General features: G+C 35.4%; 1 protein-coding gene across 2 annotated transcripts; it reads left to right on the top strand.

Annotated features, from left to right (window-relative positions):
* The first annotated feature begins 20,049 nt into the window (after positions 1-20,049).
* On the top strand, positions 20,050-57,838 carry LOC131157386 (uncharacterized). 2 transcript variants are annotated; one of them, XR_009137261.1, is made up of 6 exons: positions 20,050-20,145; positions 29,418-29,536; positions 53,714-54,084; positions 54,190-54,294; positions 56,092-57,237; positions 57,459-57,838. XR_009137261.1 is itself a non-coding variant. In XM_058111493.1 (4 exons), exon 4 carries the CDS (start codon positions 56,152-56,154, stop codon positions 57,181-57,183), a length of 1,032 nt encoding a protein of 343 aa, XP_057967476.1. In that variant the 5' UTR covers positions 20,050-20,145; positions 29,418-29,536; positions 53,714-54,084; positions 56,092-56,151; the 3' UTR covers positions 57,184-57,838. The 2 variants fall into 2 exon arrangements, 1 of the variants encoding a protein (XP_057967476.1); XM_058111493.1 differs by lacking the exon at positions 54,190-54,294 and having other exon boundaries at positions 56,092-57,838.
* Positions 57,839-72,089: the final 14,251 nt, after the last annotated feature.

Below are 72,089 nucleotides of genomic sequence, written 5' to 3'. Positions count from 1 at the left end.
TGAATTTTGGTTTGAAAAGGTTGTGCTTTTAGGGCATGTCATCTCAAGGGATGAAATTTCTGTGGATCCTAGTAAAATTGATGTGGTAGTGAATTTGGCTAGACCAAAGAACATCCAGGAGGTCAGGAGTTTCTTAGGGCTGGTTGGGTATTACCGTCATTTTGTTGAGGGATTCTCAGTGTTATTAGAGCCTCTAACACGACTGACTAGGAAGAACGTCAGGTTTGAATGGGACGACAGCTGTGAGCAGAGTTTTCGGGAATTGAAGCAAAGACTTGTCACGACACCAGTGTTGATCATCCCGTCAGGGGGTAAGGGTTATGTTATCTATAGTGATGCATCCTTGAAGGGACTAGGTTGTGTATTGATGCAGCATGGTAGAGTGGTATCGTATGCTTCCAAGCTATTGAAAGAGTATGAAAAGAACTACCCTACCCATGATCTTGAATTGGCTGCAGTAGTAAATGCATTGAAGATTTGGAGGCATTACCTGTATGGCGAGCGATGTGAAATCTTCTCCGACCAGAAGACTTTAAAGTACTTTTTCACTCAGAAAGAACTGAACATGAGGCAGAGAAAGTGGTTGGAACTTATTAAAAATTTTGATTGTACTATCAATTACCACTCTGGAAAAGCAAATGTGGTAGCTGATGCACTGGTAGAAAGTCTGTGGAACCAGCGTTGGCAGTTATGGAGATTCAGTACCCAATCATGATGGATCTAGAGAGATTCGACATAGAGTTGGTTAAGAGTGATCCTCAGGCATGTATTTCCAGTTTAGTTGTTGGAACTGGTGTATTCCCAAGAGGGGGGTGAATTGGGTGTTTAAAAATTTCTCCCCTAAGTTCAACTAATTCAGCAACAGTATATTCACAACCTAAGGTCAGTCTACCCAATTGCGCTGATAAGTATAATATGTGGAATTTAAATCATGTGCATCATTCACACAATAACATACACGTGCGGTAAATATAAAATGCGAAAATATAAATAGACACACGATATGTTATCAGGGTTCGGCCAACTATGCCTACGTCCCCGCCTCTAGCTCGCAAACCCGAGGATTCCATTAAAGGCTCACTTAACGGGTGGAGCGGAACCTAATACAACCAGGTCAATTAGCACAGGGCTGACCTCAACCTTTACAACCAAGTCAATTGGCGGGGTTGACCTCAACCAACACCTTACCAGGATGGTGCACCTAACTTTCCTAATTGGGTCTAAGTCAATCCGGGACTATTCAATAAGGCTAGTCTCCCTCTTTAGGCCCAAGCTTGGAATACAATCAATATGTATAAAATTTGTACACGAAAATACGCTTCTTACACAAGCAGGTATGTGTACCATTATAACTCAATATAATCAATGCACCTCAATGATGTAAGAACTATAAGTTCGGTGCTCTATGTGTGCAATCAACACTCAATATTATGGATAATCTAAAATATGCACAATAGGGTATAAACAAGATTTTATTTGAAACACAATGAAAAATATCTCAATGCAGGCTTAGGGTTTCAAAGATGCCAATCAGAGTATTCAAATAACCTCAAAAATATTTTCTCAAATGTATCTAGTACAATAGTTGTTTGAAATCTAGTTTTGTGAAATATTTTGCGCACAAAAATAAAGCTATAGGAATCTTGCAATGACAATGCAAATATCCTTAAGCTTATGAGTTTATCCCAACACAAGATTTTATCAATAAAAATATGTGGGATAAACTATGCCAAACTCCCTAAAATCAATATCAAATATTCAAGCAAGACAATGGGAGTATTAGCAATACCGAATAAGCACTAGCACACAAAAATATACTCACAATGCTAAGATGTATCAAGGGAATGAATATATAAGAGTATTTAGAGTGGAATAGAAAAAAATAGGTTTTTGAGATTCAGAGGATATTTGCTAATTATTTTGCTAATCTCATGCAAATTATTCCAAATGAGGGGGTATTTATAGACTTCCCCAAAAATATAACCGTTTAAGACACAAGTGGAATAATTATAAAAATTTTAATAATATTTAATCAAATTAACCCCCGTTTAAAAAGTTAACCGAGGTAAAAAAATTCGGAGCAATCCAAGAGCACTGGTCGACTAGGATAATTTCAGTTGACCAAAATTCTTGAGGTTCGATCGACCGGACATTAAATGAACTGTGAGCTTCAGTCGACCAGACTTGTAAGTCCAAGGCGATTTTTCCATTTTTACGAGGTTCGGTTGACCAGGACAATTTTGAACTGAGCCAGTCGGTCGACCAGACCGTTGAGTTCCCTTATGTGGGAACTCAATCGACTAGGACGTTGCAATGTATTTTATTTTCGGTCAACTAGGAGGTCAATAAAGTTTACTCCTGGGGGGTTCGTTCGACTGGGGTCAAATGGACTGCAAAAGTTCAGTGACCGGGCTATGGTCAACTTGTTAACCCAACACCGGTTCGGTCGACTGGGCATTTTTACAGGTAAGTTCGGTCGACTGAGTGTGCACATTTTATGTCATTCGGTTCTGTTTCAAGCATTCAATCACCCTAATCAAATGATTAATCATATGTATGCATAAATGAGTGTCCTAGGGTCATTTCTAGGTATTTTTCATTTTGAGAACACCGAAAAAATCCAGCGTGGTGTTCCCTATGGTCCATTTATGGTCTTGATTTTTGTGTAGGGACCTAAAGTCATTCTAAGGTCTTTAAGCTTGTAGTTACTACATGCATGATATGCATTAGATATTACAGACCTTTTTCTCATAATTACTATTACAGACCCAAATTGAATGATAATATAAATTACAACATTAAACTAATCTTCAGGGTCTTTAGGTTTCAAGATTTCATGTGCCATCAATATATCTGCTAATATAAACTTGCACATGAACTAGACAGCCATTAAATACTTGAGTATTTTTCATTATCAAAATCGGGATATGACCCGTAGGGTCAACATGTAATGACCTGCTATTTAACTTGGGTTTTTTTTTTTTTTTTTTATATAACACTATAACATTTATAATACTCTAATAAAAAATTGAATTAAACCCAACCATCAACCTAAGCAGTGAGAAGCGGAAATGAAATAAACATAACCATATATAATTATATACAATACCAGAGTGCTAACATGTTTTCCAAAATATACATATATGATTGTTTCCCAAAATACCCTCTCCTGGCTAGGATTATACAAAAATACTCACTTTACTATCAGGGCAACACCGAGGCCTCTCTATCTTGCAGCCTGATCTGTTCGCCTACCTGGATCACCTAAAAAATGTTAAAGTAATGGGATGAACCAACGCTCAGTAAGACAAAATATGTTATTGTTAGTGTGTGGCAATTGAGTTACAATACTGTGAAAATCTATTACTATATAATCATGTATCATTGAATCTGTAAATACAATATTAGTAATATAAACCATCACTTTTTCCCTGTTGCTTAACATATATGTTCTTTAGGTTTCTACTCAAATTACTTCTAATATATATTTTCTGTCTCTGTAAATCTGTATATACATAATAATAATTGAAAACTTCCCTGTGGATAACTGTATGTCATGATTTAACCCCTCATGACAGGGTTGTGCGGCCCGAAGGTGGGATCTACCCTGGCTGGCCGACCAGGATAAATCACTATACTCCATAGGTATGATCAACCCTCTTTAACCTATATCTGATGGGGAGCCTGTCCACTCATGGGCTCTATACGATTGACCTTTATACCACGTATTATCTGAATAGGTGGTTGCACTCTATATACTGTATGTAGCTACGGTACCGTGCTCTGTAATCTGTAATGGTCCAACAGGGTCTAATACTATATAATACATTTCTATATACAACTATCTGTTTTACCATAATTTTGTAATAACTGTGTAAACCATGACGTTGTGATAAACTGTATCTATATAACTATATTTCTGAAATGAACTATAAAACTGTATGTCAAGGTACTATAAACTGTATCTATATCAACTGTATTTCTATACTAAACTGTAAATCTGTATAATCATGGTATTCTGAAAATGTTGTAAAACATATTCATTGTCTGCATATTTTGTATAACATACTCTGAAAATACTGTAAAACATACTTCTATATTATATTTATATTCTCAAGTCACACAGTAAAACATATTTAATATACTTGATAAACTGTATAATTTCTATTGTGAATAATAAACTGGTATATACTATACTAAAAATCATACTAAATTTGCCTAGCATAACATATTTCTCTTACCTGATTTCTACTAAAATCTCCTTACTGTAATGGGTCCTACACCCGCAGGATTCTCCACTCAACACCCTAAAAACTATAAATCCCAGAACAAAATATTATTATTTCTACGTCTACGTCATTTCCTACAACTGCTAAAAAGCCTAATTTCGAATAAAAGACCTTACCCTAAATTTGGGATGAATTCCAACTTCATCCCACCGATGATCCACTTCAGCAGACTTGGAGAGAACTTCGCTAGGAGCGTCGTGGTGGCCCCAGATCGTCGATCCAGAGACTAACGGGGCCGAAATCGAAGAAAAATGGGAGAGGGACCGTAGAGAGAGAAGAGGGAGAGTCTTCACCAAAATTTCTACGTTAAAACTGAGTTTAAGCACTATTTATACTACGGGATTCGTCGACGAGCCACGTCACCTCGTCAACCAGTCCTATAGAAAGTTCATTGACGAATCTGCACCCTCATCGACGAATTTCAAACATCCCAAAAATTCTCTCTTAGTATCTTCTCATCGACGAGATGGGACCTCGTTGACGAGATTCTAAAGAACCCTCGTCGACGAAACCCCTGTGTTTGTCGATGAGGCTTGGGAAATTTCTTGGAATTATCACCTCCAAAATGCAATGTTGCGTTCGTCGACGAAGTCGGCTGCCTCCTTCTGTTAATGTTTCCATTTTTCTCCCTCTTTATTATTTAAATACCCTTATTCTTCGAGTCGTTACACAACATTAGTGGTGTAGTCTACTCTGCAGGAAAGGATTAAAGTTGCTCAGAAGGAGGATCCGAAATTAGCAGAGGTAATGGTCAGAGTACATAGTGGTCAGGGAGAGGAATTTTGTATTACTAATGACGGAGCTTTACGGTTTCGTTCTAAATTATGTGTTCTTGCTGACGCTGATATCAGAAAGACCATTTTAGAAGAGGCTCACAGATCTTTATACACAGTTCATCCCGACAGTGCGAAAATGTATAAGGATCTACAAGAGTGTTATTGGTGGAGTGGTATGAAAAAGGAGATTGCCGAGTATGTAGCACAGTGTTTGACGTGCCAACAGGTAAAAGTTGAGCACCAGAGGCCGGTAGGCTAGTTGCAGCCACTTTTTGTCCCAGAGTGGAAATGGGATCATATATCTATGGATTTTGTTTCACGGCTACCGTCAGCATTGCATGGCCAAAATGTAATCTGGGTGATTGTTGATCGTTTGACTAAGACCGCCCATTTTATTCCCATCAAGATCAGCTACTCCATTAACTGACTGGCAGAGAATTATATTCAGGAGATAGTTCGTTCTCACGGTGTGCCTGCGTCTATAGTGTCGGATCGGGACCCGCGTTTCACATCACAATTTTGGAGGAGCTTGTAGGAAGCTCTAGGGTCTCAGTTATTTTTTACCATGACATTCCATCCTCAGTCAGATGAGTAGGCTGAGAGGACGATTAAGATATTAGAAGATATGCTTCGAGCATGCGTGCTGGACTTTGGAGGTAGTTGGACCTAGTTTATGCCACTGGTGGAGTTTGTGTACAATAACAGTTATCAGACCAGCATTGGCATGACACTGTTTGAGACGCTCTATGGTAGGATATGTCGTTCTCCTTTATATTGGGATGAGATGGGTGACTGGCGAGCTGTGGAGCCAGAGCTAGTGCAGTAGACATATGATAAAGTTTGGCTCATCAGAGACATAATCAGTGCAGCTCAGAGCTGACAAAAAAGTTACGTCGATAACCACCACAAGAAATTGGAGTTTGATATCGGCGCTCATGTGTTTTTGAAAATAGCTCCGTTAAAAGGGTTTATGAGATTTGGAAGGAAAGGTAAACTTAGCCTTAGGTTTATTGGCCCTTTCGAGATTCTAGAGAAAGTGGGGCCGGTTGTCTATAGGTTAGCTTTACCACCTGTGTTCTCTAGGATACACGACGTATTCCATGTCTCCATGTTAAGGAAATGCGTCTCGGACCCTTCTCACGTAATTAGTTATGGTGAATTAGAACTCTGTGATTCGCTAGTCTATGAGGAGGTACTAGTACAGATTCTGGATAGGAAGGAATAAGAATTACGTAATAAGAAGATTCCTCTAGTGAAAGTCCTGTGAAGAAATCACATAATAGAAGAAGCATCATGGGAGCTCGAGGAACAGATAAGGCAGAAATATCCACATTTATTTAGTAGGATTCGGGTATGATCAGGAAGGTGTAAGTGGTTATGAGATATTTCTTTTGTAGGGTAGTTAGTATATGTAATAGTTTAGTTAGCGAGTAGTATTTTGATTTTGGGAGAATTTTATTTTATATATGTAATCTCCCAGAACTCTGAATGGAACCACGATATTCCTCCGCCATAAGTAAGGGTAGGTAATAAAATAAGTAGACTATTTGCTTTTAAGGGATAGTGAATCATATGGCTAGTAAATTTCAAGAACGAAATTTTTATAAGGAGAAGAGAATGTAGAGACCTGAAGAATTATGGTATTTAAATAATAAAAAGGGAGAAAAAGAAAATTAAAAAAAGGGTCACAACAGGTCCTTGTCGACGAAGTAGCTTATTAGGATCGTCGATGGGGACACATGTCTCATCAATGAGAAGTTACCGAGAGGCTATTTTCAGCTCTGAATTTCATCGATGAGGAATAGCATTCGTCGACGAACTTCCTTCGTGGCCTCGTCAACGAAGTGATGTGGCTTGTTGACGAGTGCAAGTGTATAAATAGCCTAAACTCGATTTTTCTGCAGAAAATTCCGCGAAGAATCTCTCTCTCTCTCATCATCCTCTCTCATCCATCTTCTCCACTTCCTCTTCTTTCTCCCCCTCTTCGTCCTCTCATCCTCCGTATCTCTCTCCTCCACTCGATCTTTCACATCTCTTCTCATCCTCTCCTCCAAAGTCTCTCTCTCTCCTCCTTCGTCCCTCTCACCTTCTCTTCTCAGATTTTGGGGTTCCATTTCTTGCTTCCTTTTGAACGATCCGGGTATCCACGACATCCTAGGAGTTTCTCTTCTCTCCAAGTGTGATGAAGTGGTCGTTGTGGAGCTAACTTGGACTTCCGCCCAAATTCATTGTAAGATTTTTTAATTTATATTTGCCTTTCCTACATTGTAGAAAATGTATACTCGAAAAATACTGAAGTTTTGTTCAGGGAGATGTTATTTTTCATGGTTTGAATGGGGAACTTGCAGGTGTAGGACTAGTCCATTTTTAGGGTTTTACAGTAATAGGTAAGGGGTATATTAAGTAAGATCATGAGTTTATGAAAAAGGATTCACTATTTGTCATTTATTTCAGATATATGTATAAAATATGAAAATTATGTAAAATAATGTTGTTGATTAGAAATATGAATTTCATGTATAATATCAGAAATAAGTTTATTATCTTTTTTGTGTGGCATGAGTAATATTTACCACGGAAATTCTGATGATGAAATATTATGTTTACAAAATAGATATGTTATTATTGCTTTAAGGAAAATGTTAAAATGATAAAGGAATTTTTCAGACTAAGGAATTTTATATGATATGTCGGTGTAAGGGTCGAGGATTCTACATGATATGCCAGTGTAAGGGCCGAGTTTTTATATAAAATACCGATGCAAGGATAGAAGGTTTTTATGATATGCAATACTGGTGTACGGGCCGTGATTTATAAAATACAAAATGCTGGTGTAAGGGCCGTAAATTTTATATGATATGTTATGCAAAGTGGTATGAAGATATCAACATGACAGATATTATCATGAAATAGCTATGTATCATTATTTGGAAATATGTTATATGTTATTAGAACCCGGTTGGCCTGGTTTAGGCTTTCACGATGCACGGTACCGTAGCTATATGATCACGATCATGTTTATGTTAGTGCTACCACTTGCAGTACGGGACAGTGGGAAATCGGAAGTCGATGTGGGTTATTGTAGCATAGACATTCCTCTGGTGTTCGGACCAAGAGGGACAGACCCATCGTACTTACAAACTTATGTTGATCTAGTGTGGTCAGCTAGCCATTGCTAGGTCCCGCCTTTAGGCCACACAACTCAGTCATATGGGGGTAAGACATGACACCAACCAGCTAACCATCCAGGGTGTTTTCTATGTACAGTTATACGAGATGATTTATGTGTATAAAAATTTAGTATGTTATACCATGATATGATAAAACATGTATCTCTTAGTTATGATACAGACAATTTTATCAAGTATGTTTATGTACTATTATATGTATAACATGAAAATACTCATGTTACCACACACTGATATTAGTTTATTTCCCTTACTGAGAGATGTCTCACCCCAAATTATATAAATATTTTAGGAGCCCAAAATAGAATAGCGAATAGAGCTCCATAGCGTTAGGATTCAGCTGTGCTACCCTGTTTGAAGGGTAAGTCTTTTGCTAGGGTCAGATGGATTTTTGGGTGACGACCCTAGGACTTGTTTTTGGATATTTTGGGTTGTGTGTAATAATATGAAGGATGTAGTAAACTTTGGTATTGTGTTGAATGATAAGTTGATATGTGTATGATATTACATTTCGTGCTGCTTAGATATCAGTATTGTATTTTAGGTATACCTCTAGTACCCTTGGGTCTAGGTGGATTATGATTTACCAGGTTGATTATGATTTGCTAGGGTTGATTATGATTTTCCAAGAGACACACACTCAACTCAACTCTTCTCACACTTTTCTCTCTTTCACCTTCAACACTCTTACACTCCTTGCTCACTTACTTCACTTGCACACTTTATACAACACAAATGTTCTTATTTACAGACACATAGGATAGACATAGAAGGAAAGGAGTTATTGCATTCTAATGAGATAATGAGCACATAGTATTTAATGGATTATTTTAGCACGTGATAATTGTGTTTTTTGATGGAATGAATTTGGCACACGACTGCAACTCATCCTCTTTAAGGCGTTTCCATTTTCCCCATTTTCATTTTAGCTTAACAATCTCCCTCTTGGAGACATAGATACTATCTCAACCAATATATAGATAATGATGTGCTCAAATCTATCTTCAAGCATGAAGACCAACTGAAGTTGAGCACAACTTCAACTTCTCTGTAGTCATCACCTTTGTCAAAATAGCTGTCGGATTCTTGCTACCTTGGATTTTTTCCAGTATCAACACTCCATCCTCTAACAGAGATCTGACGAAATGATAACGTAATCCAATGTGTTTGGTTCAAAAATGAAATGCAAAGTTCATTGCCAGATGTATCGTACTTTGACTGTCGCTGTGCAAAACATTTCTCTTCTGCTTTATTCTGAGCTCTGTTAACAAACCTTGAAGCCAAATCATCTCTTTATTGGCTTTTGTCCCTACTACATACTCAGCTTCTGTAGTGGATAGAACAACAATCTTCTGTATTTGTGACATCCAATTAACAACTGTTGTGCCAACAGCAAACACATATTCGGTGGTGCTTCTACGATGATCAATTTCACCCGCAAAATTGGCATCAACATACCCTCGAATTTTCAAATCTCCTTTTCCGAAACATAGGCACTTATCAATAGTGTCACATAGATATCTCAAAATCCACTTCATTGCTTCCCAGTGAGTCTTCCCTAGATTTGACATAAACCTGCTGACAGCTCCCCCTGCTTGACTAATGTCTAGTCTGGTACCAATCATGATGTAAATGAGACTTCCAATGGCTGAGGCATAAGGTACCTTAGCCATGAAGTCCTTCTCTTCATTTGTCTGGGGAGCCTGATCCTTGGAGAGACTAAAGTGACTGAACAATGGCGTATTTACTGCTTTGGCGTTGCTCATGTTGAATCTCTATAAAACACAACTAATATACTCGAATTGAGATAACCGCAATGTTCACTGTTGCTTATCTCTGGAGATCCGCATCCCAAGTATCTGCTTGGCTGAACCTAAGTCCTTTATGTCAAACTCCTCTGACATTTGCTGCTTCTATTTCCTGATCTCTCCTATATCTGGTCCTGTAACTAACATGTCATTGACATATAACAATAGTATGATATAGCTAGATTGATACCTCTTGAAGTAGCAACAGTGGTCGACATTACACTTCTGAAAATATTTTCTGCGCATAAAGCTGTCAAATTTTTGTACCATTGCCTGGAAGCTTGTTTGAGACCATACAAGCTCTTCTTCAATATGCACACAAGATCCTCTTTACCTTTTACTGAGAATCCTTCGGGCTGTTGCATGTAAATCTCCTCATCAAGATCACTGTGAAGAAGTGACGTTCTCATATCCAACTGCTCGAGATGTAGGCCCTCTGAGGCAACAATACTCAAGACTGATCTGATGGTTGTTAACTTCATAACCTGTGCAAAGATATCAGTGTGATCAATTCCTTCTTTTTGCACGTAGCCTTTGACTACCAATCGAGCTTTGTACCTCTTGGAACTGTCATGCTCCTTTTTGATCCTATATACCCATTTGTTGTGAAAAGCCTTCTTACCTTTGAGCAACTTAACTAGTTACTACGTTTTGTTAGAGTTAAGGGACTTCATCTCTTCCTTCATTGCAAGCTCCCACTTGCTCGAATCTCTTGTCTGACATGCTTCATCATAGCATTCGAGTTCTCCCCCATTTGTAAGAAGTAAATAATTCATATACCTTTTATTTTGTACATGCTGCCAAGAAGATCTCCTAAACTTCGGAGCTAGAGTAGGAGACGGTGGTGCAACAATATGCTCTATAGGTTCCTCCACCTGAGGAATTTTGGCGTTTTGCTGTTGTGTCTCCTTTGCCTGAGGATTCTTAGTGCTTCGTTGTTGTGTCCCAACACCTTCTAGGACATCATTCAAGTCTACATAGGTTGTTTCATTCTAAACTGGTTCTACAGGTTCTTTTGGTTCTGTTGTGTGTCTGTCTTTCTACATCACTTTTTCATTAAAGATCACATCTCTGCTTCTAATCACCTTCTTGTTTTCCTCATCCCAAATGCGATACCCATACTCATCTTTACCATAATCAATGAAGGTGCATTTCCAAGACTCTGGATCAAGCTTATTTCTGACATGATCATTAACATGCACATATGCTACACAACCAAAAACTTTCAAATGTGAAAGTCTCACCTCTTTTCCGCTCCATACCTCTTCTGGTAGATTTTTGTCCAATGGTACTTATGGACTCATGTTAATCAAGTATGCTACTGTATTGACTGCTACTACCCAGAATTGCTTTGGTAAGTCTGACTGCATACGCATGCTTCTAGTTCTTTCAGTCAATGATCGGTTCATCTGCTCGGCTATGCCTTATGCTGAGGCGTACTTGGAACAATTCTCTCTATCCTGATACCATGTTCATAGCAGAACTTCTTGAACCCAGTGTCATCATACTCACCACCATTATCAGTTCTTAGCTTCTTGATTTTCAAACATGTTTCATTTTCACCCATTGTTTTCTAAATCTTAAAAGCATCAAAGACATCAAATTTTTATTTTAGGAAGTAAACCCATACCTTTCGAGAATGATCATCATTAAACATCACGAACTAATTCCTTCCACCTAGGGATAAGACGGTCATTGATTCCCATACATCTGAGTGGACTAGTTCAAATCTCTCCTTCTTTGGGGTACTGGTGTATGTCTAGAAACTGAATTTTTTCTATTTCCCAAGTTTGTAATCCTTGCATATATCAATCTCTATTGATCGTAGATCACTCAACTTTCCCTTTGAGTGCATCACCCTGAGTCCCTTCTCACTCATGTGACCAAGTCGTTGATGCCAAATGTTGCTATCGACATTTCCTATAGCAACTGAAACAGACATACATGCATTAGAAGTCACATAAAGCATTCCACTTTTCTTACCTTGTGCAATTGACAGTGCACCCTTTGAAATCTTCCATTCACCGCCAATGAATGTTGTGATGTATCCTTCATCTGCCAGTTGACTAATTGAAATCAAGTTCTTTCTCAGGTATGGAATATATCTGTCATCCTTCAGCTTCCATACTGACCCATTCATCTTGATCTTCACAATTCCCTTGTCAATTATGTTGCAAGGTTGATCATTTCCAAGGTATACCTTATCGAAGTCACCTGATATATACTCCTCTAGGAAATTTTTACTGCAAGTAGCATGAAATGAGGCTCCAGAGTCTAAGACCCAAGACTTCTTCTTGCTCTCCAAAGAGCATATCAACATATCACCTTCTTCTGAAGCAACATTTGCTTCTGTCTTTGCCCCATATTCCTTTCTTAGACCTTTGCACTGGTTTTTGAAATGACCAAACTTTCCACAGTTCCAACACTCAATGTTCTTTGTGCCTTGGGAACCTCTAGGATTTCTGGATTTGGACTGCCTGGTCCTAGATCTGTTGCGATTGTTTGATCGGCCATGCTCGCTTCCTTTTCATGAATCTCTCCTTAGGCTTTCCACATTCAAGGCTGAACTTGAAGTGGAAGCAGTGTTTGACATCCTAATCTCTTCCATCAAAATCATGCTGACGACTTCATCAAAATTCAGCTTTGATTTTCCCACGAAACTACTGATCGTAGTAATAATACATTTCCAACTCTCAAGCAACTGACTAAGAATCAATAAGTCACAGATCTCACTATCAAATTAACTTGAATTCAATTGAGGCAAGTTGACCCGACAGCTCATTGAAATTATTTAAGTGTCTACTAAAACTTTCACTTGCGAACATATTCATGGTAAATAACTTCTTCATTAAGTGTACCTTTTTGGCAGCTGATGGCTGCTCATACATGTTGGAGAGTGCATCCATAAGAGACTTGGTGGTTGCCATATGGTTGATATAGAAGGCAACATATTTTGCCAACGTCATCCTAATAACTCTGAGAGCTTTTCAATCAAGCAACTCCCACTCGTCCTCCTTCATGGAATCTGACTTTCCCTTCAATGGTAAGTGCAACTTCTTACTAAACAAGTAGTTCTCAATCTGCATCTTCTAGAAACCGAAGTTGGTGCTGTTAAACATCTTGAACTTTGAGCTCTTTTCGTTCAACATCCTAATTTGTCAATATAGATATGGAATCAGCTCAAATGGATAGCACGATTAGATCCAGAACAACCGAAAACCTTAGAAAAGGTTCAAGTTGTTCAAAAAAAGGACCTGAAATGACTTCGAAAATCTAGTCAAAATTGGTCAACTTTTCATAAAACTTAACAGAATATTCTGACACTGTTACTGACACCGTTAACTAGTTGCTGACAAGACGCTAACGTGGTGTTGACTTGGCACAATGACGTCATGCTGGAGTGATGTCATTGTGGGGCCTAGTGATGATTGTGCTAAATTACCCCAAGTAAATTCTCAGGAAAGTGGAGGGTCACAATGGACGGCTTAAGTCCCACTTTCCTAGACAAAATTTTCCTTAGACACATAATCAGCATAATATAACTACTGGGACCTCCGATCTAGCTCTAATACCACTTGTTAGGGATCTAGGAACAATAATCACACACACAAGCAAAATAAGCACACAAAATAAGAACACCAGATTTGTAGAAACCCGAACCCAGAAAAATAAAGGAAATTTTAAAACTGGAATTTCAGTGAGCTTCATCGATGAATCCCCTGTTTTCGTCGAAAAAAGCTCTTCTGTGGTTTGTCGACAAAGTTTTCCTTCGGCGATGAATGCCTTTCTGCAATTCGTCAATGAAGGTGCCAACTCGTCGACGAAGTTGGCTGGGTCAACTACCTATAAATAAAATTTTAGTTGTTTAAGAGTTAAGAAATCATATTTTAACTCTCTTTCTCTCTCTAGCCAATGCCTCACCCTCTCTCTCTGTGGTTTCTTCGCTAGTTGTCACCCAGATTGACGATCAGAAGCTACCACGAGGATCAGGGGGAAATTCTCTACAAGTCTAGTGGAGTAGATTCTTAAACGGGGTCTTATCAGACACCACTCCAAAACCAGGGTAAGTAGGTATTTTGAGTTTCGTGGTTGTTTTGGAGTATAAAAGGCCTAGGGAGCGTTTAATGTAAAGTATTATGTGGGTTGGGATGATTAATTTTGGGAAAATGTGTTTCAGGGTTTTGAACTTTAAACATCGTAGGGCGTGGATTAATGGTGTCAGAAGACTTTCCTGTAAGCCTGGTAAGGGGATTAAGTTAAGTCAGAAGTTTCTTCAAAGTTGAACTTGATAAAATGCTATATATGTATATTTATGTTTTCAATTGTTATTTCAAAAACCACCTGTTCAAATAGTCTTTTCAAACCTAGGATATATGATATGATATTTTCAGTAAAAATGAACAATGGGAAGTATAGTTTGATGTTATAAATAGGATATACTGTATATGGAAAATTGTGTGGAAGATGGATTAATTGGTTGTGAAATACTGGAATTGTTTGTGAAAGTGCAGGAACCTTTAGATGATGGCCGTGAGGGCCTAGTTTTATATAATGGACGTGAGGGCCGAGTTTGGTAATATGACAGGTTTTATATGAAATGATTTGAAATACAATTTTATTACTTAAATTGCATGATATGCTTTAGGAACCCTGAGTTTTAGTATTAGACCATGTGCACCCACACTAATCACGAGGAGGTGATGGGTGGTCTCAGCCGATTAGCCTCAGTAGGGGGGTACCTTCCCTGGAAGTTCGAACTTTCAGGATGTGGTAGGGCAATCGGATTCTCGCAAGCAAGTTGCGAATGCCTGCGTAATCGGAGATTAGATGCAGACATATGTTTTGACTTAGTCTGAGTTGATATCCCCTAGGGCATAAGTCCAGCCTTTGGGCCACACAACCCATGCCATGGGGGAAGTAAATGGCGTTAGTCCCAGGGAGTGTCTTTTATACATATCTATAGATTTATGTAAAAGATATTATTTGAATACTAACCTGTTTATACCATGGAAACAAGATGATTATTTTCAGCGGTATAAGGTGAATATAATGTGTGTGTGTGTGTGTGTGTGTGTGTGTGTGTGTGTGTGTGTATGCTATTTTAAGTTAAACAAAAGATGAATGTTTTCTATAAACACGGTAGCATGCTGACCACACACTGGTGTTAACTTAATCTTCCTTACTAAGAGGTGTCTCACCCCATTATACAAATTATCTTTTTAGGACCATCTCGAGGTCAAGGTTACTAAACTCCGGGCGATTGATAGTGTCATGCGCCGAACCTGCAAATGGGCCCCATGTAAGAACCCGAACCATGATAACTGGGTTTAAATAAATAAGAGAGGGGCAAATTGAGAATTTGGCAGATTTCACCGACGAAGCTAGATTTCGTCGACGAAGCCTTTGTTCTTCTCGTCGATGAGGAGAAGCTGAGGAGTTTCAAAAATTGGGAATATCAGGATTCGTTGATGAGGCCATCGATTTGTCAACGAAATCAGTGAAAGATTTGTCGATGAAGTTCCCGGGTCAAAGGGCTATAAATATCATTTTTCTTTACTTCCTAGCTAAGAAACTCAATCCTATTTCTCTCTCTCTCTCTCTCTCTCTCTCTCTCTCTCTCTCTCTCTCTAAAACTCTCTCTACACTCCTTCTCTCTAGAATTCTTCTCCGATTGTTGCTGGAATCGTGAATTTGAAGTTACCACGAGAATCGTGAAAGCATTCTCTACAATTTCTATGGATCGAAATCTCGTTTCGGAGATTTTTGGGTTTTGGCAAAAAATCGAGGTAAGGCTTGGTTTTCAATTCTAATCTAGTAGTTTTGCAGGAAACTGTCTTGTGAGCATATTCTATTCTGTGATTTGTAGGTTTTGGAACTCGGTTCACTATTTAGGGACCTTGGAGTTCGGGATTGGCTATTTGGGGAAAAGGTAAGCGGAACTGTGTTTATATCGATTTTTTTTTTAAATCGGACTCGGTGGAACTGTGGTCCACGGTCCTGTGTGTGTTTTGGCTACTCATTTGTTGAAAATCGTGGGTATATGTTGATTTATACTGTGATATTGGGATGGCCGTGCCTTGACTTATTTACACTGTATTTGTTTGAAAAATCATGATTTAGATTACCAAATGGGTGTGGTTTGTTTGGTTATATGAGCATGCATATGTTGTATCTTGGTGAAATAGGAACGAGGTTCCGAATTGTTCCAGGTTTGAAAATTCGGCTTTTGCCAAAGAGTGCGCAATACCACTAGATTGGCCAACTTTCGAGCCGAAGGGTGTGCGAACACCAGATCTATACTGGTTCAACGCTGATGCTATGCCAGGTTACCGGGGGCACCGACGTTTGCCGAAGGGTGTGAAATATCACTAGACTGTCGGCGTTGGCCGAAGGGTGTGAAATACCACCAGATCACCGATTTTTACTGAAGGGTGTGAAATACCACCAAACAGTCCGACTTCGAGCCGAAGGGTGTGACGACACCAGATTGTATTGCTTGGTTTGTGAAAATACTGGAACTGTTTTGATTGTTTTGACTGTTGATCTATGCATGTTAGTGTATCTTGACAACACTTAAATGCCACACATCGATATAACCTGTGTTCTTCCTTACTGAAAGGTGTTTCACCCCTACTATACGTACATTTTTATAGGTCCTTCGAGTAACCGAAACTAGCGTCCTGGTGTAGGGAGCGTAATGGCCGGTGTACTGCGTTTAGTGCTTGGGTAAGTGTTAGGACTGTATTTTTGTTGGGTAGCCATTTTGAGATGTATTTGGGCACCTAGTTGTACATTTTGATAGAGCCATGTTATGCTCTTGTATAGACTCTGGTATGGTACTGCATATGTGTATATAGATGACCTTTTTCCGCTGCGTATATGATTGTGATTGGATGTGTTTAGGGTTCCTGGGAACCCTACGAGGTCGGACCCTCATCCATTATACTGTGTCTTTGGATGTTTTATCAGATACAGAGATAGGTTAGATTACATTTCACCCTTGGGTCCCATTTCGGGGTCCGGGGCGTGACACCCCAGGTGTGAATATGGTAACCTACCTATCTCTGTATCAATTAAAACATACATGATACTATACTGAATGAGGGTCCAACCCCATAGGGTTCACGTACACCCTATACACATTCACATACATATCCATAGTCATCAAATACACAGCGGAAATGTTCTTTCTATATATACATCATACCATACCAGAGTCTATACATAACTAGAGTCTATGCTTCAAAATACAGTACATACCATGGGTGTCTAAAAAACCCAACAATGACAACCTAGTTACAACATATGTACTTACACAAGTACTCTACGTAGCTAACCGTCACCCACACTTCTGGATGCTAGAATGCTAGTTTTGGCTACCCGAAGGACCTGAAAAAATATTTGTATATTCGGGGTGAGACACCTCTCAGTAAAGAAGAAAACATGTTATATCAGTGTATGACATACAAGTGTTATTTCAACATAAAACATAACACGATACAGTTCCAGTATTTTCACAATTTAGTTCCAGTACGTACAATACCAAACATACGGCCAGTGTCGTCACACTCAAGCACCCGATACTCTGCAATAAACGAAGCCTCACAGTGATATCGTTGCCAGTATGGTGTCCACTCACACCCATCGGTGACCAGCCGGAACAAACAAATGATATTTCACACCCTCAGATATAGAGTCAGACACTTTCGCCCACGGTAATTAGCCGAGACATGGCATTAGTGTACGGTAATTAGTCGCACCTAGTTGATTTACAAAACCTGGAACAATTTTGGAATTCATGTTCCTATACCCATCAACGTACGGTAATTAGCTGCCCTTACCTATTTTACAAAACCCTAGAATATTTTATATACAACATTTCATTCCACACTTATTTGAGTATACAACAATCATATCGTTTTCAATTCAAGAATACAGTTTAATACAAATACAGTTACGATCATCTCAATACTACAATTTTATACCATATACAATTTTCCAATAGAAATAGAGATAATACCCGAAACCCCCAATTTTCCTAAAAACTGTGACCCAAAAATCTTACATTTTTACCCTATAGAATTTTTCAAATAAGTAACCAAAACATACATACAATCGTAAACTACATGTTTACAAAGTCCAATTTCAAAAATAATTGATATAAATAGAATCCCCTTACCTTTTCCCGAATACCAAAATACGAACTCTACAAATCCAAAATTACGAACTGAGTTCCCAAAACCTAAACATCCAAGAACTATACTTCACTTCAGTTGCACACTTCACACAACACAAATGTTCTTATTTATAGATACATATGATAAATATAGAAAGGAAATGAGTTACTGCATTCTAATGGAATAATGAACACGTGGTTTAATGGATTATTTCATCACGTGATAATTGTGTTTTTGATGGAATGAATTTGGCACGCGGCTGCAGTTCATCCTCTTTAAGGCGTTTCCATTTTCTTTATTTCCATATTTTCTCCGTTTCCATTTCAGCTTAACAGCTCAAGTATGGTACCATCAAGTCATCCGAAGAGGTCCTAACTACGAAAGTAAGGCACCATTTATGCTTTCCAAAGAATATAATTATCGAGTTTTAGTTTGATAGTGATCACATTGGACATAATGAAAACTGAAGGAGATTGTAAGTGTTGGTTATTTGTGGTAGTGGAGGAAAGTGGAGATGAGGAGAAATGACTTAAATGTTGGTCTTTTATGGCTAATCTGATACCATGTAAAAAGATAGAAGAGAGAAAGTGTTGGAAGATTTATGTATTTCTCATTATTTGCTTGAACTTACATGCAGTATATATAAATACATTTACAACTAATTTCCTAATTATCATTCAAATTCAAATTCAAATTCAAATTCAAATTCAAGTTTGAAGTCGTCATAATCATATCTCCTCATCCCTAAACTTTAGTAAGTATTTCGGTATTCACTTACTACATCATTATCGGTGGATCAATTCTCCTGATTTTCAGCAGCGATTTTAGTTGAAATCCCTTGATCTTCTACATACAGTTACCATCATCAAACTTTCTCAAACTAAAATGATAAATATGATATCTCACTAAAGGGCTTCATAATAATATATGTCACAATCATGTTTATATTTAAAGTAATGTTAAAATAAGAACAATGGATGAAGTGTAAGAAGAACTATTGAGATTAACATTTTGAAGGATTTTAATATGGATTGGTGCTCATAGATGTGTTTTTTTTTTCTTGGTAAGAATGCTCATGGTGATTCAAAGCAAAACTTTTAGTAAGATGACATATTGTAAGAAGTAATATCATCAATTGTCCCTTGAAAACATGAATGGCATTTTGTTACCTTCTATTTTTTTTCTTTTATCTTTTCTAAAATAAAATATTTACATCATTTTAAAGATTTTCTTACGATTTGAAATGACATCAAAGATGTTCATAATTTACAAGAGATTTTTACTTGTTTTGTCATAACTAAAAAATCATATAAAATCATTAGTAAATAAAATATTTGGCTATTTTATTTTCCAGTATGGCATTTATGATTGCCTTATAAAAAGGGAAGGCCTAAATAATATTATTTTAAAATGCTTCTATCAAAAAATTAATTATGAAAGTTGCTTGCAAGGATCAGTAATTTTTTATTTTATTTAATTTTTTTGGAGTAGTACTTGTCCTTAATTTGTAATGAAATAATTTTTTGTGGACAACTTAGAAAAGCAATCATTGGGTTTGGACTAAAGCTGCCTTAGGTATTTTGTGAGAAAAAAGTTTTTTATATCAAAATTATCGATAATAATAAAATTTATTCAAATATAATTAAAAATTTAAAAATAGAGAACTAAGAACCTATCAAATAAAATTTTTACTAATTTATTTTATATTTTAATTTTTTTCCCTATTTTCTTTAATGACTATTTTCATTTTTTAAAATGCTTTTCAAATTTCAAGGTTCAGTATAAAAGTTTGAAACCTTTTACTAAAGACTGAAAAGTTCAATAGTTCTTCTCTTCTCGTTTCCTAGCAAGGAGCTCCATCTTTCATCCTCAAGGTGATTGTGTTAACATTCTTCTGCCATTTTGAGGTGCTCTCTCTCTCTCTCTCTGTCTCTGTCTGTCTGTCTGTCTCTCTCTCTCTCTCTCTCTCTCTCTCTCTCTCTCTCTCTCTCTCTCTCGCAAGGCAGGCAAAAATATAATGTATAGATGCCAGAATTTTCATCAATTTAAACTCACCACATGTTTTGAGGGCATTGCAAAGTCTGCACATATGATACGATAGTGAAAGTGGAGTGGAAGTGGCTTCCTCTTTGCAAATATATCGTCGAACACTGCTCCTGGGAAAAATAAAATTGGGAGGGTTTTGAAAGAGTCCTACTTGTTTTTCAATTTTTGATAGTGGGTTTGTTTTGAAATTAAGGTTTGATGCTAAAAATTATATGGTTCGGATATTAAAGTTGTGGTTGATGTCCATTAGTTGAAGAACTTGAACAACAATAAATCACACCTTTAGGACAATTAATTGGATCAGTTTTCCAAATAGAGGCACATATTTGATTTATGATGATATAGATTTTTCTTTGTCTTTCTCAATGATGAAGTTTTAAGTGAAGACCAAAAGTGCTCCTGAAACTCTTATCAAATTCTGGGTAAAAGAGCCAATCTATTGTCAAGTAATTTTTTTATAACAAAAAAAAAAATCTATTAAATGTTTTGTATTATTGATCCTGGTTTGACGAATATACTTTCACAGTGAAATTATATTAAGGGCGATTTTCTTGGATTTGGAGGACGTGTCCCTCTTTCAATGTAAAGCATGTTTGCTCTCTAAGTTAGCTACTCTTTTTTATATTTTCATTCTTGGAGAATTAGTAATTTATTAATATAATCCTAAGCCTGATTTAGTTTATTTCTTGTTGAAGTATTGGTTGGTAACCTTTTATTTACTTTTTCAGTTTTTCCTAATTTTTTTGTCTGAACAACATACTGACCTTGACTTAATTGATATGGTACGGGCATGAGGAATTTTAAGGACTCACAATTACAAATTACAGTTATTCAACATCTACAAAAAGTTAATAGCATATATTATGGCTTTCTGAAATCTTATTTTCATTTTGATGGATTAAGTGGAGGCTTTGCATTGGCTTAGTGATGATAATGTTTTGAAGCTACCAACCATGGGTGAGAAATGCTAAGAAAAAATTTACTCAATGATAAAGTTGGCAGCCATGAAAAACATGAGTCTGCACCTTATATGAGCCCCCTAAGTGCAGATTATGTTCATGTTTTGATAAGGCAAGAACCAATTTCTGGTGATAGTGCACTTTTTTAGACTGCTTCAGCACCCACTGAGAAAAGGTTTCTTGTTGAATCACTGGTGGATATTTTGTTAATCTCCTGCCCCAAAATTCAAAAGCCATGTACCTTTAACTTCTAATATAATGTTCTTTTTGCCATCGAATTTCTCCACTTCAAACTGATTGTTTGCAACACTTTCCATATTTCCTTTCAAGCAATTTCATTGAATATCTTATGATGCAGGATGAGAATTTGCTTCCAAGGCAGAAATAGAAGAAATTGAGAAGAGAAGGGAAGGGGAAGAAGAAGGAAGAACAAGGGAGGTGCGGAGAAGGGGATACACTTCAGAGGCACCTGCTGCCAGGGTGGGGGTGGGGGAGGAATGAACATGCATTAGTTTTCAATTCAAATTCCGCAATAACCAACCTCCTACGTGGCTTTCGCGCACTATTTACAAGAAATTCTATAATGCAAAAAATTGAACATGCTCTTAAAGATACGTGAAATTACAAATGCACCCTAAAATATACATATATTACAAACAAACCCCCAAAATACATAATCCTACTACAAGCAAACTAATGAGACGGAATAAACATCTCTCTAGTTGGAAAACGACTTTGGAGGTTGACTTCCCGTGGCACATGGTAATTAGAAGTGAATATGGTTTGCATCGGAATAAGTATAAAATACTAAAGGCAGTGGAAGTGCTTTCTCATGCCAGTCCTTGGGAATTCATTTCTCAGACAACCCACCTATTCTACCCTTACTTGCTTCCAAGTTAAAAGTGGAAATAGCATTTGTTTCTAGGAAATATATTTGGGTAGGTGAGATTTCATTGGAGTTTTTAGTCTCTCATCTTTTTAGACTACCCAACTTGTGTAATTCCCCAATAATCAATTTCTATTCTTTGGAAAAGGGGTCTCTCTCTTGGGATTTTCACTTCTTTAGAAATATCAGTGAGAGGGAGGTTAATGAGTTGACTATTTTGTTGAGAGTGTTGGATTCTTTTCCCCCCCAAGTGAGAGATGACTAAAGATTTGGGTAGGGGACTCTCTGGTTCTTTTTCCACTAAATTTTTTGCTGGTCCTTGTTCTTTCCCCTTGAATGACTTCATTTGGGAGGCGAAGTTTCCCTTCAAAATCAGAGGTTTCATGTGGACTTTGGTCTGTAACCAGCTTAATTCCAATGATTTGCTGCAAACAAGGAGACCCTACAAGGGTATTTGTCCAAATATGTGCTTTATGTGCTTCAAGTCAAACGAAACTATTGATCATTTGTTTCTGTGTTGTTGGGTGGCTAAGCAGCGTTGGGACCTTTTGTTTTTGGTCTTTGGCAAGGTCGTGGTGCTCCCATGAATATTTGATACTATCTTGAAGGTGAGTTATAGAGGTTTTGGGATAAGTAAGGAAATTCTGGACCTTTGTAGATTGGCTATCTTTGCCCTCCCTTGGAGTCTTTGGTTAGAAAGTAGTGCCAGGACTTTTTAATGGCAAAATAACTCCCTCCCATCTTCTTGGGATTGAGTGGTTTCCCTTGCTTCCTTTTGGGATCACTCTTGGACATTTTCAGGATTTATTATTGTCAGATGTGTAGATGTGCAGGGGAATTGGAGGGGAGTGTTCTTGTAATTTCATTTGTTTTTTTTTTTTTTCCTTCCATTTGTAAATTGTTTCTCCTTCAAATAGATAAATAAATGACTATTTAAGAAACAACCAACTAACTAAATGCATTTAAGTAATGCATAGAGTTAAAGCAGGTTGGGTAAAATGGAGAAGTGCTTCAAGTGTGCTATGTGATCGTAGAATACCCTTAAAATTGAAAGGGAAGTTTTATAGGACAGCTATAAGACCAGCTATGCTATATGGATCAAAATGTTGGGCGACAAAGAAACATAATATCCAAAAAGTAAAAGTTGCCGAGATGAGAATGCTTAGATGGATGAGTGGTATGTTAGGTGTACCTCCTATAGAAGATAAGATAAGGGAGGGATGACTCAAATGGTATGGACACTTGTAACGTAGGCCACATAGTGTACTTGTGAGGAAGAGTGACTTAGTTACTGTGAGGGGCAATAGAAGGGGTAGGGGTAGACCTAAAATAACTTGGGAGGAGATAGTGAGTAAGGATTTAATATCTTTGAATCTATTAAAAGAAATGGTCCATGATCGCATAAATTGGCAGAAAAAGATTCATATAGCCGACCCCACTTAGTGGGACTAAGGCTTGGTTTTTGTTGTTGTTGTTATTTAAGTGTTGGACCCAATAATCTATTGACCCTATTCTTTGACGTAGGCCTCCAAATTGGGTCAAAATGATCCATCCAAATAGTCGCCTCTTGTCCTACATCACCTTACCAATGAAAAACTGTGGCTTGAACCTACACTCCACAAAACACACTCTTTTATTTTTCTTCTTCTTATGTGTCATGAGATACCACTCCCTTTTATATACTTGACATCCTTAATGACCAGCCACACATTTATAACCATGTAATAGCTTGCTTGCCTAGGGATAGTAGCCATGCACATTGTCATATGTAAGGTGTCTTCAAGGAAAAGCCACCATGCTACCCAATTGGTCTTGAAGACCAGCTTGCCAAAGCAAATTGTTTGCCAACCAAAATTTTAGTCCTGATGCGTGCCCTCTGCAAAGTTCAATTTTCCATTTAGCTACCTGCCTTCTCTTGCTCCCAGTCTCTCTCTCTCTCTCTCTCCTCCCTTCCTTGAATAAGTTGGGTCCCACTCCCACCATATGGTGGGATAAGCCTAACATGGACTATGTTCAGATAAAATGTGAGGTAGTTCTAGTTCAATGGTCATTAGCAGTTGAAGGGCTTCTTTAACACACTATTTATAAGAAAGACTAATACAAGGGATTTCATATATACCCCTAAAAATACAAGAAAGATAAACCCTAAAATACACAAATATTACATAAGCCCCCAAAACACATAATCCTAAAAACTAAAACGCATAATAAATAAATAATTAGTTAAGCACATTTGGCTTTTAGGACCCAATAATCAATTGATCTTGTACTTTGACATAATCCCTCCAAATACCCACTTCTCATCCTACATCAATTCCCTTCTTCAAAAAAGAACTCAACTCTATTGAATTGGCATTTGGCAAAGTACCAAGGAGTCCATTTCCATGAATAGAATCATCTCGCTTCTTAGAAAAGAAATCAGCAATGCGCTTCAATTTGGTGAGTCAAAGATCTTGAGATGGCATCTACTTATATTTCTTCTCAATGGAGAGGGAATAAGAATTTTCATATCCATCAAGCTTAACCCTCCTATCAAATAACCATGGACAGCCTAGAAGGATATGGAAAATCTTGAGAGGAAGCATATCACATTGCACTGTCTCCATAATTGAACCAATCTTGAAGGTAAGCAAGCAATGATCATGGACCTTTAAGTTGGTATTGTTCACCCTAGCAATTTTTTATGGGTCAGGATGAGGTTTGACTTCCAAATGTAACTTATTTATAGCTTCTTCAAAAACTACATTTGTACAACACTACAACTACTAGGATCAACAATAAAAAATGCAAAGCTGTTTATGACAAATAACCTGAGTCTAAAATATGCTAATTAGCCTCCAATCTTTCTCTCTCTCTCTCTCTCTCTCTCTCTCTCTCTCTCTCTCTCTCTCTCTCTTTTCAACCTTGTGGAAAGAGAGCATAATTCGGATAATCAGATTTTCATGTTGCCACCATCCTATAATCACTTGGGATTTTTATCTTCAATTGTTGGAATGCCATCTTTGTCATCATCTTCTTTTTCTGTAACATCCATGACTCCGTTAGGACGTTGTGCAGCTTGATGCCCAAAACTTTGACATTTGGAGCACTTGATTAATGGTTGAATTTTTGAAGTTGTTCTGAGATGCCCAGGAATCCCCAAAAGGGTAGTAGTCTGAACTCCTTACCGAATCACTCACTTGACTTCTTTTGCATAATTCTGCTAGTCTCTTGTCAAACTGAAGGGTTGATATGGGCATAGGAGGATTAAATTGCATATCCTCCTCAACATGAGTGGCAACCTGCACTGCATCCCCAACTGTTATTAGACGACATGCTGCAAGCTTGGAGGCAATAGTTGGCTTTAACCCTTTCTTCTGCAAAGATGTCATCAAATCCACTTTTTATTCTATGTTGGAACAAGTAGCCAAATGTTAGAACCCATTAGTGTACTCTATCACTATCTTTTCTTCTTGCTTCAAGTCAAAGAGTTGCAAATGAACATATTGCTGGTAATTGGGAGGTACAAATTGCTCCTACATGGCTTGCTTCATCTCATCCCACTTTGTAATCTCACCAAATCTCCTTCTTCTAAAGATCAATTGTATTTTAATCCACCAAATTCGAGCAGTTCCCTTTAATTTTGATTCATCCAAACATAGTTTTCTAGCCTCATTCATATCATACCATTGTAAATAGTATTCCAAAGAATGCAGTCAATCATCAAATTCATTAGGAGAACCCTCACCATTAAAATCTAAGACTTCTAATATAATTCCATACTCAAGTGATCATCGTACCTTCACGCATCTCAAAAGTATGGGGGACGGTAGCTATAATACTTTCCTATTTGGTAGGAAAATCCATGGCCCTCCTACCTAGGGCTGCTAACTTTGGTTATCAGCCTTTTCAAAGCATTACTAATAGCCTCCAAGGCATTCTCCATGTTTTGTACCCTATTGGACAATAATTATACTTTTGCATATATATATATATATATATATATATAAAGCAAAGGTGTTTTAACCCTTAAGAGGCAAAGGCACAAGCCTTTTGAGAATTTTGTTTTTAGATAAATATATATATATATATATATAACATATCTTTTTAAAAATAAAGAAAAAATTAAGAAAATAAAAAAATATCAAATATATTTGCAAACTACTGTTGGCCATTGAAAACTTACTAACTTGAATTCATTATGTAAATCATAACAATGGATAGCTATAAAATTACAAAGTGCAAATTATTTTCAATATCTAAGATACAACTCTCAATCATTTTGGAAAGGTTGAGATTTTAGAGTTTTAGAAATTAACTCATATTATGACATTCCTTTTATACAAACATGGAGTTAAACTTTTCTAGCCAAATCTAATTGACAAATCACACACCTAAAATACATAAGCTTCAACTAAAATGTCGTAGAAGGCATGCCTTTTGTACAAATGCGTAGGCCTCAGTCTATGATGTGTTAGCCTTTTTGGGATTTGGTATTTTAGATTGAAACTCAAGTTGTTTTAGTCATGCCTTGCCTCTAGGTAAGCCTCAATTGAGCCTTTTAAAATGTTGATATATATTGATAGAAAAAGAAGAGATTTCATTAATTAATAGATTAATAATTTACATAAAGGAGAATAAGACATCTCCCAAGAAAAACTGAAAAAAACCATAAGGAAATCTAAAGACAACAACAACAATAAAACGAAGCCTTAGTCCCACTAAGTGGGGTCGGCTATATGAATCCTTTTCTGCCAATTATGTGATCATGGACAATTTCTTTTGATAGATTTAAAGATATTAAATCTTTACTCACTATCTCATCCTAAGTTATTTTAGGTCTACCCCTACACCTTCTACTGCCCCCCACAGTAAATAAGTCACTCTTCCTCACAGGTGCACTATAAGACCTACGTTGCAAGTGTCTATACCATCTCAGTCGTCCCTCCCTTATCTTATCTTTTATAGGAGTTACACCTAACTTATCACAAATATGTTCATTCCTTAATTTATCTTTCAATGTTATACCACTCATCCATCTAAGCATTCTCATTTTGCCAACTTTTACTTTTTGGATATTATGTTTCTTCGTCGCCCAACATTCCGATCCATATAGCATAGCTGGCCTTATAGCTGTCTTCTAAAACTTCCCTTTCAATTTTAAGGGTATTCTACGATCACATAGCACACTTGAAGCACTTGTTCATTTTACCCAACCTGCTTTAACTCTATGCATTACATCATCTTCAATTTCTCCTCCAGTTTGCATAATAGATCCAAGGTATTGAAACCTACAAGTGCTATTTATTTTTTCATCATCGAGTTTAACTTTGTCTCCAATATTCCTCCTATCATTACTAAAATTACATTTCATATATTTTGTTTTATTTCTACTTATCCTAAAGCCTCTAAATTCCAAAGCTTCTCTCCATAATTCTAACTCGGCCTCTACTCCGTCCCTAATTTCATCAATTAATACAATATCATCTGCAAACAACATACACCATGGAACCTCCCTTTGAATACTCTTAGTCAATTGGTCCATCACTAAAGCAAAAAGATAAAGACTCAAAGCAGATCCTTGATGTACACCTATGGTAATTGGAAATTCTCTAGTTTCTCCATCTATAGTCCTTACACTAGTCATTACTCCATCGTACATATCCTTAATGACATCGGCATACCTACAACATACACCCTTTTTTTCTAAAACCCACCATAGAACTTCCCTAGGTATCCTATCATATGCTTTCTTAAGGTCAATAAATATCATATGCAAGTCCCTCTTCTTTTCCCTAAACTTTTCCATTAATCTTCTTAAAAGATAAATAGCTTCCGTGGTAGATCTCCCAGGTATAAAATCAAATTGATTTTCTGAGATCTTCGTTTCCAACCTTAATCTTTGTTCAACTACCCTTTCCCATATTTTCATCGTATGACTCATAAGTTTAATTCCACGATAGTTATTACAATTTTGAATATCTCTTTTATTTTTGTATATAGGTATTAAAGTGTTTTTCTTCCATTCATCTGACATTTTCTTAGTTTTTACAATTGTATTAAATTATTTAATACAATTGTAAAAACTAAGAAAATGTCAGATGAATGGAGGAAAAACACTTTAATTTAATACAATTGTAAAAACTAAGAAAATGTCAGATGAATGGAGGAAAAACACTTTAATACCTATATACAAAAATAAAGGAGATATTCAAAATTGTAATAATTATTGTGAGATTAAACTTATGAGTCAAACGATGAAACTATGAGAAAGTGTAGTTGAACAAAGATTAAGCTTAGAAACGAAGATCTCAGAAAATCAATTTGGTTTTATGCCTGGGAGATTCAAGATAGTTCACTCCCTCAAAATACCCAAACTCAACACACCACAATGATACCATATAATGGATTTTTCCCAAACCAGCAACCAATTCACCATCCCTGAAAAGACCCAGGCATTAGGCTGCAAGCAAAACAATCTGGAGAAAGTGCCTTCAGTGGTCTTCTAATCTGCAGCAAGTTGTTGGTATTAATTCTATTTAGCATGATCAATCAGATAAACCCCTTACTTTTTTAGGGGTACTTTGGCTTTCCCAATAATAGAATAAAGAGGAAAAGAGGAATTAGAATCGGTCAGGAACTCACAAAATGATTTACAAGATTTTGCCCCTGAACGATCCAAGGATCAAGAAGGAACATCCCTCCCCAAAGAAAGATGACAATTATTCAATAAAATCAACAAGGAGGACAGCTCAACCATCTCTCTATCATTAAGAGGTCCCAAATGAAAATTCCAAGAAACCAAAAGACTATCTGAATCACCAGCTAAGAAACAAATAATGCTGTTCTGCCCTAGCTCAAATGGAAGAGACAAGGAAAAGATGTCGATAAGACATCATTCCCCAACCAATGGTCTTTCCATGTGTGTGTGTGTGTGTGTTTGTGTGTGTATTCGTGGTTTACCTGAATAAATTGAGGATTCTTAGAAAATTGTTAAGGATCTCTAGTGTTTGTGTTTATAACATATGGAATTAATCTTTATTATTTCATGTGAATAATCATACTGATTGTAAATAAACTATAGATGCAGCTTCTTGATTGCTGTTTCACAAAACCTCAAACCTTAATGCGTTCTTGAATAGATTACATGAGAGATTTTTATTGAATTATGCCAAAGATTCAATCCATCTAGTTATTTATTTTCTACATTCAAATGGCCAGTCTAAATTGGTTGTGGACATTCAAATTTCATGGTTCTGGACTTATCAGTTTTCTATGTTTTCCTTGTTTTTCTTTCTTTTTCTCCTAGGGACAGCCACAGTGACTTTTTGGCTTGCTCCCTTCAATAGTTAAGAAGTTGACATCTTCAGCATGCAGGCACTATAACGTCCCAGCAGTCTTCTGCTGTAGTTACCCCCATTATATCAGGTTAGGAACCTGTAACTTCGTCACAAGAAATTTAATTTGTGAAATATAATGGGTATAGGCATATAGCCTGGTGAAGGGGTTCACATGTGGCTAACCCTGCCCTTTTGATTTAATCATGAAATGAGGATTAGGTGTTCAATAAATGTGCTGAATCAATCTATGTTTCCCCTTGGATCCATGTGAGTTTGCTGTTAACTGCCATGATGCCATGTTGCAGTGCTGGCAGCCAAATTACAATAATATTTGCCCCTTTGTCTTCTTCTTCTTTGATATTTGTGTGTTACTGTATACCATTTGTATAGAAAAACACCTTGGTTAGGTTCTACCTGTTATTCCCCCAGGCCACTGTTGGGCCTGGCATGCTTTTTAGAAACATTGCTTCTTGCTTCAGACTACCAGTTAGTTTCCAAGTTGAAGTGTGAAATTCTGATCTGGTACTTGTATGGCATACTTGTATACATTTTACATGATTCACAATTCAGAAAATAGGAATTTTTTTTTATTATTTTTTGCATTTTCTGACATTCTAGGTCTCATGTAAGTCTGTCATATATTTTCTTTGGGACACATTTTGAGAATTATGTGGCTCATTCAAGGATGATTGTAATTTATCAGAACAAATTGGCCATCTTTTAACTGCATTTCAAGTTTCTAAGGTGTCAGCCAACTCTTCAGCTATCAAATCGCTCAGTTGCCTCTCTAGAGGGGTAATTTGTGTGATAATTGATATCATCTCTTTAGCTGATGAAATGAGGGGAAAATGATCATAAAATGGACCAACGGATAGGTTGCCCTCCATTGATTTAAACAAGAACACAGCATCATGTGTGATAGAGATCGAAATGTTCCAATATCTGACAATGGTCATCTAAATATTTATTACTTTGTTCCGATATCTGACAATGGAAATGTATGTTTGGATGATCCAAATTGATAGAGATCAAAATGTTTAACATCGTCATGTGAGGACTGAATGGTTTCCATTAATGCTTTTGGCTGGGTTGAGAACTGAAGACAGGTAGGACAGGGAACCAAAAAAAAAAAAATTGTTTGGATGAAATGTGAAAGTAGAGCCTTCAAATGTTGAACCTTCGGGCCTGCAAACAGCACCTCTTTTAGCGAAATCAATAAACATACTACCAAGGCTGAAGATACCTAGTAGAAATAGAAGAATGTAGCTTGCCCTCAGAAAGTTGAAGATGTGAAATTTGGTCCCCCTGATTTTCTGGGCCTATAGATTGGATGATTTCAGCTGTTTACTTTTTGAGGTCTGTTGCTGCCTAGGTGAATGGTATTTGGGAATATGGAGTTTGAATCTTGGGTTTAAAGTGTGTGAAATTCATCAAAGTTCAACGCAAAAAGGGTGCACTAGGTTTGAGACATCGAGGATGGCACCTGGGTATCTCATTCCTAGAACACTAACCTACATGTTCATAAGACCAGGTGAATTGATTATTTTATTTCTGTGTTGTTCAGAGGTTTTTTTTTAATCAAATCCTAGTTCTTTCTATTCTACAGTAATTAACATTGCTTTAATGTCTAACGGTAGATGAAGGGTTCTTCCCATAATTCAAAAACAAAAATTGTGCGATGAGGCGCTACTTGGGTCGCTGCCCATCCCTCAAATAGCGATCTGGTTCACATGTACCAGTTCAAATTTAAGGGGCAGTAGTCTTGAATCGGTAGGGGTCTGTCAAAAGTAGCATCCAAAATTTGTTAACCAATTCAAAATATATATAAAAAAAATAAAAATTGTACGAATATATTCAAAAGTTTCAAAACAAATTTTAACAAAAATCATAGATGCATAATTTAGGAAAAGAATTGCGATCATTTATGTGCATTTGTATTAAGAAAACATGTTTGGACTTTGAAATTTTGAAAGTTTATAGATTTGTGTAAAATTTTTGGAGTTTTTCTTATGCAAAAATTGCATTATGCAGCTTTGATATACAGTTATTCTTATAAACTTTTTGTTAGTGTATTTTAATAATATTATATTGTTTGTGTATTATAATAATATTATTATTTTATTGTTATCTTGGAAAAGAAGATGTACCATAGATTGAGTTATGGTCATTCATTCATATATCTTCTAAATGCATATCTTATTTATTAAGTAAATAGAGAATGAATGATCATTTTGTGCTTATAAATAAACCCTTATGGCATTAGCATGACACACCAATTTATTTTCTTCATTCTCTTCATATCATCCTTATTTTGAGTCCAGAGAGTATGACAAGTAAAGAAGTGTGTGTTTTTAGTGGAGCTTTGGATTCTCCATTTGTGCTAAATTAGAGAGAGTCATACAATTAAAATTGGACTGTTGTATTCTGGGGGAGATAAGTCTTGAGGAATTTTGCTGCACCGGTTTGTGGGCTAAGCCAATAAACCGTAGAGAGCTTGAATTTCCTTAAAAAGAGCGAGATGTCCGTGTCTTAGCATGTTTATGAATTGTGAGAATTAAGGTGTACTCCCAAGAGAGGGGTGAATTGGGTTTTTAGAAATTTTCTTAATAACTTAAGTTTGCAAATACCTTAGTTAAGTATTACCCCTTTCTAATTAATTTTCAATAGCCACACAATCACAATAATATTGATCAGCAACCTCACAAGTACAGCCAACAATCCTTTGTATGAAAATTTATTATTACAATCCAAATTTAATCTTTCAATATTAAAGATTAGTTGTTCAATTCCAATAACTATCAAGATAGAATTTTATAAGATTGATCTCAAACAACCCAACAATATATTCAGATTTAGAAGGTTTATTTTGACTAATATTCTCAAAACTTCAATATTCAGAATTTCAATCAACTCCTAGTACTTAGCAATTCAGTATTCAAGTATAATTTGATTATTTAAACCAATAAACAATCAATAGAGATCCTTTGATTAAAGATAATCAGTATTCTAGCAATTCCCTAACAATTTAAATAAGCATACAAGCATTTTTTATACTTGCAAGAATGTAAAGAGATTAAGGGAAGAAGAGATGAACACTAGATTTTTTACAAAGTTCAGCCAGCTGCCTATGTCCTTGCCCCAAGCAACACGCTGTGAGGATTCCTTTCCAACTTCTTTACCAGGTGAAGTTACAATTTCTCTCCGTTCAAGGTGGAGATCTCTCACTAACGAGAACACCCTCTTGCTAGGCAATGATCCAACAATCTTGAATCGTCAAGAAAACAAAAATAAGAAACAACTTTTGTTCGTATATAGAATATCACCAAGGTTCTTGTTGGAATTGGTGTGATCCCAAGAGGGGGGGGGGTGAATTGGATATTTAAAACTTTTCGGCTAATTAAAACATTTCGATTCATCACAGTTCATATCTCATTCAATATTAAAAAACATGTATGTAAAATGATTAAGCTATTAGTGCAAACATACATGTGTGCAACATATCTCATTTAAATTAAATGTGTGCATGCAAATAATTATAGTAGTGAACAAGCAAGCATACACATATGGAAATTAAAGTGCAATAATTAAATGAGATAGGGAGAGAGACATACAATATTTGTTATCAAGATTCGGCCAAACCAGCCTACGTTCTCGCCTTGGGCATATTCTCCAAGGATTTCACTAAACCTGTTCACTTAAATGAGTGGAGCAGAAGCCGTTACAACTTCTCCTTATAGGGCGAGGTAAATCCTAGCTCAATTACAAGGTTGAGCCCAACTTGACTCACTTACGGGGTTGAGACTCCCCAATTCAAATTCTGGGTTGAACCCAACCGGCCTTACTTACGAGGCTGTGACTCTTTAGTTCAATTAATGAGATGAACCCAATCGGTACATTTAAAAATCATTTTTCGTACAAAATAATGCTTCTAAAGATACAAGCAGAGATGTACATATTTAAGCTCAAATACATGCACTCTCTTATGATATGCATTATGCTCAGTAGAGAAAGGATGCTATCAAATAATTTTGTACAAATAAAATATATGTGAAAAATAAGTATTATTATTTTCCTATAAATATTTTTGCAAATAAAGAATATTTGGATAATCTAGGAATTTAAGCTCGAGAAAATATTTGTGTAATAAATAGCTTTCTCCCAAAAATATTTATCAAGGAAATAATCGAGAGAAAACAAAGCTATACGCTCAAAATGATTTTCAGAAAATAAATAACAACTAAGAGTATGTGGATGTGAATACAAATGAAATGCTTAAAATAATTATACTTTCATCCAAAGTGATTTTGAAATAATTAAATGGAAAGAGAGTTGAAGAGTTTTGTTTAAAACATTTGCCCCAAAGGAATGATTTTTGTAATAAAAATAGTTTGGGGGATCTTTGATTAATAAAATAATTTGAGAGGATTTGGGAGTTAATCAAAGTTACTAATTAGGAGTTATGAGGGGGTGTTTATAGATTTTTCTAAAAATTATGATCGTTGGGGACACGCTCGGTATTTTGGAAAAGTTTAATTAAAAGTTAATGACGTTTTAGCGTTTTTAAAAATTTCCAACCCGAGAGATGCAGTCGATTGAGTTTTAAGTTCAGTCGATTATATTGATAAGTACAGTCGACCGATGCACTTTTGAACTATAGATATAATCGGCCGAATTTAGGTGATTTTGAAAACGTTCAAGGTTCGGTCGAATAATTCCTGTTCATGCACTAAAACACACACATAAGAGACACTTGTGTTTGTCAGCATCAAAATAGAGGTCAGACTCAAAAAGCCAATAGTTTTGATTAGATTTGAAAATTTCAATAAAATATATTAGAAAACCGTAGGTTGTACAAGCAAAAGCACAACAATATTTCAGTAAGAATTTTAGCAGGAGAACTTTGAATTTGTAATTCGTATGTGCTTGATCGTTGTGTATAATTTGTGAAAATAACAAGTATTTATAGAGTAATAAAACATATTATCGTTTTCTCAAGTTTCTTGTCATATTTCTCAAGTATTCTCCAAGTTTGGAAGTCAAGAGATCAATTTTGGAAACTCTCCCAACGCTGTTTTAAAGTTAAAACATAAACTTCAGTCGACTGTGTCTCGAGGGTCGGTCGCCTGAGCTTTTTAAGTTTAGTGTATTTTGAAAACTTAGTGTTGAGTCAGTCGACTGGATGTTAAATGGTCAGTCGGCCGTCTTGACTCTGTTTGCTTAAAATTGTCAGCATAAAATGTCAGTTGCCTAATGAAAATCTATCAGTCGTCTGTCCTGCTTGCAGCTTATATGTTTTTCAAAATTTTGATTCCAAAACTTTAACTTTTAATCTTGGAAAACGTAAGTGAGACTTTTTAAAAATATTTTTCATAATTTTAAAAAATCAAGTCTCTAAGTCAACTATAGTCCCTAAGAGTTTCAAACATCCATATTGAAATTGTGAAATACTTACATGAGACTTATATATGATCAAACTATCTTAAATACTAAGTCTTCATGCTTTGGCTTGCTCTTTATATCCAACTTAAAACTTTTTATCTTCAATAAGTTTTAACTTCATCAATCCTTATAACTTTAAGTACAAGCTTTATTGAAACTCTTCAAACACTCGATCTTGATCGTTATGAAAGCATTTGAGCCCTGAAATTTTATTTAAACAGACATGTTAAGTACCATTGATTTGTTATTATCAAAACAAGATTTTAAACCTTGTTAGGCGAACAAATTGTGTTTAAATTTTTATTTTTATTTGTTTTTAAGTTTAATGTTTTTGTGTTTTTATTTAATTAAATTTCCTAACACTTTTTCTTATGCACAAACAATGAATTATAATGCAGTTATGTTTTCTTTCCAAATTCCATCTTAAGTAAATAAATCAAAACATATCATGAGAATAAGGCGTTCTAGCTAATTGACCCAAATAAGTGGTTCAACTATACAACGATGATCCAAAATGGTGTACCAACTAAGGGTCTTAGTTGAGTTTAGGCCCCCAATTTTTGCTTTAACTTCTTTTTAGAAGCAAAAATTTGGTATAATGCATTTGGTAAAAACATTTTTTCAAGCTTTTAACTTTTTGGAGAATTTTAAAAAGCTATAAGTTTGAAACTTTTAAAAGGTAAAAGCTTGTCTTTTCCCTACTAATTATTATATTCCATTTAAATCTTTACTATTTTTTTTTTCAAATAGTACGAAATTATCAGTCCATTTATTACATTTCCTAAAAATATACATATATATCCTTCTTATACATTTTAAATATTTTAAGGAACTTTATTAGTCTTTAACCAAATAGTTAAAATTTGTTTTTTATTTTTTTTCTAACAATTTTTTTTTTTTTTTTTTGTTTTGTAGGAAGCTCAAGCAATTTTCAAAAATCTCAATTAGCTTTTTTTATCAATTTTTTTAAAAAAAAAATTACTTTTTTTTCAAAGGCATAGAGGAACAAACTAAGCTTAAGCCTATTTCTTATGAATTGCCCCCCTTTAATTAGTGTACCCCATTCTCATACGGATCGCATTTTAGGTAACTATGACCTTGGCAATGGATCTTTTATTTGCTCTTATTGAAAGTATAAGATTTTCAGTAAATTTGAGTAAATATGGACATTTTTTAATCCAAATTGTCCCACCGAATAGGAAATTTATAGTGTCCGGACATTTTTTAATCCAAATTGTCCCACCGAATAGGAAATTTATAGTGTCCTCTTTAAGGGATCTTAGTTGAAGAAGTCTTTTACATTGCTAGGCGTGTGAATCAATAACAAAATGAAATATATAGAATGCCTTTTCCTAAAATTATCTGTTATTCAACAACCTTTGAGCCAAATCTCATGTTTAAGAAGATAGATGTTCGGTCTTAGATTTGAACTTTTTGCACTCTATGGAGAATCTCTTTCGCTATGCACCTAATACAAGATCAATCTAGTCTCTCTTTGATTCCACTACTGCTAGTTAAGAAGGGCTATACTCGAACTTATTCTCGGGGAGAGGAAGGAGCGTAAGAGTACAGTTAGACGGTAATCGCGCACACAACTAAGATTAGGAACATTATAGTGCGAAAGTCCAGTGTGAATTTAGATAAAATTCATTATAATTTTATACAATGTTTTGTTAAATTTATCCAAATCTAAATTTAATCATCAAAATACAAGCTTCCAAGCTCCAGATTTGTATTATTGCAAGCTTGGTGTGACTAGTGTAGTATTTCTAGTTGTCTTTTTTCTAATTATTAAAATGGCAAAAAATGAGGTCATGAATGTTGGAATATCTATCATATAATATAAATAGGATAAATAACATTGGAATATAATAAAAATTATATTAAAATATAACAATTTACACCGGGGGGGGGGGGGATACTGATGCAAAAGTCTACATTTTTTTGTTCAATATGGAGCTTGACAAGATCAAGTATTCCTATAGTGAAATAATATTTCCTTGTGTTTTTTCAAGCACACAATTCCCAAAGTGGGAATACAGGGATTTGTAAATGTGGAGGTGGAAGTAGACTTGTTATGCTAACCCCTGTCAACGGTGCAAAGATATGGATGGTGAGAACCGTAGAAATCGTAAAAAGAGGGAGAAAAGAGGGAAATGGAAAGATTTAGATTAAAAGAGGTAAGAAGAGAGATAAAGAGGGAAGATATTATGAGAAGAAGAGAGAAAAAGAGATGGGGAGAGGAATAGAAGACACTAGGGCATGTTTAGCACTAGGCTAATTGTATTATATGTGTAAATTGATTGAGAGATATTTACAAGATAGATCATAGACCTATTTATACCTTCCAGGTCAAACTTGGAATTATAATTGCAACCCAAATTGTGCCCAAACCATTGCTATTTTTAAGTTGCATGGTCACAAATCATAAATTCAATAATAATTCTAATCATAATTTTAAGGAGTTATCACACATTAATAAACATAATTGTCGCCTAGGTGACTACTTACAACTCTTCGCCTAATGACCAAGTGACATTCTTGATGACGGGGTAGCCTTCTATTGCCCAACGATTGGGCGACCTCTATTGCTTGGTTGATCACTTATTGCTCCTTAAGTTTAGCAATAATTTGTTTGTCACTGGTACAATTGCCATATGACCAAGCAATGTTAGTCATACTCTAGGGTGTGCACAAAGATGGCATGAACACCATGTTTGCATTGTCATTTACTTTATAACAACAAAATATTTTCTTTTGTAAGTCATTAAATCCTTATATTATTGTTGGCGCCAAAAATTCCTCTCCAATCTTTAGGTCCACAAACCGTTGATAACCACGAGAGCTTTGGAAACTTCTAGTATCCCTATCCAACACTCAAATCAAAGTTAAGATAGAGCATAGATAATTGTAACTCTATTGTCTTAGATAGTGTTTTAGAGAATGCTATTGTGTTTTAGAGAGTGCCTTACCTTCTCCTAAACCCTTATATAGGCCTCACCTCTTGGCTTCAATGCCCCATCAAAAAGAGGTTATGCCTTTTCATGTATATTCTTTTATTCATGTGTTCTTAGGAGGTTTATGCCTCTTCACATCTCTCCTTTGTAAGCAAAACTTTTTTGGGTTCCTCAACGGTCTTTTCAATTAGACAAGTTTAGCCCTACCCCCTCCACTCCTAAGCATAGAAATAGAACTCCTAGGTTTTGGAAGTAGTTTTTTTTTTGTTGGTTGGTTGTGTAAATATTTGGGTGTACCTATCTAGACTTTAGACCTGACCATTTTTTCAAGTTTTTTTCAAGAGGGAACTTGCTCTTTAAAGTCATTTCCCAAAGTTACTACCTCGAAAGACTTTACTTAATCCTCAAGGATACTGCCAAGGTTGTCATTTTGGGAAGTGGTATGCTCCTCAAGGCTGTTCACCAAGATTACCACCTTGGAAGGTGGTCTATCTTTTTATGATTCTTTGTTAAGTGGGCTTGTATTACTTTTTATATCTAACTATTTCGTTAAGTCTTTTTCTAGTGGATGATGACTTTTTTTTTGCTTCCATCATTTGAGGTAATAGGCCAATCTTAGTTCTAGCTCTTATAGGCTTATAAAAAATCATGGGCTAATAAAAAATCAATTTTATAAGTTTAATTGTAATTTGACACAACAAGGCCTTTCAAGTCTTAAACCTCCCCCCTTTTATTTTTTTTTAACCAAGGTGCTCACTACCTATTCCTAGTTTAGGGAGCCACGGTACGCCCTTATTATTATTATTTTTTTATTTTACTTCTTTCATTTTGCTCTATGCCTCCTCGCCTTTCCTTTTATTTTATTTTATTTTATTTTTTTCCTCTCTTTTTTTTTTTTGCCAATTTCCTCAACCTTGGAGCCAAGATGCCCCCCCTCCTCTTCACCATTGTTTTTTTTTTTTTTTTTCTATGCATTTTCAATGAGTGACAATTGACAATTTTTGTCTTAAGGGTCCCTACATTTGATTTGAACATTTAGGGTGTTTAACATCTTTCTTTCTTTCTTTCTTTGTTGGTTGCGTACCTTGAATAATTTTTTTTACTACATCTATGTTAATGTCTAAAGTGGTCAAGAATTGCAAATCTTAAGCGAGTATGATGGTTGTGCTTAGAAGCCAACCACTTATTTTTTTATTTTCTTTTTTCTGACCTAGTTACAAGGATTGGGATTGTTATTTTTTAAAACACATAGCCTCTTAATTGGCATGCCATTCTTGATGTCAAAAATCAATTTTTGATGTTCACGTCCATAAACCCTGGACGACCACTTTAGTGGCTTTCAGGAGCCTTCTCCAGCACCCAAGCTAGAGTTAGGACGAAGTATAGGTAATTGTGGTTGTATTGTCTCAAAGAGCATCCTAGAGAGTATTAGAGTTTGTTTTCAAGAGTGCCTTACCTTCTCTTAATTGCTTATATATTATTCATCAATTTAGAGAAGGAAATAAGGTTGTAGACTTCTTGGCACGTCAGGTAGAGGAAGGCGTCACCATAAGCTTCTTTACCTTGTCTAGTTAGAGGCATGATACGACTTGACAAAATTGGTCTTCCTAATTTAAGAGTTTAATGTGTCGTTTTGTTTTCGTTTCATTTTCGTTACGTTTTGTTTTTATCTGTTTGTAGCTTGATTTGCTGGAATCACGGTATTCTTCCGTCATAAGTGATGGGTTTTCTAATAAAGAAAGGAGGTGCTGCCATCTTTTATTAAAAAAAATAAATTCATCAAGGTTATAATTATTACATTGAGGGTTATGACCTTTAATTATTGTTTTTTTTTTTCCTCATCCCTTTAGTTTCTAAGTAAAGAAAAATTTTATTAGAAAAATTTTGCTATAGTCAATTATAATTATACTAATAAGAATAAACACTTTGTGAACAAAACATAATATAACCTAAAGATAATATATTATCTCCATCTTTTATATCCATGTTATTGGATGAAATTAACCTGTGTATCTTTATTTTGTGCCACCTTGTCAATTTTTAGGCTCCATTTGATTAAAAAAATATTTTTCAAAAAAGGGGAAAAATATATTTTTAGTTGTTTGGAAAGAGTTAAATTTCATTTCTAGGAAAATTATTTCTATTATTAGATGAAAGATAGTTTCATTGAAAACAGTTTCTTTTTCATGTTTTGCACCAAAAAGAGAAAATAAAATTACGGTTTTTTGAAAAAAATAGTTCTCCAAAAGGCTCTCCAAACCAAACAGTGCCTTTGATGAAATTTAGGGGTGATTACAATGTACTTTCCATTCCAAGCTTCCAAGACTTTCTATGAGCCTCAATGAAACATATTCACGTCTAGTCTTTCTTTAATTACAAGCAACTTACAAATGTCTATTATAAATAATTCCACAAATTAAATATTTTCAAAAATTTAAGTCATATAAAACAATGACCTAAAATGGGTCATTGAGTGTGATCAAATCATGTTGTCATGTGTTTAATATTTTTTTTATATAAAATAAATAATTTATTTGAAGCCATACTTTGTACGGGACTCGCATTCTTTTTAAAATGGATTTAATATTAATACCATGTTTGGTTTGCAAGTTAAAATGAACAAGAATACAACAGAATAAAATTTTGAATCATAAACATAAATTAATAAGTTTGATTTTACTTTGTCCGACTCAATTGTATTTGTATTTACCAAACATATAATAATAATAATGTTGTGAAAAACGACTTGCACAACAGAATATATTTGTATGTAAGATCAAACACACAATGTAGTAATCAATAAAGAATATACATAACAATTCACAACCACAACAATTATATAATAGTAATAATAACACAAGAAATTACGTGGTTCGACAATGTCTACATCCACAGGAGTAAATGACAAAATTCACTATCTTCTTGTCTAAAAGGACATGAACAATGTACAATACTCTTCTTTTTGTTAAATAATATCTATTTAACTACGGGCATTTTAGTCTTTGTACATTTATTAGGTTTAGGTTTATTTTATTAGGTTGTATTTTATTCATTGTTCAAGATACTTTTGTTTTATGCAACCGGTGCTGGTCTGCGTGCGGCCTCTCTCTCTCTCTCTCTCTCTCTCTCTCTCTCTCTCTCTCTGTGATTGTATCTTGTATGGAAGTATGAACATTAACATGGTATCAAAGCCCGTGGTTCAACATTCTCTCCAGTGCCGGGTTTGTGCTGTCATTGATTTGGAGCCCCATGTGTGAGGGGGAGATTATTGAGGTTATCCCACATCGGTTGTGGAAGAGGCTGGTGGTCTATTATTAAGTGCGAGGGAAAGCCTCACCCTATAAGGTAGCTTTTGGGGTTGAGAAGACCCTAAAATCACCCAACACTGGTATTAGAGTAGGCTAAATCCTCGTTGGGTTGCTGTGAGCATCATTGAGTCACTGCCATCGTCGTGTGTGAATTTCGGTGTTGTCCCAAGAGGAGGGGTGAATTGGGTATTTTAAAAATTAAGTCTTTCAAGTTCTAATTTTGAAAAACAATCAATTACAAATTTGTCAGCTACTTACAACTACCTCAAAGTTTTTCAATTAATCAACCTAATAAGTGATTTTATCAATCAACCTAATTTGCCCAATTACTTTGATGACCTACTATATATTTAAAATATTCACAATATTTACACAAATAAGATTATGTAGAAATTAAATAGAGGTAAGGGTAAGAGAGATGCAAACTCGATTTTTACGAGGTTCGGCTTACCCCAGCCTACGTCTTCACCTTAAGCAACTCACTCAAGGATTCCACTAAAAATCGGCTCCTTTAATTGAGACGGAACTTCCCTTACAATCCGCTGCTTACAAGAGGCGTAACTTCCTCCTCAATCCTAGTTCATAACCCGAATCGTGAATACAAAATAATTAATACAATTTCTGCAAAACTCAAAATGCTTCTAACCAAGCTATTGAGGACAAGATAAATCCTAGTACATAATCATATGATAAAACATGAAGCTCAATATATATGTAAGATATGATCTTTATATGAAGAATGAAATGCTTCACAAATATACCCTTTAATCAATATCTCGAAAAAATTAATTTTATAAATAAATGCTTTGAATATCTTAGGGTTTGATTTCAAATCTCTTTATGCAAGAATAACAAATAAGATCTTTAAAAAATAGTCTTGGATAATATGCAGATCTAAGTTCTTGCGATCAAATAGTTTGTAAGATTAAATCTTTGAATAAAAAATATAACTTTGAATATCGCAAAGAGTTAAACAATATTTTAGAAAACTATTCCTCAAGAATATGTATTTAGAAACTCTTAGAATTTGCAATCAGATAATTTTTGCAGTAACCAAATACTAAATCTTTGAATGAAAATATAGTTCCACTCTGGACATTCTGATCTTATGTGCCCAATTTTACCGCACCTAAAACACTTTATATCCTCTTATTCCTGGACTATAATCGAGATCCATTTCGGGACTTACGTCTTCCACGTTCCTGGTTACTCTTCACTACAAGCCCTTCACCATGTAAAACTTCATCGCTGAACATTTTTCTTTGATGAAAACTGAACAATGTTCTTGTCACCTCTTCCAAATTCAAGCTTTCTTTGCCCCATGTTAGAGTGATAACCAAATTCTCATATGTGTTAGATGCAGGTGGGAAATTCAATAGCATTAGTGCCTTGTCTTCCTCCTCGAACTTTACATCAACACACATCAAATCACTCATAATTTGATTGAATGTGTTGATATGTTGGTTCAAATCCGAACCCTCTACCATATTAAATCAATATAACTTTTGCTTAAGAAATAATATGTTCAATAAAGACTTAGACATATACCGACTTTCTAGTTTATGTCAAACTGTTGTCGAAGAATTCTCATCCATGATGCGATACAACACGTCATCAGCCAAACACAGTCGGATGGTTGATACTGCCTTTGCCTCCAATTCATTCCAACTTGCTTCATCCATGCTTTCCGGTTGAATTTTGTATACGGACTTGACCATGTCTTGCTACACTAAAAGATCCTTCACCCTTCTCTGCCACAAACCGAAATTCCTGGTTCCATTCAAGTTGACAACGTCAAATTTCACAAATGAAGATCCAGAAGCCATTACAACAATGCTCTAATACCAATTTGTTTTGAAAAACGAATTGCACAGCGAAATATATTTGTATGTAGGATCAAACACACAATGTAGTAATCAATGATGAATATATTGTTATATTTGTGTGTGGCTCTTATACTTAGTGGGATTCACTAATAAAGGAAGAAATACATGAGTTTTGAAGTGTTCCTAAGTGGCAACAGAAGACTCGTCGACGAGTGTCCTGTACTCATCGACGAGGAGATCCAGAGAGCAAGAAAGACTCAGAGATCCTGAGATACCGAGAGCAGAAAATGGGCTCGTCGACGAATGCCCTGTTATCGTTGACGAGTGTCCTTCTTGGTCTCGTCGACGAGAAGTTCTAGGCTGCGAGTAGTTTTTTGAATTTTTAATTTGAATGTTAGGGTGGTTGGGTAATCGGAGCGAAACCTCTAAAACACTGTTATATATGTCATTTTGGGCATGTATTGAGAGTGAGTGATCATTTTGAGAAGTGTATTGTGTACTTTGAATTTTTCATAGTGAAATTCGTGTGCCATTACTTCTGTGGATATAGGCTTTGCCGAACCACGTAAATCTTGTTGCTGTTCTTATTTTGGTTGTGTTTTATTTACTTGTTGTATTTATTCCGATGTGCTTCGTATTTATCCCTTTCATATCACAACAAATTGGTATCAGAGCAATTGTTGTTATGGCATCGGAATCATCTCTTGCAAGATTTGACATTATCAAATTTGATGGAATCGGGAACTTTGGTTTATGGCAGAGGAGAGTGAAAGATATTCTTGTGCAACAAGGAATGAGAAAGGCATTACTTGGTGTTCAACCAGATGGAATGGATGAAGCAACATGGGCAGAATTGCAAGCAAATGCCGCTTCTACAATACGCTTGTGTTTGGCTGACAAAGTACTCTTGGATACTTGACTTGGCATGTTCTTATCACATGACTCCGAACAAGGAGTGGTTCAGCACTTACATGTTAGTGCTTTCTAGCTCAGTTCTTATGGGTAATGATGTTTCTTACAAAATCATTGGTATAAAAAATGTAAAGATAAAAATGTTTGATGGTGATGTAAGAACATTGTGTAATGTAAGACATATACCAGAGTTAAGGAAAAGTTTGATATCACTTGGTACTTTGGATTATAATGACTTTAATTACAAGTCCAGAGGTGGAGTTCTGACGGTATGGAAAGGTAATCTGACTGTAATGAAAGGGCAGAAACTGAATGGGAATATCTACACATTGTAGGGAACTACCGTTGTAGGTGGAGTTGCAATCGTAGATGCTTAATCAGACGAGACCGTCTTGTGGCATATGCATCTTGGGCATATGGGGGAACACTACATAAAGGAATTACACAAGAGGAAGCTTTTGAAGGGCTTGAAATCGTTTCAGTTGGAATTTTGCAGGATTTGTGTTATTGGAAAACATAACAGAGCAAAGTTCATATCAGTTATACACAAGACAAAATGTATTCTTGATTATGTGCATTCAAAATTTGGGGCGCAGTTCGAGTTGCATCAAAGGGTGGACATGTGTATTATGTGAGTTTCATTGAAGATTACTCATGGAAGGTCTGAGTTTACTACATGCGTCACAAATCAAGTACGTTTGCCAAGTTTAAGATTTGGAAGGCTGAAGTGGAAAACCTTACAGGGAGGAGAATCAAATACTTAAGGTCGGATTATGAGACCGTGTACGCTGATTCTCGATTTATGGAGTTTTGTGCGAAGCATGGCATAAAGAGACACTTTACAGTTTGTCGGACACCTCAGCAAAATGGTGTGGCAAAATGTATGAACCAGACTCTTTCTGAAAGAGCTCGATGTCTCAGATTAAATGTAAGGCTATCAAAGAACTTCTGGGCCGAGGCAGTGAGTGTGGCTTGTTTTCTAATAAACCAATCACCAAGGGCGTCACTAGAGGGTAGAGTGACAGAAGAGGTTTGGACGGGAAATGCAATAGACTACTCCAGATTGAAGCTATTTAGGTGTCCAACCCTATGTTCACGTATCTAGTGAGGAGAGGTCTAAGCTTGACCCAAAGTTTCGTCGTTGCATTTTTTTTAGATATCCAGAGGGTGTGAAGGGGTACAAGTTATAGGACCCTGTGGAAAATAAGGTGGTGATCAGTAGGGATGTAGTCTTTGATGAGAAGACTATGGTGAAGCGTACTCAAGAGTGTGATGAATAGAAACAAGAGCCATAAAACTAGAGAAGTGATGAACATGTTGTGCAGGTGGAGTTGGAAGTTGAAGGCAACAGAAATGATCATGATCCTATGGTTGCAGGGAGTTCTAGCTCAAGAAACCAGCAAGTCAACGATATTCCTATACGGAGATCCAAACGCACTATCAGGGTTCCACCAAGATATGGATTTAAAGATTTAATATCTTATGCTTTTCTTACTAGTTGTAACGATCCAACTACATTTCAAGAGGTAGTGCACGACTAGGAGAAAGAAAGGTGGATGGGTACGATGATTGAGGAGATGGACTCACTACATGAGAATCAAACTTGGGATTTGGTGGAGCTTCAAGATGGGAAGAGATCGATAGGTTGCAAATGGGTATATAGGAAGAAAAAGGTAATTCTAAAAAAAGAATGAGAGAAATTTAAGGAACGGTTGGTGGCAAAAGGATACTCACAGAATAAGGGGATAGATTATGATAAGATCTTTTCTCCAGTGGTCTGACATACTTCTATCAGAATTGTGTTGGGATTAGTAGCCTATTATGATTTTCATTTAGAACAAATGGATGTGAGACGGTGTTTCTTCATGGTGACTTGGAGGAACAAATCTACATCGTTCAACCAAAGGGATTCATTGAACCGGAAAAAGAAAATTTAGTTTGCAAGTTGAAGAAATCTCTTTATGGGCTGAAACAGTTTCCAAGGCAATGGTATAAACGGTTTGATTCTTATATGATCAAGATTTACTACAAAAGGTGTGAATATGACTGTTGTGTATATTTGAATAAGTTTGAGAATGATTCTCTTATTTTCTTGTTATTATATGTTGATGACATATTGATAGCTGCAAAAAGATTTAACTGAGGTAAATCAGTTAAAGGACATGTTGTATAAGGAATTTGACATGACAGATCTTGGCTCGGCCAAGAAAATACTTGGGATGGAGATTCGCTGTGATAGAACTATAGGGAGATTATGACTATCTCAGAAAGGTTATGTGCATAAGGTGTTTGAGAGGTTTAGCATGACTTATGCAAGACACGTGAGTACACATTTAGCGAATCATTTAAAGTTGTCTATTGCAGATTGCCCAAGTACGAATGAGGAAATTTGGGACATGTCAAAGGTCTCCTATGCTAGCGTTGTAGGGAGTTTAATGTATGTCATGGTGTGTACGAGATCAGATATAGATCATGCAATGAGTGTGGTAAGTTTCTCTCTAATCTAGGAAGACAGCATTGGGAAGCCGTCAAATGGATACTCAGATACTTATGGGGTACATTCGGGATATGACATCATGTTTGGCAAGCAATAAGGTTGTCTTTCGGTTATGGGGTTTGTAAATGCTGATTATGCTAGAGATATGGAAGATAGAAGGTCTACAATGGGATATGTATTTACCCTTGTAGGAGGACCGGTATGTTGGAGATTCATGGTATAGTCTCTGGTAGCATTGTCCACGACTGAGGCGGAATATATGGCAGTTGTCGAAGTTGCAAAGGAAACCCTTATGACTTACCGGTTTAGTCAGAGAGCTTTGGTTATAGCAAGATGGATTGGTGCTACATTGTGATAGTCAGAGTGTCATTTACTTGGCAAAGAATCAGATATACCATGCTAAAACCAAGCACATTGATGTGATGTTGACTTTTTGAGTCCGTCTCCTATTTTGATTATGACAAACCACAATATCTTATCTCTGTGATAAGTGTATGAACAAGTTTACTTTTCTTAGCACGAATGACAGATGAGATATGGAAACTGAGAAGCATTTAAACGAGCACATCATTCGACGCAATCCACGATATTACAAAGAAGCAAAGCTTGAAGTTATTTTGTTTTTCTTTCAAGTTATATTGTAATTGTAATAAGTTTTTTTATGGTTTGTAATAATCTTCATATCATGCATACTAGGTTTAAATGGTCAAAAGGCCATAGACTGATCGTAGGTAACCAAACCTGACTTCGGTTGACCGACGCCGAATTTTTTGGCCTTAATTTAAAAGCTTAGACCGTAGACTGACTCTTGGTCCCCAAGCACCTCATGACAAATCATCTTTAACTCACAAATCATATCTATGCAAATAGGGGTAAAATCCAAGAAAAAATAGGACTTATCTTGAAGTTTGAAAGGGCTTCAGCCGACCGAACTCATCGCATTAAAAACGCCTCGATCAACTGAACTAACCAGAAGTCAACTTGTTGACTTCGCTCGGTTGACTGTTCAATTTTTGAACGTATCTTCCACAATCGACCGAACTGGCACGTGTCTGACTCCCAACAACTTAGTCGACCGAACTTCTAGTTCATTTGTGATTGAGTCGACCAAACCATATGAATAGCAGACTAAATTTCAGAAATAGTCGACCAAACCTCGAACATTTTCAAAATCACCTTAAATACGGTCAACCATGCTTGTAGTTCAAAATCTTCACGGTCGACCGAACTTGACAATTGGGTCGACCGAACCATGAACACGGTCGACCGAAATTCTTGGGTTGCCATATTTTTAACCGTGGTGATAAGTACTAAATAGGGGTTAACTTTTAACTAAACTTTTTCAAAATCCCCAATAGGTCCCCAACGGTCAAAATTTGAGGGATATTTATATATACCCCCTCATTTGCCTTGATTAGCAACCAAATTAGCAAAAGTAATTAGAAAAAAATTCTCTCAAATCTTTTATACCTCTTTTGCTATATACTTAATATTTCAAGCATATTTTTCATACTCTCTTACATTATTATCAAATATCATTTTGAAATAGAAAGTTTATTTTTCTAGTTTTCCTCACTTGCAAATCAATTGCAAGGTGCAGGAAGATTTGATTGTTTTATTGTGTACATATTTCAAATCATTTCCTTGGCATTACTCTCTCATATTCGTATATATTTGAAAAACCTTTTTGAGAGTTTTGTTTGATTGTTTACTCCTACAATATTTCGTATATAAATATTTGATTGAGAATAACTTGTTTTTAGCTTTCTAGTCTTTGCATTCAAATTGCAAGACTTGAGAGCTTGCATATTCTATTTAATAAATCTTTTGCAAGCTTAAATCCTAAGTATCTGTTGTGATTATATTTGATAAAATATTTGTGTGATACTTGATTAGGGTTTTGAGGTAGCCTTGATTATTCACTCTTTGAATATATATTATCTTGAATTAAATTTTCAAGATCTCACTTAAGCATAGATACTATTATCTATGAATGCATCGATTATTGTTTGTGTGTATTGGTACATATTTGCTTAATTGAGAAGCAATTGAAATTGTACTCAAAATTGTATTGATTATCTGTTGTATTCCAAGCATGGCCTGAGGGGGTGTTGATCTAGGCTGTAAGGATCGGTTGTAAAGGTTGAGGTCAGCCCTGATAATTTGACCTAGTGTTGTAAATGGTGTCGCTCTACCTGGTAAGCGAGCATTAGTGGAGTTCTTAGACTTGCGAGCTGAGGCGGGGACGTAGGCAGTATTGTTCGAACGCCGATAACATATCGTGTGTCTATTGTTAATTTCTAGCACTTTATATGCTTTATATCTCTGCACATGTATGTTATATTAGATATATTGTGAATGTTGCACATGATTTAATTTCTGCATATTACTTTTATCTACGTAATTGGTGTATGCTTAGAAAGATCCTAAGTTGTGGATTACTGATATCTAGTTTAACCTAAGAATTTTTTTTTAAATTTCCAATTCCCACACCCCTCTTGGGAATACACCAATTCCAACATGTGAGGTTCCACAAGGTTCGGGAATTGATTGCTTCAGGTGAGCTTGTGTTGGAGGAAGTTCACACGTTTGAAAATACAGCTGATATTCTGACTAAATCAGTTACTTCTGAGAAATTCAAGTATTGTTTGGACTTACTTTATGTCTCCAATTGATAGAAGAGAGACAAACTCAATCGAGCAGTTCAAATTCAAGGTGGAGCAGTTAGACATGTTTTTCGGGATTCTCCTAAGGGGCGTATAATCACCAAGGTGGAGATTGTTATATTTGTGTGTGACTCTTATACTCAGTGGGATTCACAAACAAATGAAGAAAAACATTAGTTTTGAAGTGTTTCTAAGTGGAGCAAAAGACTTGTCGACGAGTGTTCTGTACTTGTCGACGAGGAGATCTAGATAGCTAAAAAAAAATCAAAGATCCTATGATACCGAGAGCAGAAAATGGGCTTGTCGATGAATGTCTTGTTTGCGTTGAAGAGTGTCCTTCTTGGTCTCGTTGACTAATCCCATGTTCTCATCGACGAGAAGTTCTGGGCTGCAAGTAGTTTTTTGAATTTTGAATTTGAACGTTAGGGTGGTTGGGTAATCGGAGGGAAACCTCTGAAACACTATTATATATGTCATTCTGGGCATGTATTAAGAGTGAATGATTATTTTGAGAAGCGTATTGTGTACTTTGAAATTATCATAGTGAAATTCATGTATCATTGCTTTCGTGGATGTAGGCTTTGCCGAATCATGTAAATCTTGTTATTGTTCTTATTCTAATTGTGTTTTATTTACTTGTATTTATTCCGTTGTGCTTCGTATTTATCCCTTCCACATCACAACATATACAAAACAATTCACAACCAGAGCAAGTATATAAAAGCAATAATAACACAAGGAATTACATGATTCGGTAATGCCTACATCCACAGTAGTAAACAGCAAAATTCACTATCTTCTTGTCCAAAAGGACTTGAACAATGTACAACACTCTACTTTTTACAACCATCTTCTACAAATACATCTAATATGACATATAAATAGAGTTCTTAGAGGTTTTCCCTCCAATCCCAATCATATTAACGTCCTTGTTTCAAAATTTGAAATCTGCGCTGGATATTTTGAGCCAAATCATCGACGGTTTCAGACAGAATGTAAATTGTTTGAGACACTGCTCCAAACCGTCGACGGTTAAAGCCTTTCCGTCTATGATTTCCCCTACTACTACTCGATTTTCTTCATGCTTTCTTTTATGTGCATGCTTTTCACTCAGTATGTGAGCCACATTTTATAACAAATAATTTATAATTCATAATATGAAATTAAGTAAAATATAAGATAAAATTTTATTTAATTTTATTTAGATTTAATAACAAATAATTTATAATTCATAATATGAATTAAGTAAAATATAAGATAAAATTTTATTTAGATTTACACAAATCTATATTACCATAAAAGGGAGATTCCCCATTTGGTGTCATCTTTCTAAATTCTCATATTAATCTCTTATAAATATTTATTTCATTTACTAAATAAATTATCTACTGAAAACATAAAAGTAAAAAATCAAATTACTGACCTCCAACAATCCTATTAAAAGTGAAGTTAGTTTCTTATTTTAGTTTACACTTTTTGTATTCTATTATTCTATAGGGAGGTATTTTAGTTTACACCTTTTGTATTCTATTATTCTACAGGAAGGTCATCTTTCTAAATCCCCATATTAACCTCTTATAAATATTTATTTTATTTATTAAATAAATTATCTATTGAGGTCATAAAAGTAAAAAAATTAAATAACCAACCTCCAACAATCTCACTAAAAGTGGAGTTAATTTCTTTTTTCATCTTATGTTTTTCTTCTCCTCCAAATCCTCTTTTTCCTCTATCTATTTTTTGTATTTTATCATTTTACAACATTTTAACGGATCAATAGGTATGTCTTCTTCCATTTTTTGTTTTATTTTTTTTATTTAAAAAATAATTAGCATTTGTATCATTTGCGATAGTCGACCACGACTTCCTCTCTAAATTTGGAGAAGATTCATCTAAATTTTGAGAATTCAAGGTTCTAATACTGTTTATTAATGAACTATTAAATTTAGTAGGAGATTTGTCAGTAGTTAAACTTAATTAACCTCTCTCTCTCTCTCTCTCTCTCTCTCTCTCTCTCTCTCTCTCTCTCTCTCTCTCTCTCCTGGTTTTTTGTGTTTTTTATTTTTTATTTTATGGATTGAGACCCTGAGAAACTTAGAATAGGCATGCAGATAAACTTTTTTGATGTATTTGTTAAATTTAATTGTGGTGCTCTAAGTTGAATAAAAATGATAATTTGGGTCTAGTTGATTGTTTGTTTCAGTATTTGAATAGGATCGCAGTCATTTTTGGGATTTTTTTTAATGCTTATGGCTTTCCTTCTATTATGCGCATCCTTTTTCTTTCTTTTTTTTTCATATTTTATTTTGGACTTCATTTTTCCACGCAGCGGGAGTTGAAACAGAGTAGGATGACGGGATCATGTAACAATTGATGTGTCATCTAACTAAATAAGTAATATAAATGTATAACAATTCATGTGTTATCTAACTAAATAAGTAATATGAATATTATTTAAAAAATTAAGTGATAAAAAGTTATCCGAATTCAAATAAGATATTTCAATAAAATTATCAAAATCTAAAGAAATTTTAATTTTAATTTTAAAATATGAATTTCAAAATTATTAAATAAAGAAGTATGTTAAAATTATCAAAAGTTGAAATTCACTCTAGTCCTGGGCACATACTTTAAGGTTTTTTATTTGTTACAATTTGTAAAAAAAAAAAAAAAAAAATGACTAAAAATTAAATGGTATAAGAGCATTTTGAAAACTGAACAAAGAAGTTGAAGGGAAAGAAAAATTGCTTTCCAATTTTTTAAGAATGGTTAAATGTGGATTGTAATTTTTTACACTTATACCCTCAAGTGTTCATTTTTTTAACAAATAAATATATATTTTATATAAGGTCAATTTTGGATTTTGAAAGATGACATCAAATAAGGGAATCCCCTTTGTAGTAGTATGTAAATGTTCATTTTTTTTAACAAATAAAAATATGATTTATATAAGACTAATTTTTTATTTTAGAATAATGACACCAAATAGGGGAATCCCCTTTATAGTAGTATGAATTTTTAACTAAGAAATCAATTAGGTAGAAGTGCTTTTTGGGGGAAAAAAATATTAAATTTAATAAATGTTAAACTGGAAAAGTGTTGAATATTATAAGTAGTGTTTGGTTGTATTTAAATTAAGTGGTATTTGAATATTTTTATCATAGGGGACTATATGATTATTTTTGAAAATATTTTAAATTATAAATATTAATATTTTTTAATTAATAATTTCACTAATAACTATTTTTATTATTTATAATTAAAATTTAAATACTTAATATTAAAAAAATTATATAAGATTATTATTTTTAATTAATAAAAAGTTTATTACAAATGTATATTTATAACATATTACTATCATATGAATTATGATAAAAATAATATTATTAGTTAAATTTAAAATATTAATTTATTTAATATTAATATAAATCAATAAATAATACTGACGTAGTGCGCATGCTCTGCCACTTTTTAGAGGTTTTGAATTATTATGAAATTCATAATTTTTAAATATTGAACTAATAATATATAATTTTAAGTCCACTTAATATATTACTTTAAATATTTATAATCCAAAAGTCCACCGGCTTCCTTCAATATTTGGTATACAACTCAAATAAGGCGCCTGAAGATGTACTGGAGAGATCAAGGCCGTTCATTTTGTGGGGGCCACTGTTCGTTGTCAAGACTCGAGAGTACCTATACCGGACGCCCCTCCGCCTTGTAAGTAGGGACGAACTCATAATGGGAACTGGAAAGAGAAACTTGATGCCCCACGTGCCAAAAATCGGGGCCTTACACGAGCGGAACTAAATTGACCTTTTTACCCCATTAACCAATCAAACTGCTAGCCTTTTCAGGCTACGAAGAGATTGAGTGCACTGGATTACCTCTCCGATGTTTGATTTTTAAAATAGATATAAAATTTTGACAAAGCTTTTAAAAGTCTTATCCTAATTAACTTGAAACCATAAAATACTCAAAATTGACTTGACCTAAAATTTGAACATAACTTGATTTAATTATAAATTCTTAAAATTAAAATTTAATTTAATAAAATTTGATTTAATTATAAAATAATATTTAATTTATGTATTGTGTGTGTGTGCATATATATATATATATATATATATATATATAATATTAAGTATATACTGTGAAAGATGGAAGATTTATTTGATTGTCTATATTTATTTTCCATACATAAAATAATATTTTTTTAAAAAAAAATTTATAGTAAAAGGACAAATTTATCCTTTTTTTTTCTTTTACTTTTCAATTAAGAATAAAAATTAGAATAAAACTATGATATCTTTTGCGATCACTTCTCATAAAATATATATTTATATTATTTATATAGTTTAAAAATTATAAAATTAAAAAGCGTAATTGAGATCTCATCAAATATTAAAAAATTAAAATTCTAATTATTTTATCATCTAACTTGAGATTGATTTGAACTCAAATAATCAAATTTGAGTAAAAGTAAGTCAATATGAGTTATACAATAATTCGAGTTTGACTGACTTATGAGTTGTTTTAATTTACATATGATCCAATATTGAATGAAATAGAAAGTAAAATTCAGTATTAGTTATTAAGCATTAACATGGTATTTTTAATTTTATTTTGAGTCACAATTTTATCTCTATGAAAATAGTGTTTGCCCATCTCATTGGAGCGTTTCTCTCACGCGCCACAAATCGCGTGGTTAAAGAAATACAGATGGGCGCCGACCTGAACAAGCTGGAGGCTCAAATAAAAGGACGATTGAGGTGCAGCAGTCCACGTCAGCTCGCAGGTATATAAACTCGTTCGCCCTAAAACTCTCCCGACATTTTCAAATCGTCTCTCTCTCTCTAGTCAAGAGGAGAGCCCTAACGAAGCAGCCTCGTCTCCTCTTTCTACTCGAATTTCAAACTAATCGGAGCCTATCAATTGGTCCCTTGCAATTTCTACTCGAATCGGGGACTGATTGGTTTCAAGAACTTTGAAAGATAAGAATCGCTCAACCGGTTTCTTGAGCTTCTGGTAAATATTCTGAACGTGAAAGCCCTAGTTTTTCGCTGTTTTGGTCGGATTTCGGCCGGATCTGACTGAATTGCGCATGTTTTGGATGTTTTTGTGGCATGATAGGTTCTTTGGGTTCTTGTGTGCGGCTTGATCATTCTTTTGAACCTTCTGTTGGTCGATTGGGGTTTTGTGGTTGGGGGAAAGCGTGTTTTTGAAATCATGAATGGGGTATGAGCGGATGACTAGCTAAGGTGTTTGAGGTTATGGTTTGGTGCTTAATTTTGTTTCGTTGTTAACAGTGGTGGTTTCCTCTACTTTATGAGTATTGATTGTGGATTGAGTTGAGATGAGGGGTTGTTGTTTGCTTGTTATGAGCGAGGGCTTGTGTTTTTCAAAATGTTGTAAATTTGAAGTGGAAATAACACAGGTAGAAATTCAATAGCAAATTTTACGACTGAGTTTGTGCATTTTCTTGCAAACAATACCAAATCAATAAAAGCAGGTACATGAATTCTTTTTGTCACACCTTCCACCTCGGTTGTGCTTTCTGCTTTCCAAATGATGGAAATGGAATGAATCTATGGTGATCCTCAAATTCTGAAACCATTTAAGGGTGTTGGCTTGATTTGTACCCAGTTCTTTGCAATTCTTTGTGATGGTTTGATAAAGATTGGCATGTTCAGGCATCTTGAATAAGTTCCCAGCAGTGGGTTTTGCTTTTGCTTAGCTGTGTGGTTATCTTTTCTTTTATGCAAGATGTGTTATCTTTTCTTTCTTGAGATTTGTTATCATTCAGGTTTTTTTAAGTTGCATTTTGGAACGTATTCAAGTTCTTCAAGTTGAATTTTCTGAGCATATTTATATTTTGATAAACTAGCATGAGATATTATGTGTATTTTTCTGTTCTGATTATTTAGTTCCGTCCCTCCAAAGAAAATGGTTACAGTGGTCAATTCATGTAGGATTTGTAGACTTAATTTTACTGGTGAATCTGATGTATATGTTATTTTAAGATGACAAATATTGATAGTGGAATGTGACTTGGTTGTGTAAAGAGCATGATGCAACTGATAATCATTTCTTTTAATGCATGGAAGAATGAAACTGATATTGCTGTGCCTCCCTCAATAACCTAACCAAGTCTCACTGTGCAGATAATGGCTATGCCTTATGCTCCCTAGTAGTGTCATAGCACTGGAGTGGTCGCTCAATTTGAATTTGAATCCGCTCGAGGCTCTCATCCATCACCTCACCCTCTCACTTCCTTTTATCTCTCTTTTTTCTTCCATCCTCTTCACTTGTTGACTTCTTTATTGGTTATATGATCAACATTTTTGCTGCTGTTTTTTTTTATATCATCCTTTCAAGGTGGTAGTGTGAAGATGTTATTGCTGTGTTTGATTCAATGTACTATTATATGTGATTCATTTGTATGTTGAAGAGAAGCCCATCATTGGAATTATATTTGTTGTTTTTAAGCATCACTGTTGTTTTTGACCAAGTTGTAATTGTAGAATATCAAAAAGGCCTGTGCAATTGTATCTTAATTCTTGCATAATAGATTTATTGACATCTTTGAGTTTATTTATTTATTTATTTATTTTGAGAAAGTCATTTGGTGGGTTTCTAACGCTTAATTGATAAGTGAAAGGGATTGCACAAGGTTCCTAAAATAAATGAGTGAGCTAAATCCTGAATATTTTCTGGATTGTGAATCTCATTTTATATTAGTTGGTAAAGAGTTTAAAGCAACTTGGGGTGCATTTCCAGTGAATCATTCTTGTTGCACAATACTTTTCATTTTGTTTCTTTTCATATACCTCCCCAACTTCGGAATTTTGTCGGCATAGTTTGTGCTTGATAGTTGGATAGATTAAGATTTATTATTTTGTGGGATCTATAATCCTCACCTTTCCAAGTTTGTCCATTTTAAGCACCTGTTTAATCTTTGCATGTTTTGCTTTTAATGCATTAGTATGTAATTACTTACTAAAATATTTCCTATGTTGATGCATTCTCTTGTAGTTCCTTTTTTGAGCTGCTTCCTGGGAAGTGTGCTGCTCTTAGAAGTGTTGCTAATAAAACATGCCTAAGGATAGAAGAGATCGTTCAGTGTCTTTTGATAGGTCTAGGGCATCTCCTTACCCATGTAGCTCTAGTAGAACAAGACGTTCTTCATCCAAAAAGTCTTCTGGAAGCGAGGAAGATGTGAAAGAATGGGAGGAAGCTCGGTGCCCTGTCTGCATGGAACATCCACATAATGCTGTTCTCCTCATATGTTCTTCCCATGATAAGGGTTGCCGCCCTTATATGTGTGACACAAGCTATCGCCACTCAAATTGTCTTGACCAGTTCCGCAAGTCATCTGCAGAAACCACTTTGACAGTGCCACCACAAGAGGAGACTTCACTCTCTACCCCACACTCGTCCCACACAGGGATGTCAGAGGATGCAATTACCAATTTACCAGAAGAAAGAAGTGAGGAAGGGCTCTTTGGCATTCATACAGGGTCTTGTGAGGACCAGGTTCCTCCAAAACTGGTCTGCCCACTTTGTCGTGGACAGATAAAGGAGTGGATTGTTGTTGAGCCTGCTCGTCGTTTGATGAATGCAAAATCAAGGAGTTGTGCCTGTGAAACTTGTGATTTCAGTGGCTCCTATACTGATCTCAGGAAGCATGCAAGGCTCGAACACCCCCTTGTCAGGCCATCAGAGGCTGACCCCGAACGCGAGCGTAATTGGAGGAGGTTGGAACGGCAGAGGGACCTGGGAGACTTGCTCAGCACCCTCCAGTCTTCATTTGGAGAAGAGAGGAGTGAAGACAGCATTCTGCCCATTGATGAAGGGGGATGGCTGACTGTATTTTTCCTTATTCGGGTTTTTCGGCCTGGGGCTAGTTCAAGGAGCAGCAGTTGGTCTGGTACTGGTACCACCTCAAGAACCAGAGCACAGCTAAGCATCAGAAGAAGATCTACAAGATTATGGGGAGAGAGCTATGACGGGGAAACCGGATCTGCTTCTAGGGGTGAGGATAATGAGTCTTCGGATGGTGGGTCTGGCCCTCGGAGACGCCGTGAGCCGGTCCGTCGTCGGGCAACACCAGATGATGAGCTCTGACTGCCAAATCTCTTCTCTGAACTTCTCATTGTTTTCTTTTTGGAGGTTCCAATTGTAAGTAGATTCCTGCACGCAACTACTGCATCAATTTAATTTTTGAACACCTTTTTTTTTAGCACATTCAAAGTATCACTCTCAAAATATCATAAATCCAAACTCCACCCCACCTTATTACTAGGGGTAAACCCAAGGTTGGCCATTATTTTTACTAAACACGTTCTATTTATGTGATTATGTTATGTTGTTGAATTTACTGTTTGTGCTGTGTGTTTCAGGTGGAACAACAGGGACGACCCTGCAACATATTTTGCTCTTGCTTGCGCTTTTGGGATCTATTCAACCACACAAGCAAGAGTCCTTGCTTCGAGTTGCAGGCATGTGTATCTAAGGAGTGTTCCAATTGTAATGTATTTTTTTAGTTTAAAAGAAAACTTGAGTTGAGGCCCCTGCGCGTTCCTTTGATGCCTCCCCTTCTTCTTCATTTTGCTTTTGGCATTTGCAAATATGCCTCTATGAAATTGCAAAACATCAAATTGGTTCCTTTATGATGTGTTGCCTGCGCAGCAATGCTATTGTTATTAAATCAACATCGTATGGCTCCTTAATTAAGTAATTATTAAAAATATAGAGTGAAAAATAGAAAAGCTTTTATGAATTTTCCATTGCAACTAGGTACTTGTTAAGTTATACTTGGTGAGTGACCGCATTTAGTTTTACCGTCATTTTGGGTACTCCATATTTGGTTCTGATTGTAAGTTGTTACCCTCATAATACCAAACACAAGTCCTCTCTGCACCACTCAAAAGGCCAGAGGTAAGGGTGCCCTGCCGTTGAAATTTATATAGGCCTTCAGTATTATGATGATGATAATTTATTATTATTATTATTATTATTATGAAGCAGATGAAAGCTGAAAAACCACAGAAACACCGAAAGTGAGCACAAGCAAGATATTTCCCCAGTAGCATCTACGCTCATCAAATGAAATTACCAAATGCAGAGGGGAAGATTAGCGGTGGAGTATAGATCAGTCAGCTCCATTCTCGCTAGCTGCAGCTTCAATATTGGATCTAGGGGAGAAGGAAAAAGAACTAGTAAAAGACGCGCCCTGAACTTGGTGAGGCTCGGAGTGTCATTTTCTATACATATATCTCTGATACCATAATTATAATTATAATTATTCAAACCCAAATAGGGGTCCCGGGTGTTCCTATCCATAGCTCAATATAAATATGCAATAGAAGATAATTAAATCTCAAAACACCTTACCAAAGTTCTCAATTATACATATTTATCTCCTTGTTCTATATATTACATCCCAAAATAAGCTAAGACATAATATACAAGTGTCTCACTTGCACTTACACTAACTACTAAAATCTAAACTCAACCTCGTAGCATATTAGGCTTGATTCCCTATAGGACCTAAAAAATGAGTTGGATATTGGGGTGAGGCATTTTTCAGTGAGTCGAATTAGATTATTATCAGTGTGTGACTAACATGAGTTTTAGTGTGATCATAAAGCAATCATATATTTAACTTTAACTGAAATAGCATTTGAAAATTGAACTCACACATATAGCATTAAAAATATATATATTTTCCTTCATAACATAGTTTTGGTTTAATATAGCCTATTTTCGTAAATAACATATATGGATAGAGAATCTTCCTTATTGGACCATCATATAACATCATGAATAACTCCCATGATTGGATTGTACAATCCGAAGACTCGACCTACCAATCTAGTTGGTCGACCACTGCTAGGTCAACATAACATGCTCTGAAGTACGATTTGTCTACCTCAACCTGGTCTGAACCTAAGAGAGTATCCCACTCTTCTCATGCCAAATTGACTTTCTAATACCAACACTCTCAGAACAGTGTGGTTGCGGTACTGAGCTTCCATAAAATCGAGTCCCTCATGGTTCATAAACCATATATATAATTTACATAGTAAAAACAGTAACATGATCTTATTTTCATAAATTTGTATAAAACCGTCATGTTTATGAATCTATATGAAACCTGTCATATCATACTCGGAATAAAACTGTCCTGTCATATCTCGGTATAAAACCGTTATGTTCATAATTCTGCATAGAACCTGTCATATCATAACTCGGTATAAAAAATGGCGTATCATAACTCGGTATAAAATCGTCATATTCATAATTTTGTATAAAACTAATCATATCATAATTCGGTATAAAAACTGTATCTTTCACTGTATAATACCATGAAATCATCAAGTTTAATTATGAAATAACTGAGTGATATTTCATAATATAATAAATTGACTTGAGAAAATATATTTTGCTAAAAATAAATGTATGATCATTTCTAGTGTCTAGTTTAACTCAATACATATGTTTTTCAAGAAAATGAAATGACCGCCCCACTCACTTTAGTTTTCCCCAAATACGTATATAATACCAAAACTCTCATTTTCATATGCATATTTCAATCAGAAAATCATACATAGTATTCCTGTAACCGTATACCTCAGTTTAATCAGTTCACATTTCAAAAATAACTGACATAATCTAATCTCCTTACCTATTCCTAAAAAACTGCCTACAACTTTGGAGAACGAAATCCTAGCTTCTTAATTAGCCAAGAACGAGGACTGACAAGACAGGGGGAGAGAGAGAGAGAGAGAGAGAGAGAGAGGACCAGAGAGTACGTGTGGAGAGATCTTGGGCTAGAGAGAGAGTGAGAGAGTGAAACCCTAATTTGGAGAGAGGGAGAAATATGAAAATTATAAAATTTTAAGTTCACTTCCCACTTAAGTAAGCTCAACCCGGGGGAAACCGTCGACAGTTTTCCTAAAATCGTCGACAGTTTGGTCACTTACCAAACCAATTTTCTCATTTTCTTATATAAAAACTCTTGGTGGTTAAAATCGTTGACGGTTTGGTCCTGTGCCAAACCTTTTTCCTTCTTTTTTTTTTTTTCTTTTCTTGGTTCGAGTTCCTACATCCTCCCCTCCTTATAAAAATTTTCTTCCTTGAAATTGCTATCCGACACTTATACCAACATTTGGAAATTACTGAAATGTTTACCCGACTCTAGAAAGAGCCGACGGCCACCCACATAGCGGCTTCGTCCCAAGTTTATTAACTACTCTCATTTATGGCGGAGGAATACCTTGGTTACATATAAGCTTCTTAGAGATTACATGTGGCAAATCAAAACTCTCTCAAAAACCACTCTTAACCTAAAACCAGAAACATATAGTTTAAATTAACAAACCTACAATAAACGAATTCATATTCAAAAACTAAACATTTACCTGAACCATTACCCTTACGTGACTAGCGTTGGGTCTTGTTAAACAAATGTGGGTACCTCTATTGTATTTCCTCCTCTAAGTCCCATGAAACTTCCTCAGCTGCGTGATTACATTAGAGCACTTTCACCAACTAAATCTTTTTAGTATGTAATTCCTATTCCTTACGGTTTAGAATCTGAACTAGCACTTCATCATATGATAATGTGTCTCTGACTTCTACAAACTCATAGCTTATCACATACGAAGGATCTGGGACATACTTTTTCAACATAAGCACGTGAAACACGTCATGGATCCTAGACAATGCCGGCAGTAACGCTATCCTATAAGTAAACGGACCAACCCTCTCCAGTATCTCGAATAGCCCCAATATACCTAGAACTTAGCTTACCCTTCTTTCCAAATCTCATAACTCCCTTCATCGAAGCAATCCTCAGAAATATCTTATCCCCTACCTCAAACTCTAACCCTTGTCGGCATATATCGGCGTAACTCTTCCGTTTATTCTAAGCTATTTTAATTCTATCCCTGATGAGTTTGATCCTTTTAGAAGTCTGCTGTATAATTTCTAGTCCCAAAATTTTTTGTTCACCAACCTCCTCCAAATACAATGGAGATCAACACCTCCAACCATATAATGCCTCGTACGGTGTCATATCAATACTAGCCTAATAGCTATTGTAGTAGGCGAACTCAACCAGTGGCAAATACTGAATCCAACTATTTCTAAAATCCAACACACAAGCTCGCAACATATCCTCTAATATCTGAATCATTCTCTCTGATTGTCCGTCAATTTGCGGGTGAAACGCTGTGCTAAAGGTCAGTTAAGGTCCCAAAACTTTTTGCACACTCTTCCAAAATTGGGAGGTGAACCATGGGTGTCGGTCTGAAATGATGGACACAGGTATGCCATGTAGTCTAACTGTCTCCTGAACATACAACTCTGCTAATCTATTCATGGAGTAGTTAACCTTAATCGAGACAAAGTGGGCAGTCTTTGTGAGTCAGTCAACAACTACCCAGATGGCGTTTTACCCATGAAGTGTCGGTGGTGTCACACCCTAACTTTATAACATTTTTTTTTTCATATGTATATATATCTATAAAATAAACCTTCTCTGATACAAGAATAATATTGTCATCATGACAACTCTAATACCAGACTGTAATAACCAATGTAAAATTCTATACATAATTCTTGTAGCAAATGCACTATAGTAACCTGTGTTGCCTAAAGTGGCACCAGGTACAACAGTCCTCAAATAGTCATATAACTCAGTGAAAGCATCTATATACATACACATCAAATAGCAATACCAGAGTTCTGACCATCATCCTATTCATACATAAGTTCCCAAGAACTATCCATCCATATGCATCCCAAAATCATACACATACTTTCCTATACAACACGGTGTCTCACTATTACTTACCCTGAACAGTACTCTTAATCTATGCTCTGTAGAACTTTAATCTTGTCTACTTGGATTTCCTAAAATGATGAAATTATAAGAGTGAGACACCTTTCAGTAACACATAATAGATTATTATCAGTGTGTGGCAACATGAGTTTTAATGTTTCAAATACACTTTCATAGTCTATCTTTTCTTTCTCTGTGAGCTCATATAGAACTGTATACATGCTCGTAAAAATAATTTTCATATTACTTACCTTTCTTTCAAAACATGCTATGAGTAAAATAGTATCTCAAATCATACTTTGTATAAACTAGTACCTCAAATCATATTATGTATAAAAATCTGTATCTGAATTCATACTCTATATATAACAAATGTCTCAAATCATACTCTGTATAAAATAAGCATCTCTATACAAGTAAATGTGCATATATATATATATAGAAGAACTGCCTTGGATTAATACTGTAACGTCATGAATTAACCCTGTATGATCCGAGTTGTGTGGCCCTAAGGCTGGACCTAGCCATGGCTGGCCTACTAGACTAGATCAACAATGTCTATAACGATAATTGTATCTGTAACTATGAGTACGATTCGCCTACCCAACTGGTTCGGACTCCAGGGAGTAACTCTACACTTCAATGGCAAAATCGACTATGCCACCAACACCCTATCAAAGAAGTGTGGCTACGTTGGTAACTATAGGGCTACGGTGTCGTGCCTAACTATGGTCTATCATGGTTCTTAAACCATATAATGCGATTTCCAAAACAATATATACATGATATCATTAACACATTCTCTTAAAAACTATCATACTATATACATCAGTAGAAAAACACTGTAACTCTATATAAAAATACTATATTGTAGTTCCATAAGGAACACTGTTTTTTTGTATAAAATATCTGTGTTGTAGTTCCACTTAAGGAACATTGTATTTCCATAAGGAACACTGCAGTTCCACTTAGAGAACAATGTATCTCTATATAAATATTTGTACTGTAGTTCTTTAAGGAACGCCATAGTTCTATATAGAACACTATATTACTATATAAAATATCTATATAAAACTCTCTATTGTAGTTTTATATAGAACACTATATCTTTGTATAAAACTCTGTATAAACTCGGTTACACTGTAGCTAAAGCATTGTCCTGCTATGGTACTGTATAAAAATCATATCTCTGTCTATATATATATTTTTCCATAAACTGATAAAGTTATTTGTGCATAATATTCAACTCATGCCACACATTTTCTCTGATAATCTGTACTTTAATATACTGCTGAAAATATTGATATCATTATCTCTAGGGTTTTACTCAATCCAACCTAACTTATACAAAATGTATACCATTTCAAAACACTCATTTCATGTCTGTATATCCAGGAAAACTCAGACAATCATTTCTGAATTCACATACTATAATTTACGCAGTTAACTTTGTAAAACGCCTAACATAATATATTCCCCTTACCTGATTTCTAGAGAAATACCTGCAAGAATCCTAAAGCAGTGTCTGTGGCATTCACACAAATCTCTATATTCATATATTTTAGTTTAATAAGTTAAATCTCGGAATAATTACTATCCTAATATCCCTAGGCTCACACACTCCCGTTAACCGGTTAAATTCTATAAAAAAAAAAAAAAAAAAAAAAGCGGATATGATCCAGTTCCCATATTTAAATTTAATTTCTAACATATTTAAAAATACTAATATGATCAAATCCCCGCAGTTTAATCTAATTCCAAAATATTCCTAGAAATCTAATTTAATCAAATACTATAATTTAATAAATAAATCATAATTTTCATACCCATAAAATTACTCAGAAATCCATATACAATATTTCAATAATTTTATACCATGATTTAACTCGGTGAATTTCTAAAATAACTAACATAACTTATTCTCTTTACCTTATCCCAGGAGTGGCGCCTCCGAAGCCCAAATGACGAATCCATTTCGGTTAAAATGTTAGTGGTTGAATTTGAAACCCAGGGATATTTTCTGTTCATCAATCGGCGCACGTTTCGCCGAAAAAATCGAGGAGAGAAAGAATGAGTTAAGGAGAGAGAGAGAGAGAGAGAGAGAGAGAGACGAAATCGGGGGGCATCTTATGTAATTGGAAGTCAAGAAGCTTAATTCTTAAGCTTCCATGTATATATTTATATCTATTGTTATATATACCATTAATTTTATATACTTACATATATATATATATATATATATATAACATTGTTTACTTATTTAATAAGCATCTCTGTACAAGTAAATGTTCATATATGTATAGAAGAACTACCCTAAATGGATAATACTGTAACGTCATGAATTAACCCCGCATGATCCGGGTTGTGCGGTCCGAAGGTTGGACCTAGCCATGGTTGGCCTACTGGACTAGATCAACTATGTCTGTAACTGTAACTGTATCTGTAACTATGAGTACGATTTTCCTACCCAACTGGTCCGGACTCTAGGGGATAACTCTATACTTCAATGGCAAAATCGACTATGCCACCAACACCCTATCAAAGAAGTGTGGCTGCATTAGCAACTATGGGGCTATGGTACCGTGCCTAACTACAGTCCATCAGGGTTCTTAAACCATATAATGCGTTTTCCAAAATAATACATACATAATATCATTAACACGTTCTATTAAAAATTGTCATACTATATACATTTGTAGAAAAACACTGTAACTTTGTAAGAAAATACTATATTGTAGTTCCATAAGGAACGTTGTTTCTTTGTATAAAATATTTATGTTGTAGTTCCACTTAGGGAACAATGTATCTCTGTATAAATATATGTCCTGTAGTTCCTTAAGGAACGCCATAGTTCAATATAGAACACTATATTACTTTATAAAATATCTGTATAAAACTCTCTACTGTAGTTTTATATAGAACACTATATCTTTGTATAAAATCTGTATAAAACTCTGTATAAACTCGGTTACATTATAACTTTATAAAAAGCACTATCATATTATGGTACTGTATAAAAATCATATCTCTGTCTATATATATATACTTCTTTATAAACTAATAAAGTTATTTATGCATAATATTCAACTCATGCCACACATTTTCTCTGATAATCTATACTTTAATATACTGCTGAAAATATTGATATCATTATCTTTAGGGTTTTACTCATTCCAACCCCACTTACACAAAATGTATATCATTTCAAAAATCTCATTTCATATGTATGTATATCCAGGAAAACTCAAACAATAATTTTTGAATTCACATACTATAATTTAGGCAGTTAACTTTGTAAAACGCCTGACATAATATATTTCTCTTACCTGATTTCTGGAGAAACACCTGTAGGGATCCTAAAGCGGTACCTACGACGTTTATACAAATCCTTGTATTCATATATTTTAGCTTAATCAGCTAAATCCTGGAATAATTACTATCCTAATATCCCTAGGCTCACACGCTCCAGTAAATTGGTTAAATTCTAAATAAATAAAAAAAATGCAGGTATAATCCACTTCCCATATTTAAATTTAATTTCTAATATATTTAAAAATACCAATATGATCAAATTCTCGCAGTTTAATCTAATTCCAAAATATTCCTAGAAATCCAATTTAATCAAATACTATAATTTAATAAATAAACCATAATTTTCATACCCATAAAATTACTTAGAAATTCATATACAATATTCCAGTAATTATATACCATGATTTAACCGGGTGAATTTCTAAAATAACTAACATGACTTATTCTCCTTACCTTATCGCAGGAGTGATGCCTACGACTTCCAAATGACAAATCCACTCCGATTAAAATGTTGGTGGTTGAATTTGGAACCCAGGACTATTTTTCGTTCTTCAATTGGCACACATTTTGCCAAAAAATCGAGGAGAGAGTGAGTGAGTAAAGGAGAGAGAGAGAGAGAGAGAGAGAGAGAGAGAGAGAGAGAGAGAGAGAGAGAGAGGAAATCGAGGGGGCATTTTCTGTAATTGGAAGTCAGGAAGCTTAATTCTCAAGCTTCCATGTAAATATTTATATATTATATATACCATTAATTTTATATACTTATATATATATATATATATATATAAAATATTGTTTACTTATTTAATTCAATTAATTCAATTTTTTTAATACTATTCATTCTATTGTTTAATTAATTAATTTAATATAATAATAATTTATTTTTTTTTTAAAAGATTATTCCACTAATCTTGTATAACTATTTTTGAAGTCGTTATATTCTTCCCTTATAAAAATTTCTTTCTCGAACTTTGCTATCTATCTCATGTATTAATCTCTGAGGAAAATTTCACTACAATTTTATTAATTACCCTTACTTATGGAAAAGGAATACCATGATTACAACAGAGGGTCAGGGGAGATTACAATCATTCATATAAAAAAAAAAAAACTCTTCAAAAACCATTCATAATCAAAATCAAAACACTAACTACCATACACTGTACAAGTCAATATACGTATATTGTCATTTACTTTTACTCTTACTAGGCTAACTTTGAGTCCCGCTGAACAGGTGTGGATATCTCTGAAGCATCTTTTCCTCTAATTCCGATGAAACTTCTCTTACTACATAATTGCACTAGAGCAATTTTACTAGTGGGATCTTTTTAGTACGTAGTTCATGTTCCTTCCAATCCAGAATCTGCACTGACACTTCTTCATATGATAGGGTATCTCTAAGTTCTAGTGCCTCATAACTGATTACATGTGATGGATCTATGACGTATTTCCTCAACATAGATATGTGGAATACGTCATGGATTGTGGATAGAACTAGTGGTAATGCTAACCTGTAGGCAACTGGACCCACTCTTTTCAAAATACATGGTCCCCCGCACCAAACTCCAGCTTTTGTCAGCGGGTGTCAACATAATTTTTCTAGCGACTCTGAGTTGTTTTGATCCTATCTCGGATGAGTTTGATCTTTTCTGAAGTCTACTAAACTATCTCTAGCCCCAATATCTATATTTCACCAATTTCATCCTAATATAACGAAGATCGACACCTCCGGGCATACAATGCTTCTTATGGTGCCATCCCAATGCCTGCCTGGTAGCTATTATTATAAGCTAATTCAACCAGTAGTAAAAATTGTATCCAACTACCACCAAAGTCTAGCACACAAGCTCGCAACATATCCTCTAGTACTTGTATGGTCCTCTCTGTCTATCCATCGGTCTAAGGATGAAATGTTGTGCTGAATGTCAACTGTGAACCCATGGCTCTTTGCAAACTCTTCCAAAACTGAGATGTGAACCGTGGGTCTCGATCTAATACAATGGATACTGGCACGCCATGCAGTCTAACTATATCCTGTATGTACAACTCTGTTCGTCTACTCATGGAGTAGTTAACTCTTATTGGAAGGAAATGAGCAGTCTTCATCAATCGATCAATAACTACCTAGATGGCATCCTATCCATGAAGTGCCGGCAGTAACCCTGTAACGAAGTCCATCGAAATGTGCTCCCACTTCCATTCGGGGATGTGAAATGGCTGCAACGATCCTGTTGGTCTCTGATGCTCAGCTTTCACTTGCAGACATGTCAAACGCTGCTTTATATATTCAACAATTTCTTTCTTTATATTACTCCACCAAAAAGACTTTCGCAGATCCCTGTACATCTTAGTGCTTCCAAGGTGCACTGTATAAAGGAATCGATGTGCTTCCTCCCGGATAATTCTTTTGATCTCAGCATCAATAGGTACGCAAAGTCTAGTATAGAACCTCAAAGCTCCATCCTTTAAGATATTAAACTCTACTCCTTTACCATTCTGCACTTTATCCATAATATTTAATAATTATATATGTTTCATCTGGGTAGCTTTAATTCTTTCCTGTAAGGTGGCCTGAAGTACTAGATTAGCAATGAGGATCTGGTGATTTCCCTCTACCAACTCCACACCAAGTCTTTCTAAATGCATCTGGATTGGATGTTGAGTCACCATTTCTGATACTGATGAACCTACTGATTTCCCACTCAAAGCATCAGCTACCACATTAGTTTTTCCTGGGTGGTAATTGATGGTGCAATCATAATCTTTAATCAGCTCTAGCCACCTTCTATGTCTCATGTTTAATTCTTTCTGTATAAAGAAATACTTCAAACTCTTGTGGTTTGTGAAGATCTCACACCTACCACCATACAAATAATGTCTCCAAATTTTTAAGCCATAAACCACCGCTACTAACTCCATATCATGGGTAGGGTAATTCTTTTCATTTTTTTTGAGCTGCCGTGAAGCATAAGCTACAACTCTCCCCCGCTGCATCAGAACACACCCGAGCCCTTTGTGTGACGCATCACTGTAAATTACAAAACGCTCTTCTCCCGAAGGAATCGTCACAGCCGGTGCAGTTATGAGTCATTACTTTAATTCCTGGAAGCTCTGTTCACACTCATATGTCCATTCAAACTTCACACTCTTCCTAATTAGTTTTGGATATGAAAATTTAGAGAATCCATCTACAAATCGACGATAGTATCTGGCCAATCCCAAGAAACTCCTGACTTCTTGCACATTTTTTGGTCTTTCCCAGTCCATTACCGCCTCAATTTTGGTCAGATTCATAGAAATGCCGCCCCTGGATATCACGTGTCAAGGAATGTGACTTGTTTCAACCAGAATTCACACTTCTTGAACTTGGTATACAACCTCCTTTCTCTCAGCACCTGTAAAACTATCCTTAAATGATCCTCGTGTTCCTCAGGCTCTTTGAATACACCAAAATATCATCAATAAAAACTACAACAAATTGATCCAGGTACTGATAGAAGACCTTATTCATCAGGTCCATGAATACAGTAAGAGCATTCATTAGTCCGAATGGCATAACCAAGAATTCATAATGGTCATACCTGTGACAACCCGAATAAAATGGAATTTAAATAATAAAGAGGAAGGAAAATGGAAACAGTAATAGAAGGAGGAAGTCGACTTCGTCGACGAGGGCTTAAGAGAATTCATCGACGAAGACTGAATTTCATCGACGAAAAAATACCAAAGGAGGTTTTGAGCCAACTGAATTTCGTCAACGAAGACTGAATTTCGTTGACGAAATTATTAAAGGATTCATCGACGAATGACGTGGCTCGTCGATGAATTCCCTGTTTTATAAATATCAAAAATCTGAATTTTACTTCACAATTAATCTAACTCTCTTCTCTCTCTCTCTCTCTCTCTCTCTCTCTCTCTCTCTCTCTCATCGATTTCGGGCCAGATTTACGCCGGATCGACAATCCGAAGTTACCACGACGCTCCTGGGGAAGTTCTCTCCAAATCTGCCAAAGCGGATCGTTGGTGAATGTAAGTTTAAATTCATCCCTAAGTTGAGGTAAGACTTTTTAAGCAAAATTTGATATTACGATAGTTATAGGAAATGATGTACGCATGAGAATACTGAAGTTTAATACTAGGAATTTTCAGTTTCAGGGTATTAATTAGGAAATCTTACGGGGGTTAGACCTGGATATTTTAGGAGCTTTCTCAGTAGCCAAGTAAAGGAATAAACTAAAGCAGTTACTTTTCACCCAAATTATTATTATTTATGAGTAATTTTATTTTCTGAAAGTATTTACGATATTTAAATATTATGGAATAAACATACGTTTGAAAAAAATACTGCTAATGTGATGAAACGTATATACATATATGAGATGCCAGAAATTATGATTTTTAGAATATAATGTATGGTTTTATACAACAAATGTGTGGCATGAATATTATTTTTCATGGAAGAATATCATGATACAATGATGATACGAATGAAATATGTTTTGTGAAATTATGAAAGAGTACAGTATATTATGATGATTTTGAAATGCATGGCAATTGATTTAATTTCAGATGATATGTATGATATATTCGGCGCGAGGCCATAATAATGATATGTTCGGCATGAGGTCGTATTTATTTATGTTTTCGGCGCGAGGCCATATTTATGAGATGATCGGCACGAGGCCATATTTATGAAATGTTTGGCGCGAGGCCTTATTTACGAAAATTATGAAAGATGTTATATTATCATGTACTATATGTTATCAGAACGTGGATGTTAGTTAAGTTCAGTTCAAGAGCTCGGTACCGTAGCTATATAGATCAGATATCTATGTTCAGATTAGTGCTAACCACTCCACGATGGGGTGGGAGATGGATAGTCGATGTGGCTTTCAGTAGAGTGTGGACATCCACCTGGCAGTCCGGACCAGGGGGCAGGCCCATCGTACTTACAAATATATTAACTCGGCAGTGGTCGGCTAGCCATTGTCGGGTCCCGCCTCCGGGCTGCAGAACTTGTCTTGGGGGGTAATACATAACATTAGTTAGCTATTCATCCTAAATATGTTTTCAGTATTATTAGTTATAATTGATGTTTTATGTACGTTATGATTTATTAATAAATATGAAAGTATATGAGAATTTAGTATGTTATGATGAATGTTTACCAATATATGAAATGTAGTGTATACGTATAATTGCATTAAATATTTATGTTGTCACACAACTGTATTTAGTTTACTTTTCCTTATTGAGAAGTGCTCACCCCTAAACTAAATAAATTTTTCAGGAGACCCTGAAAGACTAGTGGGTTGTGACTGCCGTGGAGTTAGTGATATATTACTCCGTTATGAGGGTAAGCATTGTACTAGGATCAGAATTATTTTGGTTATGGGATCCTAGATGTATTTTGAAATATTTTGGAAGAATGTAAATAAATATAGTATTTTGGGAATGTAGATAACTTTGGTATTATGCTTTATGGATGGATGATTTAGATTTTACGACTGCTGCTTAGGTTTCCATTGTGTTTGACAGGTATCCCCGTTACCCACGGGTTCGGGTTGACCATTTTATTTATTATGCTACATTTTATATGAAGAAATTTGAGGTTGTTACAATACCGAGTTCGGAACGCTGTTTTCAGAACATCCTCTGCCTTGACCTTCACTTGATGGTACTTGAATTGTAGATCAATCTTGGAAAAAGTCTGTGCCCCCTAAAGCTAGTCAAACAAATCATCAATACGGGGAAGTGGGTATTCATTCTTAATATTTCTTTGTAGTCGATGCACATTCTCATCGACCCATTTTCTTTTTCACGAATAATACTGGCACTCCCTAGGGTGACACACTAGGCTTGATAAACCCCTTGTCTAACTATTCCTGTAGCTGTTCTTTTAACTCTTTCAATTCCGTTGGCGCCATTCTATACGGAGCTTTAGAAATTAGCATTGTTCCTGGTGATAGGTCGATAGCAAACTCTACCTCACAATCGGGAGGCAGTACCGGCAAATCCTCCGAAAACACATCAAAAAAATCCCTTACTATCGGGATATCTTTCACTTTTAATTCCCCTTCCGACGCTTCCTTTACACATGCCAGGTACTCCTAACATCCCTCCATAAGCAACCTCCTCATCTGAATGGTTGATAATATCTGTGGTGGGGTACGCACACATGTCTCCACTGTAACACCCCAGACCCACCACATGGGGCTCGAAGTGTTATGAGACTAATCATACGTCTTTGACACCATTCACGCAGCAGAATTAATTAAATAATCTCAAACAAAATACCAGAGTACTATATTTACATATGCAAACCCATAAAAAGGTATAACCATATTCTATATTATATAACTAGGGCAAAACATTAAACATAGTCTATACACATATCCATTCTTTTATTTACTCACAAAACTACCCCACCCTAGAGCTTTCTAAGCTCGATCACGTGGAGGCCTGAAAAGATTAAATATTCGCCTGGGTGAGACACCTCTTAGTAAGGAAGAAATAAGTTACAACATTGTGTGACTGAAGTGTTTAATATATAATTACAAAATAAACATACAATTGTATTTCACTATCAATAGCAGCTGAGAAAATGCATTCTTAATAACATCATTGTCGATTTTTCTATCACCCAATCACATACACACATACATAATTATTTTTACTGATAATTCCCAATAATAGGGAAGTCTACCCGCTCATACAAGTAGATTCCCTCTGCTCTAGTGCTAAAACCAGGGCACTCACATTTCTCAGAAAGCCCTCGGGTTATGTATTTAGGTAAAGTCTCCGAGAATAGGGAAGGTCACCCACCCATACAAATGGCTTCCCTCTGCTCTGGTATCCACAGATAATTACCAAA

The sequence above is a fragment of the Malania oleifera genome, chromosome 6 (genome assembly GCF_029873635.1).
Source record: "Malania oleifera isolate guangnan ecotype guangnan chromosome 6, ASM2987363v1, whole genome shotgun sequence".
Taxonomy (NCBI): domain Eukaryota; kingdom Viridiplantae; phylum Streptophyta; class Magnoliopsida; order Santalales; family Ximeniaceae; genus Malania; species Malania oleifera.
Note: the sequence above shows the minus strand (reverse complement) of the source record. Positions and strands in the feature narration are given on the sequence as shown.

Excerpts from the sequence above, each read along its gene's own strand:
- LOC131157386 (XM_058111493.1), top strand. The coding sequence starts at position 56,152 with ATGCCTAAGGATAGAAGAGATCGTTCAGTGTCTTTTGATAGGTCTAGG.